Below are 72,089 nucleotides of genomic sequence, written 5' to 3' on the forward strand. Positions count from 1 at the left end.
AGAGAGTAACCAATAAAGATGCACTTCTCAGCTTTTGGATCCAACTTGGATCTCAACTCATCTGGCACATGTACATAGGCAATGCAACCAAAAATTTTCAAATGAGAAATATCTGGTTTCCTACCAGTATACCTCTCCTCTGGAGTCACCCCATGTATTGCTGCAGTGGGAGTCCTGTTCATTATATAGACTGCTGTAGCAACTGCTTCAGCCCAATAAAAATCTGGCAGGTCTTTTTCATTAAGCATGGCACGAGATACCTCTCCAATATGCCTGTTTTTTCTTTCTGCAATTCCATTTTGCTGTGGGGTATGACTGCATGAATATTGCTGCTTTATGCCATGCTCCTGCAGGAACCTTGCAAACTCATTTGAGAGGTACTCTCCCCCTCCATCTGACCTTAGGCATTTTACTTGCAGGCCTGTTTCTTTTTCAACCATAGCTTTAAGAGTTTTGAAATGCCCAAAAACTTCACTTTTCTTTTTCATAAAATACACCCAAACTTTTCTGCTATAGTCATCAATAAAACTGACAAAATAATGACAGCCTCCAAGAGATGCAGCTTTAGTAGTCCACACATCAGAGTGGATTAATTCCAATGGCTTCTTACTCTCTTGAACATGTCTAGGAAATGGTTTCCTTGCCTGTTTTCCAAACTGACAGGCTTCACATACCTTATGCATTTCTGCAACCTTGAATTTAGGCAATCCTGCAACAATGTTTTGGGCCTGCATTGATTTAAGTCGATGTACATTAACATGACCAATGCGTTTATGCCAGATATCAATATCTGCAACTACACCGATCCCATGTGCAAACATTGCTGCACTCAATTCAGACATGTCTACATCCAATGTAAACATTCTGCCCTTCTTCTTTCCTTTTTCTATCAAGTGACCTTTATTTTTCATATCCTCAACAAAGCATCCATGAGGATTAAATCTGACCTGCAAGCCTTGCTCAACCATTTGACCAACAGAAACCAGATTCTTGGTGATATTCGGGACATGAAATACATCGGACAGGTATTTCTTTTTCCCATCCTGCATAGACAAGGGAATTTTTCCAATCTGCACAATAGGATGTGCAGTATCATCACCAGTCTCCACAAATCCTGGTTTTTCTATTTTCCTTGCATCCTCCATCCATTCTGCATGACCTGTCATGTGGTTTGATGCACCTAAGTCAACATACCATACATCATTGCTTTCTTCTGCACTTGTCACAGAATTGTTCATGTGCTGCACCATGAACAAATGCTCATTTCTGTCATCACCCTGTCTACTAGAAGATGCATAATTTCCTTGTTGCAGTTTTCCATTCATGATGTCATTCTGCTTTTTATAGCAGTCTTTAGCCATATGTCCCATTTTACCACAATAGTAGCATTCAACATTACTGTTTGCATTTTGGCCTCTTTGCCATCCACCACGACCTCTTTGGCTCCCCCTGCCTCTAGAGTTACCACGTCCTCCTCCATAGGATTGGTTTTCTTGAGTTTGCTGCATATTCTGATTTCTACCACGGCCTCCAAATCGGCCTCCTCTACCTCTGCCTCTACCTCTTCCAGCATTTGAGTAGAAGACAGCTTCTTTTGAAGTTCCTCCTGAAGAAGATGCACCACCATTTCTTTGTTCCTCAGAAATTAGAAGAGCAATCAACTCCTCAAAATCAGGAAATCTTTCACGAACTGAAATGGATGTCCGAAACTGTGCATAATCCTTTCCTAGACCATTCAAGGTCACAGAAACTAAATCATCATCTTCCACTGGTGACCCAATGGAAGCAAGTGCATCTGCAATCTTCTTCACCTTCATATGGTAGTCGTTGATGCTCATATTTTCTCTTTGCACATTGTGCAACTCTTGCTTGAGCTGCATTTTCCTGGCTTGCGTATTTGTGCTATACATTTTTGACAAAGTATTCCATGCCTCCTTTGGCGTACTTGCATCCTGAATATGCACAATCATAGAGTCTGAAATGCTGATAGACAGCCAATACATAACTTTCCTGGCTCTCTCATGCCATGCTTTAAATGCCTGCATTTGCTGTTGATTGGGAACATCAGGAAGAACTGGTTCTTCTTCATTTCCTGCAACAAATTCCCAATATCCTTTTCCCATAAGGAAATTCGTCATTCTAAACTTCCATCCTTGGAAGTTATTCTTGTCAAGCTTTTCAGTGACAATCTGTGAAAGAGAATCAGATGCCATTACAGAAGACTGCAAAAAATTCTGTCACTGCAAAAACCACAGCTTCACCCTCACAAGGGAAAATCTGCAAAACTGGCGAAAGTGGTATTTGACCACACAGTCACTTCCTAGTGACGATTTTGCATCAACAGGCAACAGGGATGATTCTGTAACTCCCAATGTCTCTGCGCACAAGCATACAATGCAATTTTTACAGTAACTATTCACCGACCTGTAGAACAGTGGCTGCACAGCATAAAACTGGGCCTTTTCCTGAGTGCGTGCAGAAAACTTCCGCCTCCAAAACAGGCCCCGAAATGGCCTCAAATCAAAAAAACAAGGTCGCCAAGGGCTCAAGCCCTCTCCCGCAGCATATACTGCCCTCTTGCTTCACCGCGAAGGGCGTCTCAACCTGAGACAATGCACTCCTGCACTTTCCGGCTGTGCTACCTGCAGAGATCTGCTCCCCAAACAGAAAATGAAAGCAACACTGCTCCTCTTACCAGAACACCGCGAGCTTGGCTTGCTTTCTTGAGCTCCTTACCACGAACAAGGCTCTGATACCATGTCAAGATTGTGGGAGAGACGGAAGGAGTCTCACTTGAAGCTTTCTTGCTTGCACAATGGGGGAAGACACACAAGGGTGGAGGCTGAAAAAACAGTTTTTCTCTTCTTAGTTGTGTAAGCCAAAAGAACTCAAGTACAAAGAAAATAGAAGAACCCTAGATATGGGTCTTAAACCAAACTCAACTAACTAAGGTGGCATACTAACTGAGCCACGAACTAGAGTAGATAAGGATAGCTATCATGTAGCTATTATTCAGGGGCGGTGTACCAACCGCATCTACAACTGACAAGTCGGTGACATAAATACACAACGGTCACCCTGGCGTATCACGAGTGGAGCTCGATATGTCAACAGGTCGTGAGTGTGGCAAGGCTACACCTGTAATGATGTATAGGGCCTCACTGAACTGTTGAGTCAGCTCTTGTAATGGAACGTCAGGGTCTACATCATGTAACAATCTAAGGACCTCTGCCTCATAGATATCCTCTCTCTCTCTAGAAAATAGGTATCTCAAGTGTCGGTCAGTTGCATGATGGGTCTGTGTGTCAGTGAGTTGGGGGACGATGGTGAATGATAGGTAGGCATGATCCACTACAACTCCGAGAAGGCATGGGGATACTGAGAGGTCCTAGATGTGAGATATCAGCATCGGTGGGTCAAGAACATAGTCTATTGTGATGGCACCATGTCGGGTGAGGATAACATGTGAAGGCGTCGGATAGGAGGTATCTAGCCAGGCCATTGAGAATGGCCAACCTGTGTGTTGTGCCCATCTCCACAAGGTATCTCCCATATTCGGTGACTTCCCCCATATCCTGAGATGTCCTCTCTAGCTGTAGCTCTAACACATCCTGCTCCTATAGCATCTCCTCAGATGCATCAAAGAAAGACATCTGATGGGAGGTTGTCCTGTCATTAAAGTCTCCTAGTAAGATAACCTCTCCCTCCTTCGAGAACTCCCAAATATCCTTATCCAAAGCCACATATGGTGATTGCCCCTTGGGTGGGGTGTATGGGGATGTCATAGGGGGTAATAGCATATGGCAACATACAAAGTGCATTCCTCACCACGAACTCTCACCCACATGTATCTGGCATGCTCATCTCTATGGACTACCTGGATCATCTGTTGTAGCTCCTCCCTGAATAACACTGCCACTCCTCTCGACCCGCGATTACTGTGGTTTGTGCATGTCTCCTTCCTACAAGCTGACTCCCACCTATAGCCTGTCACCCGTGGAAGTGTAGTATGTGGTCCCTCATGTGTCTTTGAGTAGAACACGCTATCTCTCCCTCTGAATGTCTCCTCTGTCAAGATTGTGGGAGAGAAGGAAGGAGTCTCACTTGTAGCTTTCTTGCTTGCACAATGGGGGAATACACACAAAGATGGAGGCTGAAAACAGTTTTCCTCTTCTTAGTTGTCTAAGCCAAAAGAACTCAAGTACAAAGAAATAGAAGAACCCTATATATGGGTCTCAAACCAAACTCAACTAACTAAGATGGCATACTAACTGAGCCACGAACTAGAGTAGATAAGGGTAGCTGTCATCTAGCTATTATTCATGGGCGGTGTACCCACCGCATCTGCAACTGACAATATGTCAACTACATGATCCTTTGTGTTGACATAAACTAGATCAATAAGACCTAGTAAAACCCTCTCCCGCACATAGTGATAATGCACCTCAATGTGCTTTGTTCTAGCATGATAGACTGGGTTATTTGCCAAGTGTATACTACTCATGTTGTCACAATAAATGACAACTGGCCCATCTGTAGGAGGCTGATGCATATCATAAAGTAGCTTATGCAACCAAGCTACCTCACATGCAGCCATTGCTGCACCCCTGTACTCAGCCTCTGTGCTCGACAAGGCAACTGTAGGCTGTTTCTTGTTGCTTCAAGTGACTGCAGCACTCCCAAAAGAGAACACATATCCACTCGTAGATCGTCTATCAGAAATACTACCAACCCAATCAGCATCAGTGTATCCATGCAACTGTATCTGAACCCCAGTCTCATAAAGTAGTCCATACTGCAATGTGGACTTCACATACCTGAGTATGCGTCTAGCCGCATCCAAATGCGGTTTCCTTGGAGCTTGCATAAACTGACTTACCAATCCAACAGCATAGCTCAAATCTGGCCTGGTAATAGTCATATAAATCAAACTTCCTACTATGTGTCTGTACATAGTAGGGTCTTCCAGAAGCTCACCTGCATCTGCGCTCAGCTTCACATTCTGCTCCAAAGGAACTGAAATAGGCTTACAGCCTGTCATCCCATATTTGGACAACATTTCCAATCCATACTACCTCTGCAAGAGCTGTATCCCACTTGGTGATCTAATCACCTCAATGCCCAAGAAATAACGCAGCTCTCCCAAATCCTTCATCTCAAACTTCTACTTCAATAACATTTTCACATGAAGGATATCTTCATCACTGTCACCTATCATAATCAAATCATCAACATAAATGACAAGTAGCATAATACCTTTCTCTGTTTTTCTCACATAAAGTGATAAATCTACCTTGGAAATCTGAAAGCCAATAGTGACAAGATACTGTCCTATCTTGTCAGACCATGCTTTGGGTGCTTGCTTCAAGCCATACAAGGCTTTCTTCAACCTGCAAACAAACTCAGGATGAACAGCATGCACATAACTTGGTGGCTGCTCCATATAGACCTCTTCTTGCAAATCACCATGCAAGAAGGCATTCTTTACATCCATCTGATGTAAAGACCATCCCTTTGATGCAGCCATAGCAATGACTGCTCTTACGGTTGCCATCCTTGCAACCAGACTGAATGTTTCTTCATAATCAATGCCATATGTTTGTGCATACCCCTTGACTACTAATCTTGCCTTGTATCTATTCACAGAACCATCTGCATTGTGTTTCACCTTATAAACCCACTTACAACCAATTGCATTCTTATCTTTAGGCAAAGGTACCAATTCCCATGTAGCATTTTCTTCCAAGGCATCCATTTCTTCATCCATGGCTTTCTCCCATTTTCCTTTTCCCATGGCTTGCTCAAAAGAAGTGGGTTCTGGTTCCTGTATCACTTTGACCATATATGCATAGTGAATGGCTTTAAATCCATCATATTTCAGCCTATCCACAGGATACCTAGCTCTGGTAGACCTGTGCAAAGTAGGTTCACTCCCAGGTGCTCTCAAAACATCCCTGCTCTTCCTTACTCCACGTGTAACAATAGAAGGAATACCCAACTCATCATCAATGCTCTGTTCTGAGCCAATGGATTCACCATCCACATAAGAGTAACCTGCATTCACATCAAACATGGGCTGATCTACCTTCTCTTTTCCTTTTCGTGATACCTGCATACCACTATCTGCATTACTTTGAGAAGATTCTCCTTATCTCAATCTGCCTGTCCATGGCAAAGAATGTGAACCACTGCTAGAGGACGCTCCAGGTCCACTAATATCATGTGACTACTGCTGTGAATTCTGTGCAGCATTACCATTTTGTGCATCTACATTATCAATCACATTTACTGGTTTATACCAGCTACTCATCTCATCAAAAACAATATCTCTGCTCACTGTAAACTTACGAGTAGAAGGGTTATAGCATCTATACCCTTTTTGCTGCAGAGAATAACCAATAAAGATGCACTTCTCAGCTTTTGGATCCAACTTGGATCTCAACTCATCTGGCACATGAACATAGGCAATGCAACCAAAAATTTTCAAATGAGAAATATCTGGTTTCCTACCAGTATACCTCTCCTCTGGAGTCATCCCATGTATTGCTGCAGTGGGAGTCTTGTTCATTATGTAGACTGCTGTAGCAATTGCCTCAGCCCAGTAAAAATTTAGCAAGTCTTTTTCGTTGAGCATGGCACGAGATACCTCTCCAATATGCCTGTTTTTCCTTTCTGCAATTCCATTTTGTTGTGGGGTATGACTACATGAATATTGCTGCTTTATGCCATACTCCTGCAGGAACCTTGCAAACTCATTTGAGAGGTAATCTCCCCCTCCATCTGACCTTAGGCATTTTATTTGCAGGCATGTTTCTTTTTCAACCATAGCTTTAAGAGTTTTAAAATGCCCAAAAACTTCGCTTTTCTTTTTCATAAAATACACCCAAACTTTTCTGCTATAGTCATCAATAAAAGTGACAAAATAATGACAGCCTCCAAGAGATGCAGCTTTAGTAGTCCACACATCAGAGTGGATTAATTCCAATGGCTTCTTACTCTCTTGAACATGTCTAGGAAATGGTTTCCTTGCCTGTTTTCCAAATTGACAGGCTTCACATACCTTATGCATTTCTGCAACCTTGAATTTAGGCAATCCTGCAACAATATTTTGGGCTTGCATTGATTTAAGTCGCTGTACATTAACATGACCAATGTGTTTATGCCAGATATCAATATCTGCAACTACACCAGTCCCATGTGCAAACATTGTTGCACTCAATTCAAGCATGTCTGCTTCCAACGTAAACATTCTGTCCTTCTTCTTTCCTTTTGCTATCAAGCGACTTTTATTTTTCATATCCTCAACAAAGCATCCATGAGAATTAAATCTGACCTGCAAGCCCTGCTCAACCATTTGACCAACAGAAACCAGGTTCTTGGTGATATTCGGGATATGAAATACATCCGACAGGTATTTCTTTTTTCCATCCTGCATAGACAAAGGAATTTTTCCAATCTGCACAATAGGATGTGCAGTATCATCACTAGTCTCCACAAATCCTGGTTTTTCCATTTTTCTTGCATCCTGCATCCATTCTGCATGACCTGTCATGTGGTTTGATGCACCTGAGTCAACATACCACACATCGTTTCTTTCTTCTGCACTTGTCACAGAATTGGTCATGTGCTGCACCATAAACAAATGCTCATTTCTGTCATCACCCTGTCTACTAGAAGATGCATAATTCCCTTGTTGCAATTTTCCATTCATGATGTCATTCTACTTTTTATAGCAGTCTTTAACCATATGACCCATTTTACCACAGTAGTAGCATTCAACATTGTTGTTTGCATTTTGGCCTCTTTGCCATCCACCACGACCTCTTTGGCTCCCCCTGCCTCTAGAGTTACCACATCCTCCTCCATAAGACTGGTTTTCTTGAGTTTGCTGCATATTCTGATTTCTACCACGGCCTCCAGATCGGCCTCCTCTACCTCTGCCTCTACCTCTTCCAGCATTTGAGTAGAAGACAGCTTCTTTTGAAGTTCCTCCTGAAGAAGATGCACCACCATTTCTCTGCTCCTCAGAAATTAGAAGAGCAATCAACTCCTCAAAATCAGGAAATCTTTCACGGACAGAAATGGATATTCGGAACTGTGCATAATCCTTTCCTAGACCATTCAAGGTCACAGAAACTAAATCATCATCTTCCACTGGCGACCCAATGGAAGCAAGTGCATCTGCAATCTTCTTCACGTTCATGAGGTAGTCATTGATGCTCATACTTTCTCTTTGCACATTGTGCAACTCTTGCTGTGCTATACATTTTTTACAAAGTATCCCATGCCTCCTTTGGCATACTTGCATCTTGAATATGCACAATCATAGAGTCTGAAATGCTGATAGACAGCCAGTACATAACTTTCCTGGCTCTCTCATGCCATGCTTTAAATGCCTGCATTTGCTGTTGATTGGGAACATCAGGAAGAACTGGTTCTTCTTCATTTCCTGCAACGAATTTCCAATATCATTTTCCCATAAGGAAATTTGTCATTCTAAACTTCCATGCTTGGAAGTTGTTCTTGTCAAGCTTTTCAGTGACAATCTGTGAAAGAGAATCAGACGCCATTACAGAACACTGCAAAAAATTCTGTCACTACAAAGAACACAGCTTCACCTCACAAGGGCAAATCTGCAAAACTGACGAAAGTGGTATTTGACCACACAGTCACTTCCTAGTGACAATTTTGCATCAACAGGCAACAAGGATGATTCTGTAACTCCCAATGTCTCTACGCACAGGCATATGATTCAATTTCTATAGTAACTTTTCACCGACCTGTAGAACAGTGGTCGCACAGCATAAAACAGGGCCTTTTCCTGAGTGCGTGCACAAAACTTTCGCCTCCAAAACAGGCCCCGAAATGGCCTCAAATCAAAAAAACAGAGCAACCAAGAGCTAAAGCCCTCACCCGCAGCATATACTGCCCTCTTGCTACACCGCGAAGGGTATCTCAATCTGAGACAATGCACTCTTGCACTTTCCGGCTGTGCTACCTGCAGAGACTTGCTCCCAAAACAGAAAAATGAAAGCAACACTGGTCCTCTTACCAGAACACCGCGAACTTGGCTTGCTTTCTTGAGCTTCTTACCATGAACAAGGCTCTGATACCATGTCAAGATTGTGGGAGAGAAGGAAGGAGTCTCACTTGTAGCTTTCTTGCTTGCACAATGGGGGAATACACACAAAGGTGGAGGCTGAAAACAGTTTTCCTCTTCTTAGTTGTGTAAGCCAAAAGAACTCAAGTACAAAGAAATAGAAGAACCCTATATATGGGTCTCAAACCAAACTCAACTAACTAAGATGGCATACTAACTGAGCCACGAACTAGAGTAGATAAGGGTAGCTGTCATCTAGCTATTCTTCATGGGCGGTGTACCAACCGCATCTGCAACTGACAAGTCGGTGACAGTAATGCACAACGGTCACCCTGGCATATCACGAGTGGAGCTCGATATCTCAACATCCTCAAAAGCTCTCACATCCAATCGGAGGGCTCCATTACAGTTCCAAACTGCCACTGCAAGGCTGGTCCCATAGGTCTCACACTGTCATTTGTGGCGCCTCTCCATGACTACCACTCTTCCTCCTCTATAGAAGGCAATTTTGCCCTCCTCCCTGGCTACCTTAATTTTTAGCATGCACTCCCTCATGTGGGCTAGTTGGGTCGGTATGAGATCGTCACCCAAAAACACACCGGTCCCCTTCAATGAACGTTGAGCTAGGAAGTCTCTCTTAGCCTCCATGGTGGGGAAGCGGAGAATGAGTGCACGCTCTTGTGAGCTCTCCCAGTCTATGCTTTTCTTGCCCACTCTCCAAGCGGAGATATGCGTGTCTTTCTTAATATTCATTAGCGTGTATAGCACCTTGGTGTCCTCATCCACTTTTTCATGCATCTTCAGCCCCGTCACTTGAACATGGAGTGCTCTCATTTTCCTGGTTTATTCCTCCTCCAATGTGTCATTGATTATGGTTGTTGTAGGTGTGTGTGCTAGGTGTTTCCCTCCTCCAATTCTAGCTTTTTAATCTTATCCTTCAGTTGCATGTTCACTATGCTCAGTCCGTTGTCATACTCCTTGACTTTGTTGATTGCATTGGTAATCATCTGGTCTATCTGGACCTTATCCATTTTGGGGGCGAACTTCGTGGTCACCAATGTTGCAACACTTTGCTCTACTGCAGTGTTGTCTAACAATCGCTTCATAAGAAGCTCGCTCAGCATTAAGTCTCCTTCTAGGGCTCTCTCGTGATCCGTTCGGTTTCTGTCGGCTAAGTTCAGTACTCGCTATACCTCATGCAACTCCGTGCTTTGCCTTTGACTCCTGGCCTGCTAGTCTCTATTATATGCGGCTATGCCTTGCAATGCCTTGTGGGCTAGCTTCCTCTCTTCTTCGAAGTCTGCGATGATAGCATCTGCTGTCCGATCGCGGTGCTCATACCGGACGTGTGCATCGTAGATGCTGACCAGTTGTTTGCTGAATAGCCTCTGAGAAGACACCTAAGTCAAGTTCCTCGTTAGACCTGCGGTCTGAGCTTTCCTCTGCCATAGTCGAGTTCTCGTGCTTTGCCAAGCTATCAATCAGGTTGAGTGGGTTTGTCAAATCCCCTTCATTTGCGCCGCTTGCTTGGTCCTACTTTGCATGTTGATGGTTTGTCTCTGTCTGTGGGTTATCTCCTATTCGTGGGTTCTTTGAGTGGCTTATCTAAGTGAGTTCCTTGACTTATTAAATACAGTCCTCAAGTTATCTCCACTCCATGCGTGTGTTCTTTCTGGTGCACTTGTGTTCAATCAGGCTTTCAGTTTTTCTTAAGTACACTTCAAGTGTGGAAACTCAAGGTGAATGCGGCAAACAGCCCCTAAGCGTCTCATGCACCGTCGGTCCTGATAGGCTTTGTTGATCAATTCTCTGGCCGTCTAGATGGGATGTAGGGCCTTTTGGTTACGTTGCCTTGCCGTTTTTGTTGTGTTGAGCCTGTGGGGGAGCTCGATTTAGAGTTCAGAATAGAGGATAACCATTTCAGTGTATGTGAGGAACAACCATTTCATGACAAGTTTATTGTCTGCAACAAGAGGGACTCTGGGACTAGAAGATGGCAACAGGGAATTGGGGACCGTAGAGGTGGTGGGTGGGGAGTTGATGGATGGCGGAAGAGGCTGGCATTAGGTGGCACAGATAAAGTAGGCAACAAAGGGCTGAGGTGGTGCAAGTGACGAGGGGTTTTGGGATGGCAAGGGATCTAACGACAGGGCCGATGGGTAGGAGATGGCTAGCATGTGCTGTCGACGAAATGGGATCGCAACCTGACATGGAGTTGTCAGACGAAAACGACCTGTCCTATCACGCATGTCCATCTAACGTGGCCTAATATAGATAGATAGATATATATTCTCTTTTTTGGCAATAAGCGAATCTGGGCTAGAGAGAGAGAGAGAGAGAGAGAGAGAGCAAAGCAAGCTACAAGTTTTTGTGGGTACTCTATCTAAACTTATTCTTCTTAACTTCACTTATATCTACATTGTGTACATATAAAAGGTATACCCACTCGGCCTTTGGCCTTTATCCTCAACAAAACATGGTAGCTAACAATTTATTAACTTGGTAGTAGTATGATAGCTTCCAATTTGTAATCTCCCAAACTTTGAGAATGATAACAAAATGGTAGCTTCCAATGTGTCATGGCGGTAGCTAATATTGGACTAGCATCTTATATTAACTAATAGGGCACAAGCTATAGTTTAGTATAATAGAATAGGAAGTAATAGAAGACTACTAGTTGTTAGTGGTCTAGTGGCAAAGAGAGGTGATAATGGATTGGTAGGTGGTATCACTCTAGTAGGAATCTTGTATTAGGTTGGGTAGCTAACAATTTTGTGGTAGTAGGATGCAGAAGGCAAGGACATGTATGCATTTTCAAAGCTCATCATCATCATACTCACCCATTTTGACAAAAACTCTTCCTATTTGGTTTCTTCAATGCCTTCAAAGTGTTGTGTAATCCACTTACCAAAACTTTGTTCATCATAGGAAACCTTTGATTGTATAAATTGAATTTGCAAGAGACTCAATTCTTGATGTTCAAGAATGCTTCTCAAGATCTCTACGTTTTCCTTATTGGCAAGACCCACTATGCAACTTGTGAAACATTCATCATTTCAAACAAATTTCATGTCGTTCAATGTCATTCATGCTTAACTATTCAATTGTAGCTATCTTCTCTTGAAATTTCACACTATCCATGCTTCTCTCTTTGCTTCATACTCCTTGATTAAAGCTTGTTTGCATGAGTTACACTAAATTGCACTACCGCATAGACATATAGTAGGTTTCCTTTATTTACAAGTGAGATGTTCATTCTATAGGTACTTGAGAGGCAAAAACAATGCTAGAATAACCTAATTTTGATATTTACTTAATTGGGAATTAGCATGCATTGTTTGTGTGTGTGTGTGTGTGTGTGTGTGTGTGTGTGTGTGTGTGTGTGTGTGTGTGTGAGGGAGAGAGAGAGAGAGCACCAAATAGAGAATTGTCCAAGATGTGGGGAATCACCATCATAGGATGGTTACTTTGAACAATAGTTTTTTATATTATACTTTATCATTTTTAAAGAAAGGGTGTCCCCTTAGATTTAAGAGGGAACTAACATCTTGCTAGTGATGTCTAAGAGATAGATAACAAGTCCACCTATTCATGCATATATCCTTTGAAGTTGTTCACCACCAAAGAAAAGCTATGAGGTAGAGAGGAACCACACCATATAAGCACAATGCAAAAGAACCTTAGATGAAGCATGTTGATAAAGATAGGAGGCACTACAAGCTTAAGGAGGGTGAGTTAATGATCTAGAGGATTCAACGTCATATAGATCCACTTTCAATGGAGGGTGTTATGCAAAGTTGGCTCACAGCTTTTATTAGCCCTATCTATAGTTTTCATGATGGGGGAGATGGAATAAATGTTGTAGCTCCCTTTAACGAAATCAAAGCATGGTTTATTGCATGTCTCTTAGCTTAAGAAGTATGGAAAGCCTCATACATCAAATGCAATTGATCTATCCACATTAGAGGAATTGATGTAGAGATTTATATTCCAAAACAATCCTTGGTTCAAGTACTCAACATAACCTCTACAACCATATCATGGAGCAACACTAGAGCGGTGGAAGAGCTTGCTTGATACTAAGACCAATTTGTGGTCTTCCATCTTCCATAGGAGCATGCACTATCCATATTTCCATTGGATAATTATTCTCCTATTTTTAACCCCTTCAATGAAAAGTTATCAATTATGAGAGAGAATAGGATACTAAACGTTATGTTATGCAAACTAATGCTTATTGGCTAATTATGTCAACCATTTCATTGCTATCTTGATGTGGATCTAGATAAATGTTGGATTGGAGGCTAGTGAGGTGTGGGTGCTAAATAGCTATGATGTGTCAAAGAGTTAACAATGTATGTCTATATATAGCATTGCAAGCAAGCCAATCATGGACAGATGTGGGTGGCTAGATTCGGCTCAATGCCAATGTGGCCTGATTGACCTGCCAACTACTAAACACCACCCACTTATATGACATAGGGTATCTATGGAATATTATAGGAAATATTTTCTATGCTATGGGGCTATGGATCCCTCCATCCCTCGTGATAGAGGTCCTTGGAAACTTGCCACCTATTTATGGAAGGTGCATCAAGAAATATTCCCTATACTACAAGCATGGGGGCTCTCACCGTTGGACCATCACGAGCTAAGGCTAACAATAAGTACCCCTAATAGCTCATGCTCATGCAAGGTCCCTTGAGTTTATACTTCACCAAACTTCATTAACTTTTCTCCATTGCTACAAGGTTAGACCCTTTCCAAAAATTAAATTGGGAACTTTATCAATGTTCACTGCTCATCATCTCCCTCATTTGGGTGCCTTACAACATTGGGAACTTGAGTCTATGTAGGTAACTAACAAATGTACATTTGAATCAACCTCCAACAAGATCTTTGTGCATAGGAAGAGATTGCAATAAACCAAGACTAGAACTCAATCATGTAGGACTCTTTATCTTTTGCTATTTGTAACCTTGCTTCTCTTTGAGAGCTTAGGTAAATACAACCACAAGCTATCATGCATTGTATTAGATTATCTGTCTTTAGCAAGGATTTCAAGTTCGCATTAAGCTTGTGCAATTCTTGCCACATCTCATAGATGTTGTCTATTATATGTGATACGGGCATTGTCCTTTAGGTTAGATTATCCAAAATTTCCGAGCTTTGATGATTGTTTCTTTTATCAAGGGAAATCAATGTTCTAAGGAATTTGAAACATGGCATATTGAGCTAATTAAACACCTCATGTGCCCACAACATGCCCTTAAGAGAAAGTGTCTTCCAAATTCTAGCTAACAAGAACCTTACAAGCATCATTTGAGTGAAAATGTGATGCTCAAGGAAATGAATAATCAAGATTACTAGCACCAAAATCTCCCCACATGACCCTAGAGAAGAAGGATAGAGCGTTTGGGTGGGCTACAAACCACGTGAACATAGATGTTTACCAAATGGTGTACTAATAAGACTTGAAAACTATTAAATATTATACTTAAGATATTGTCTTATGGTTTGCTAAGCATCCACATATACAACTCCATCAAAATCAACAAATTACAAATGGCAATAGGCACAACCTAGAATCAAATTATTTGATTCATTACACCAAATTCTCTCTTAAGAACTCCCCCTTGTATATGACATACTTTTGCTCGCATTATCTTCTTCTCCATCTACCTTTGAATGGTGATAAAAAAAGCCTCCATACAGTTAAATCTCAAATCATGCAAAAAAAGAGAACGTCATTCAAGCAATGCAATATGAGCCATTTGTGATAGCATGTAGCAAGTACTTGTAATAATTCATATGGTCTATACATAAAAAATATCCAAACGTTAAGACTGCATTTTGTGAAATCTATTCATTCTACCACTAGTAATGCACTAACCCCACATTGATATTATGTCTACACAATAAAAGGGAAAATGAGCAGACAATTAACAAAATAACCAAAAGCACCAAAAACTCTATCATTCAAGACTCTTAATGACAATATAAACTCTCCTCCATGTACATAATTGAGAACTCAAGCCCAACAAAGATGATTTATCTTAGAAGTCCAAACTATGCATAAGTGAAAAAAAAAACTAGATACTATAGAAGTTCCTCGCATTGGTAGACAAAGATGCTCAAAACATATGAACACTAGAAAACCCTTAAGAGTCCATACCTCTAGTATTTAAGGATGGATATACCCAATTGATTAGATCCAATTATCAATATAGCCTAAAATTATGTATAAGTTTGTTAATTTGACACCAATCAAACATGTTGACCACCATATATACACTAACACGGCTTTATTTGGTAATGCTAACCACCCAAACATAACATAAAGATTTTAGCAATTGTGTGCAACTAGATATTCCCATCAATAGTGCTAATACAAACACTACAATCCACTCAAAGACCATCATCCCAACTAACAAGGAATGTGCAAATGAGATCAAGTTACATCTTGCTTACATACCAAAGCAACACTTGCATTCAAATGTCAAGCTATAACTTTTCTTGCCGTTCGGTGTAAGAAAAGCTTGTACAATGTAATTGTATCATAGGTAGTACTATAAGCATACTACAGCCATAAGCTCAAAAAAATTATAGCAGTAAGAGCCAAATTGCAAAGCAATAGGAGCCCAATTATTTCTCTGGTTAAGGACTTGAGTTAAAATGATTCTGTAGAATTGACTCCTTGGCATCACGGACATCTTCAAATGCCTAGTGAGATTTGCATGAATGAAGATTAGAGAGAGTAAGAACATAGTCCAGTTCACCATTACTTAATCATTCTTTGCGTCAAGGTCATCTTTGAGTTAGAAGGTAAATTGTAATTCAAAGGGCTATGTAAATGGCCAACATGGAGTGATAAGTCTTGAGGTGGTACATCAAATCTGAAACGAGAGTAATGTAACAACTAGGTGCTATAACAGCCTAGTGCAATGCAGATATTTAAATTCACTGAAAATATCTCAACCATGTAAGTTAGTCAGTTGTAACTTATCTGTGAAAAACCTTTTTTTTTGCTTAGATAAGCAAATGAATCATATTGCTTGTATTGCTGATCTAGTTAATCTTAATGTCTAACTGTGAATGTCATTATGGTGCTACAAATTCATGCTGGTATGAACTAGGTAACAAAGCTCTCAAGCACATGTGGTCAAACACTTAAAAGCATACTCCATGTTACTTTGTGGAGAAGTTACAAGTGCGTTCACCGGTTCCATACCTACATGTCCAACCTGAAGCCTGAAAGGGAGCCCACTCATAAATAGCATACTAGAAAATTACCTTGAATCCAAGGATGAATTTCCCCCATGGTGTAAAATGTTCCCTATGGATTGTTGCAACCACATAGTCAACACAGGAAACAAAAAAAGCTGCAATAAAATCTATATAAATAAGCTTAAATGACCTATGAGACCTGAAAAAAATACATGATAGAGATACACAGAGCACATTCTGTACCCTCATTCCCTTGTCTCAAAACTAGTATGTCAGTCACATCAGACCAAAATAAAATGGGCAAATCCAAAGGTCAGGAGTCTGGAGTAACCCATTAAGACATCGAAGCTACAAGTCCCACTATCAAAAAATTACCTGACCGAGCTCATCATACGCTACCAAAACATAATTTACAGCCACCCATAGAACCAGGCTAGGAGTGCAGAAAATAGCCTACTAAAATCCCCAATAAGCCAATAGCCAGTACAAATAAGAAAGAGAAACCAGGCACTGGTTTATTTTGCAATGCTTCTGAAGTTCTCCCTCCAGACTTCCCTAGTAGTGTTCTCTGCAATTCATCCAACATCCAACATATAAATTATTCAAACCTATATACAATACCAACAGGCGGACACAGTTCAGCTTAAATAGATGAATATGCAATAGATCTTAATCAACTCAATGTAGAATTGCAAGCACTGGATTGAAGACATAGTCCTCTTACACGTTCATTAGCATGATTAAGATCTAGGAAACGATTTCTAAAGATAAAGTACACACAATAAACTGAGTTGCATGAACACTAATTTTCATGATTACCCACATCAATGGCAGAACTGATTGCCTCTGAATATTCTATAGCCAAGTACAAATTATTCATGACCCAAAAGTAATGTTAACACCTATGTGCACATTTTATTGCCTAATTTAACTCAAGACTAAGCCTTGTATTTACCAACACACACTTTCAGGTGTTTGGACCTCAATATTGGATCCAGGTTTTAAGTTTACAAAACTTCCAAAACCAACTGCCATCCCGATTCCCAAACACAAGACAGTCCAACACTAGGCCTATCACAAGTACAAATCCACAATCAGTCCACCAACACTAGGCCTATCACAAGTACACATCCACAATCAGTCCAACACTAGGCCTATCAGAAGATAGTCCAACAACACTAGTCCAATACTAGGCCTATCACAAGTACACATCCACAATCAGCCCCCACAATTTCTATGCTTGGGAAGACCCCCCATATGAGGCCAACTTTCGGCAGAAGCATCTCCCATTTTGTGTATTCAGTTGTGTGGCCTATATTCATGTGCCAAAGGAGAAGAGTGCCAAACTCGATGAAAAATCCAAGAAGCTTTATCTTCATTGATTAGAATACAAAGGGTATCACCTATTTGACCGATTGAGAAGTGGTCATGCGTCGTGGCATAATATTTCATGAGGATTCTTCCTCTTCTATAGATTTCCCTCCAAATGGTGCATTACACAATGGTTCTCACTCCTTTCATTGAAGCCCCCTATGAAGATATGCTAGGGTTTGCACCGAGGAAACACCACATGTACGACCAAGACTAAAACATTAAGACTTAGACAGAGACAAGCAAAACTCAAACCCTTACCCTAAATGCAAAAACTCAAAACTCAAACAGAGACAAATGCAGAGAGAAGAAACTCTAAAGTGAATGAATGTTGTAAATGAATGTAAGAGTGTATAGAATGCGCAAGGGCAGAGCAATACAATGTCGGAGAGATATGTCCATCGGAGACGGATCCAGAGTGTAGTAACCACCAATCAGAGATGAGAGAGAGCGGAGGCAAAGAACTTTCAAGCGACAATAGGAAAGGTGTTTAGTGACATAGACAGCGTGTTCGACAACAAAAACACAAGTATTGCAATAGTCATCCGGTGGAAGAGATGGCAGCAACCTGTCACCTAATACCAGATGCTGAAAACGTAGGCTTATCAAGTGTTATGATGACATAGCAGATGGAGACCTCCAAACAGTAGTGCAATGGCTGACAATAGGCTGTCTAGGGTTGGAGAGTGATGGGCTGCAATCCCTGATGGCTGGACAGCAGATGATAGGTGGCTGATGGCTGAAATTTGCGCGGTAGAGTGAGAAAGCTGCACAAAAGGATGAGGCTGAATGGTGGGCAGCCCGTCTATTTATAGATGTTGAAGGGTGCCCCAAAAAGTTGGGGTTCAGGGGGACCGCTGAAACTCTCTTGAACTACGCACCAAATTTGCATTTTTCATTAATCAAGCATGTTTTGGGACTGTTTAAAAATGCTAATCAACTGTAAAGCGTGTTTTAGCTCAACACCCCCTCTCAAGCCCAAAACTAAGCCAAAAAGAGAAGGCTTGCAACATTTATCCCAAGTCATCCCACCCCAAAGCAACTAGGGCATCGGACAAAGGGTGTATGTCCGCTACCCAATGGCCTACCAAGACTACAGAGGCAATGGTTATGTTACCAAGGGAGTCCAAGTGGTCACCCCAAAGAGGACAAGGCATTGGACAAAGGCTGCCCGTCGACTACCCGGTGGCTTACCAAGCTCTACAAAGGTAGATGGAACCACATTGAACTTTTTTTTTTCTTTTGAAAAGTAAATTTTAGGGGTGGCAGCTAATTAAGTAGCAATGACCTAGAAGACGAGAGTAGGATGGTACACCCGATATATCATGAAACAATACAAGCTTACCCAACCACTTGAGGATGGCGATGATGAGGGAAAGGTGATGAAGTATCATGGAAAGAAGAGTGGTAGTGTTATCCGCTGCTAGAAACAACTTAGGATCCATCCAATGGTACTCTACATAATTGGATGCATAGTATACTACATACTAAAGAATGCTCATGCAACATGTGTCACTTAGACAGTGTCCCTCGTGGAAAATTTGGTCACTTGCTCAAGTGTCCTAGTACAAAGATGATGAAATCATGCAATGCATAGAAGAAGGTACAACAAGAGGGAAGGATGGTGTCCAAGACAAGTGCCGGAACTTGCAAAATACCAAGAAGGATAGGAACCCCCTCTCAACCTGGATGTCGATGCCGAAGAGAAAAGATGAGCCGAATGATATCGATCTTTATGTGATACCGAGAACCATGTGGATGAAGATAATGAAGCATCCCTACTAGAAGAGCAAGGATAGAAGTCACCGCCCTGATAGCATCAAGAGAGATGTTACACGATCTGCTACGGGAGGGAAAGCCTCCATGCTGGTAGAAGAGCAAAACTCCAAGCAGATGAAACCATGAAAGAAATGGCGCACATCTCCTTTCTCCAACTCAAGGACTGGTGCAAACCTGTATGTTAGCCCTACACTGAAATACAAAACCTTACAAAAAGATATCAAATAATTTACAAGCACAAAGGTGACTAGTGAGATGCTCCAAAAAAAAAAACTGAAAATAAAAGAAAACAAGGCTAAGTGCAATGCAATGAGCATGTAAGTATACAACGGAATACTTTTTTTTAAAAAGGAAAAGACTAAGTATGTGGCCAACATCGCGTACGATGAGGTGAAAAAGCGGTCCTAGAGTACAATCAATGCCCTAGGAATGGATGCGTAAAGTGTAATAGGTGAGTCACTAGTAGATCAACCAGCCAATCCTTCAAGAGTAGTGAAGGAAATAGATGACTAAGGTTGTCCGTGTGCCACATGTCTAGTATCCAATGGGACAAATGGAGTAGATGATGCAACAGCCGGAGACATAGCCCCACTCGACTGGTCAACCGGAGTGAAGGTAGTCGCAACAATCTGTGGCGGTTTTCTCAAAGGAAGACCTTGGGCCTTGGTACTACACTCCTCGTCCACATGGACCGACCTCTAATAATATGTGCAAAATTCATTTTTCTTAGGAATTTGTTGCCAAAGGGATTGTTTCTCTGGTTTCATCAGAGAAAGTGAGATCGCCCTTGGTTTTGCTTGCCTTCGTATCTTGCGAGTTATTGCCACTCGTAGTTTTCCCCACCTAAAGAGGCAACCAAACCTCATGCCTCTAAATGGATGTGTGTGGAGAACTTCCTGTGGACTTGATCATGCAACCTCACATAACACAAGAATTGACACTCAAACTTGTAGAAGATCAATAACCTACATAGTGAGATAATGTGTGAATAAAATGGAAGTATCTATCGGGCAACTTCTTCAAGAAGAGCATGACCTAATCATCATCTAACTTCGAAAAGCCAACAAAAGCAAACTCGGTTGGTAAACGCAGAAACTCGACCAACTTGACTTTTAGATCATCCCCTTCCTTAATGGAAAACTCTTGAAGCTCAAAATCGAGATTGATACGTCGAGAGCAATCTCGAGTCACATAGCGATCAATGAGATGACTCCAACACTCAGATGCAAGGGGAGAATGTTGTAATTGAGAGTGGAACTCAAGAAGCAACCCTTGCATTAACTCAACATTGGCTGTGGCATATTGCGAGCTCTCCACTAATGGATGTGATCAAGGTGAGTTAATAATCGAGATGATGCCAACAATGAGATTCCAAAGTCCCTAGTATTCAAGCACTTGTTGCATGAAGTTTGACCAAGTGGTAAAATTCAATCCGTTAAAACAAGTCTTATTCATAAATGCATTTTTAGCCATTACAACAAGAATGATACTAGTAGAAGATGAAGAAGGTGTGTAATAATAATCGAGTGAATAAGGAAAATAGGATGGGGGAGCGGAACACACGGAGAAAGAAATCCTAGAGCACCCACTATGCATACGAGAAGTGCGCACAGTGGCTCCAAGGTTGAGCATGGGTGGATTGGATATGGGAATGGTAGCTGCACGAGGAGCCCAAGATAAAGACATAGGGATACGAAAAGCAGAAAATGGAAATTCTTGCGTATGAGTGATCCAAGGAATGTGTGACGACAATCCATAAGCAAAGGACAGATATCCTTGCATCTAAAAGGTCGTGTGGGGAGTTTGTGAGTGTTCAAAGGTAGTGAAGAACACAACCGTCCCAAAGTGAAAGGAGGTGGTAAAGTGGGGATAGGTGAAAGGTGCACTGTTAAAGGATGGCATTTCCCCTAACGATGCACCAAGAGGTGGAGGGAATAGAGAGTAGATAGATGGGGGGATGGAGAAAGAGAAAGTGTTAGGAGCGGAGATGAAAGATCCAACCCCTAGTGTGCTTTGAGTAGAAGTAGAATGTAATGCAAGATTTTGAAATGAATATGTGAGTAGATTAGAATGTGGAGAACGTAGTGATGGAATGAGAGGAAGTTGAGAAGTGTATTTACTTGCTCAAATGAAACAGATGGTGGAGATATATTTTATGAAGGGTAACTGCTTTGAGAGCCTCCTCTATCAAAGTTAACATACTAAAAATCATCTGGATCCTCATAACAAAAGAAAAGACAGAAGAGGGTTTCAACTGATATGACTCAAAAGGGTTATACAAACCTAACACAAGGCCTCGCTAAGATAAAGAAGATGGATCGCCAAACGTGCCAAATACTATAATCCCTCCAAGTTCAGAGATATAGCCAATCTTACTAATCGGTCCAAACGGAGTAGTAGCACTCGTTGGAGCAATGTAAACCGAACTGTACATGATACACATGTACTCCTCAAACTCTTCATTTGTAAGATGACCAAAACCAAAAGAAAAAGATGGTAAAGGTGAAGGTGTGTCTACCTTCTCCTCAAGACCATTATGTCTTTTGAGAGTCTCCAATGATGGAGAAACCTTAATAGGGTGTCATAAGATCCGAAAAAGAAGATGTCTGAGACATTATAAGTCAAAATCAAGTTGCATGTGAGACTTGAGTCTCGCTCAAAAACTAGCCACCACAATCACTGCAAGATACTCTCTAGAAGAGCACCAACTTTGATACCATGTGAAGCTATAATAGGGTTTGCACCGAGAAAACACAATGAAACCAACCTTCCTTCTGTACATAGGTGGTAATTCTCTCATTACAACTTAGTTACAACAGTAACATTTATTACGAAGCTAAGAAATGCAAATTAACTCGCAATCTTAAACAATGGACATCTTGTTGGCCCCAAAAATTGACGCCTCTTTTGGTATTTCTTTAACTTAATTGAAGAAGCAGTTGATGTACAATAGGATTTTTCCAATCCCTTTCAATATCTCAACTCCCTTTGTTATCTAAAATAACCAACAAGTCTTCAATTTGATTCACCTTTTGATTCGGGTAGCGAACTGATCTTCATCCGCTTTGATGGAGCTGGAAAATAACCCAAATTCATTGATTTACAAGTCCCTCCACTTGAATTTCACTGAAAACGGCTTCAGCCCTGTTGAATCCTAGTCTTGGAGCTTCTAATTTCTAGCACGCTTCTCAAGGCTGTTGCTAAACCATAATCTTTGCTACAAAATAGGATTTACAACAGAGAAATTTGAAATTTCTCGAACTCTCGTGATCTCGATGCTATAATCTTCAAAGCACGGCTATAGAAAGGTTGGGAGATCAAAGAGAATTTTGAGGAGAGAGAAAACTCAAACTTTCTTTGCGAAAAATTAAAGAAATTCAATCATTTACTGGTTGCCCTATCTCATAGCTTGTAGATGCTTTCATCTGTTGTTGAGAACCCTCTCCTTGTTGTCGTCTACAATAAATGTTGTTGCATGCCAGCAAGCCAAATGTGTCGCCTGCAGTTTGGGGGTCCCCAAGAGCTATCGCCTGCAGCCAACTTGCTTTTTCCTACTAGAAAATTGAGAAAAAATAGTCCCAATCAACTCCAACAGCTCCCTACAATTCACAATAGCAAAATGGTCACATTTTTCTTCTTCTTCAGTCACCTACCAACCTTCATAAGCAAATGTGCTAAATGGCAACCTTTCCAAATGGTTTTTTCAACATTATCCATAATTAAATATAGTCTTTAAATACTGAAAATTAATCTAACAACTATTTCGATGCCCAAAAAAATAATCCAACCAACCAATAATTAAATTGGCTAGACAACTCCCATTTCGAAGTGTCTCTACGCCATCTTTGACCATCAAATTGAACTTAGGTACCATTAAACACCACTTATCTAAGGTCACCAATTGACACTTATGGCCAAATGAATGACCTATGCCAACAACTAGCACCAGATACACCAAGTACCTGTGCAGCATAACTTATAGCAACTTTTATCTTTGACATCTCATAATTTCCTCAGATCCCGAGCTTGTAAATTTATTGTAGCCCTAGTTACATCTCACGTGTACAATATTTACTTAACCATATGATTAAAAATTAATCCACATGTTAAGTGAGGTTTCAAAAATGCATGTCCTCATGACAACCCTTCCCCTTAAAATCCTTATAATCGTCCTCAATTGCACCGCAAGATGCATCAAAAGTAAAATAGTAGACAAGAATTTCCACAAGGCATCATAGTTAGCACAACATTGTGCATTGTTACTCAATCATTCCATATGCCCAACACATGCTGAAAATTACCAACCAATATAACATAACATAAGACACAAAGAATTATGTGACATGTCTATTTCTCATAAGCTCAACTCATCTGGCAAAACCAAACCTATTAAAATATGTAGGATCTAGAGCATGGCAAATACGGAAGCTATGGAGGTTGAAAAAGAAAAAAGAAACTCATGAAAACATTGATCCTAACAAAGACAAATTGTCACACAAGTGAATTAGGTTCCAAGATTGAGACATGGACTCATAAACACAATCTTGTGTGTGGACAGTGACATAAACACTTTACTAGAAAGAAAAGAGTATTATCATTGCATTAGAAAAAGAGTGCAAGTACAATGCTTTATAGAAATTGAGTGGTGGTACTTTCTTCTATTGTGCATATGGGATTCTGGTCCTAAGCCCTCACTGCCCCTTATAAAGGGACTGAAGTAGGTGTGATTGCAAATATCTCAACACCCCTCCTCAATCACAACCAAAAATACAAAGTGTGTAAAGGCTTTAGTGAGAGCAACACCTGCAAAGTATGGACACACCATAAACATGACAAAACACCAGAGATTGTCGCAAAAAGGGCTTAAGTGTAGGTACCACAAACATAATGGTCATCCAGAGACTATAGCAACGGCCTCACAAAGTGTACAGAGGCTGTAGTACAAGGCTACTTGAGGAGTTTATAAGTTTATGTCTGAAGCATTAGGGCTAGAAAATACAAAGCTAAAAAAGTCTATCTAAATAGAAGGACTGATGAGGTTTGTCCCTCTCCTGGTGGTCTTTTTCTTCTTCTTCCTTTGCTTCATTTTCTTCTTCTTCTTTGACTCCAACTAAATAGGCCTTTTGGGACCACTTTTTGGCGTGGCAGAACTTCTCAGTGTGTCCGGTCCTTTTGCAAAAGTCACAGAAGAGTTGACCCCTCTTGCCTTTGTACCTGTTGCCAACATATAATACATGTTCATCTCTAGAGACGCTTGCTTCTTCCTTTAGTTTTTAGCTTCTTTTCCTCCTCTAACAATGATGCTTGAATATCAACAAGTTCAAGGTTTGGCATGTTGATTAGAGTTGTTGATACGTTATTATATTCAAGAGACAAACTTTTAAGCAGAACACCCATACAAACATCTTTTTCCATTTTAATGTTGATTCTTGCAAGTTGGGTTAGAAGTCATTCCATGTAATGTAGATGCGTAGCAAGTGATGTGTTGGACTTCATTTCAAGCCTGAAAAACTCAATCAAGAGACCATACTCTGATGATTTAGACTATGCACCAAACAAAGTGTTAAGTCTCTTCCATGTATCCTGTAAAGTATCACAATTATCCACATGGTGAATACAGTTGTCGTCTAGCTCTAGTTTGATAATGGCTTGAGCCTTATCATTGTTCTTTTGCCAAGTGACTGTAAGATCCACATCACGAGGCTTCTTTTCTTTTCCAATAGTAATGGCCCAGAGACCCTTCTTCATCAGGATGGGTTTGATGCAAGTCTACAAGGCATGAAACCCGACTCCTTTGAAGCAAGCAGTTGGAGAGTCTTTGCTTATGTTAGATGGCTGGAGCAACAGCAAATAACTCCAGAATTCTCAGATTTAATCAGTGGAAGAGCAGATTACAGTGTGTCAATAGACACAAGTAATGACAATGTGAAAACACACTATGTAAAGACTATGTCCGGGTTTATGTCAAACTCAAATCTTCTTAGTTTAGGGTCGTTGATCTTCGGTCAATGAATCCAAGTTCTTCTCCCCCTTGATTTGATGTTGGTAGACAGTAGATTGGAGTGGCAATGGGTTGTTCCAAGTAGCAAAAGAGAAAATAATGAGATTTTTTAGCTTCAGGTGAAAATGGCTATGGAGTTACAGTTAGCACCCTGATTTTTTTTACAATGCAAGAGCTATACTTGATCATTTTGAAAACTTTTTATATGAGGATAAAGCTTACTTCATGGGCTATCAATGCCCTATGGAGTTGGGCAAGATTGTGCTGTGTACACAAGGAAAAAACGGCTTGATCAGAATTGCGCCTGTTTCAAGCAACGACCACATTTTTGCACAATGCTGAGCCGAATCATCACCAATGTTGAAGCATGATGTGCCATCAAGATGCGTCTGAAGTTGAGGAAGATTTCCCTAGAAAACGTCATGATAAATGGTGGCTTGTAGTGTGAGATCCATAAGCTCCAAGATGCCTAGGTACTGCTTGGCTATGGAGGCCACAGGACAGATCCTGAGAAAAATGACAATGCTGAGTACTGGACAGGGCAATGTCAAGTTCTGAGGTGATACAGAGAAGCGCCTTCAACAAAAGAACAATGTTCTAGAAGAGAGCTCCTAATGATACGGGCTATAAAGAGAGAGATGGAAGCTCCAAGGAGGCAAGGTCATGTCTGGCTATGGCTGCCATGAGGTGACTGTGAGATTCAAGTGAGGAATGGGAGTCATGCACTCAACCTGAACTGGACTAAGATGAAGCGAGCTGAGAGGAGTGAAAGGAGAGCTGGACCATGCTCAGTTGAGCTCTGTTGCCATGTTAAAATATGTGGGATCTAGAGCATGGCAAATGCGGAAGCTATGGAGGTTGAAAGAGGAAGAAGAAACTCATGAAGACATTGACCCTAACAAAGACAAATTGTCACACAAGTGAATTAGGTTTCAAGATTGAGACTTGGACTCATAAACACAATCTCGTGTGTAAACAGTGACATGGACACTTTACTGGAAAGAAAAGAGTACTATCATTGCATTAGAAAAAGAGTTCAAGCACAATGCTTTATAGGAATTGAGTAGTAGTACTTTCTCCTACTGTGCATATGGGATTCTGGTCCTGAGCCCTCACTGCTCCTTACAAAGAGACTGAAGTAAGTGTGATTGCAAATATCTCAAGAAAACCATGGCTAAAACATCAATGGTATCATAACATATGTTGTTGTCCACAAAACCAACTGAATGCCACTAAATATTAATGATCATACACTCAAAACCAGCATTCATTCGTTAATCAATCCCTGATAATCATTAATCAATGAAAAAGTAAAGTTTTAGAGCTACGTGAAAACCATATCCATTTGCATATCAAACATAGTGACTAGTACACTAAATAGTGATCTCCTGGCAAACATATTGTCAACTACAGTACCCTAAATATATGTTGAATACATCCGAGATCCACTACATCTAGAGATTTCCATCACTAAAGAGTAGAGATGCTAGCTCCCTCACGAGCATCAGATAATACTCTAGACCCCTGCTCTACTAAACCTGATTGAGCCTGAACAAAATTTCGCTCCAAATGAAAAGCATCAAGGTAAAGCTGCAACAACTAAGGATGATCTACAAAGTCATCCTCCATACATTTGGCATCCATTGGTGGAAAGTTGTGAAACTTCACCAAGTACCTTCTAGAAAAATTCAAAAGGAGATGAACAAAAGATTCAACCTTAACCCTGATCTTCTACTCTCTGTGCGCCAAAATCTGCTCTGGTACCAGTATTTCATCGAGCTCTTCAACCTCCGGCTGAATTTCAGCAGATACATCCTCTAACACATCACCATGAAAAGGCCTAAGCAAGCTCATACGAAAGGCATTGTATATCCACCAATATGGAGACAATTTAAGCCTTATAGCATGCATCAATGATACTCTCCAACACTAGAAATGGCCAATAGTATCTCGTAGACAGCTTTGGATACAATCACTCTTTGCCCTTCATCTTTTTCAGTCGTGCCTTTTCAAGGCGCAGCAATACATAATCGCCCTCTGCAAAGTGCAAAGCATACCTATGCCCTCTTTTGCTTAACCTAAGATCTTTGAAGCGTATACTTAACCTTCTAATAAGCTGCATCCATGCTTTCTGTATAGCGATCAACCTCAAAGATCTTATCTTTTGTGTGCGAAATAGGGGATACATTCTTACCACCCTCTACCACTACAAAAGGAGCCTTACCAATGGAATATATGCAAACTCAACCAATGGCAAATATTGTTCGCATTGCGCTTCGTTGTCTGTTACATAGCACTTCAAAAGATCTAACATTATGAAACTAGCCTCCTTAAACTAACCATCAATTTGTGGATAAATAAAGAGAATTTTGGCATTGTGTCCATGTTCTTAAACAATCCTTTCCAAAACAAACTTATCATCCATGGGTCACAATCACTAATGATCAACTCCGACATACCATGATACTTAAACACATGCTACATAAAAAGACACTATACGATCAACCTTGATATTTTTCCTCATGGAAATGAAGTGGGCTTGCTTGCTGAAACTGCATATGATAGTCCATATCCCATCATTTCCTCTTAAGTGTACGTGAACGCTCAAAGATAAAATCTATAGCAATGCTTTGCCAAGGCCTATTAGGAATAGGCAAGGGCTGCAATAAACCACGCATCTTTTACCTATCATACTTAACTTTTTGGCACACTGTCCATGTCTTGACAAACTCCTCAACATCATGCCTCAAAGCTGGCCAATAAAAGGAGTGTTCAACTGCCTTAACTGTTGCGTCAATACCTCTATGACCCCCATAAGGAGGAGCATAACTCTCTGTCATTACCTTGGCCCTCAACTGCTTTGTGACACAAAGTTGTCCATGCAACATCAAAAAGCCCTCTTGAAGTACGAAATGATCATGCCTCTGGCCATTGCAAAGCTAATCAAAGACATTTTCAAAGTCAAAATCAACAGCATATTGATCCTTCATGGCATCCAACTTAGTGTGATAAACCATACTAATAATCGATTGCATCAACCACTACATTCTTTTTGTCATCTATGTGCACAATCTAAAAGTGAAACATAGACAAAAAGTTTACCCACTGCATATGCTTCTCAAATAACTTCATCTGAGTTAAAAAGTAGCGCAAAGTCTGATGGTTTGTCTGCGCTATCAAATCAGCTCCTAAAAGATAATGTTTCCATGTAAAAAGTGCATGATTACAGCTAAGAGTTCTTTCTCATAGACCTGCAAATTCCTCTCTCCACCATGAAGAACATGACTCTCGTAAGCATCCACATAACTATCTTGCATTAAAACAGCCCCAATGTTGATTCAAGATACATCACATTGCACAATAAATAACTTCTAGAGATCAAGCAACACAAACACAAGATTGCAAGTCATCTTTTCTCTTAATACATCAAAAATGCTGAAATTTCCACTGTTGTCCATTTGAATGGTATATTCTTCTTTTGCAAAGTATGCAATGGAGAAGCAATTTTAGTAAAGTTCCGTACATACTTCCTATAGTAGGAACATAGATCCATAAAGCTATGGATCTCATGAACATTTCAAAGATGTAGCCATGAATGAATTGCCTCAATCTTAACAGGATCCATATGAATGCCATCCGCCGATACAATGGGGCCCAAAAGGTGAATCTCATGCAAAAAAGAATTCACTTTTCTTGTCATTAGTCAACAGTTGATACCTGCGCATCCCAGTAAATACTATTGCCAAATGTTTGCAATGCTCGGTCTCATTCTTCGAAGAGACAATCATATCATCAAAGAAAATACCCAAAAATTCCCTATGCTACCAAAAGATGCAATCCATCATTCTATTGAACATGGCAAGAGCATAAGCCCAAATGGCATAACAAGAAACTCATACAAACCAAAGATATTCGGAAGGCTGTCTTGGATACATCCTCAAACCTAATCTGAATCTGATGGTAACCACTTTTCAAATCTATACGGTTGAAGATAGCTGCCCCTTGCAATCTATCCAAGATATCATCAATCCTAAGGATCAAAAATCTATTATTTATTGCAATTTTGTTCAAAGCATAATAGTCAATGCACATACGCCATGACCTATCCTTCTTCTGCACTAAAAGTATTGGAAAATAAAACAAAGATGAACTAGGTTGAATCAGCCCTTTCTCTAACAGCTCATTGACCTAACTCATAATCTCCTCCTGTTGGGCTGCACTAACCCTATAAAGTGGTTTATTAAGTGGGCTATTGCCGAGGATCAAATCTAAGCCATGATCCTCATGCCTTTCAAGTGGCAAGTGTCCTAGAAGTGACTTAGAAAAGCAATTAGTATACATTCGCAAAAATGACATGCGATCTTTATCCAAACTAGCCACATTTCCATTATCACTCTTATCCTTAGTGAAAACCAAGCTGAAAGATGACTTTTTATTACTTTGGAAATAGCAGAAGCAGATACATACATAGATTCCACTTATGAACTTTGCCTCTATGGAAGAGGGTCAAAATCTTATCATGAGCATCAATCACTACATGCACCCAATGGCACCAAGGCATACCAAGCCAAACATCGCATCATTCCAATGGAGCAATAAAGAACTCTTCGATGTCCACATAACTCTGAATGTGCAAACAAAGCTTTCCAATGATAGGAGTGACCGGCTCTGTGTGTCCCTTGCATGCCATACCAATCTCACCCATGGGCCCCATCTCATACTGTGTGATACCCAACGGGCTGCCATATCAAGAGAGATTTTTTTTTTGTTTTTTGAGCTGGGTGCCATATCAAGAGAGATGAAATTTGATTGTGCTCCTAGATCAAGAAAAATCAATGCATGCTGATCTCTGATTTTGGCCCATGCCCAGCTATGATCATTGGGTTGTTCTACCATGCCATCAGACACTAAACCAATAGTAGTTTTGCCTTTCTTTCCCCTTATTATCATCCTTTTCAGCTTGCTGTTTATTAGGACAGCTCCATCCCATGTGCCTTTCCTATTCACACATAAAGCATTTATTAGCAGCCATCAACTCCTTACGTTGTGCATCATTTTTTCCACTCTTTCTTTACGATCAGTTCCTCTTTCCAACCCTATTTTCAGTTCTGTCCTAATTTTCAGCTTTATTTTCAGATTTACCCTTTTTCTCAACCTTGGCCTCAATGATATGTGGCTTGGCATCACTATTGGAATTCTGCATCCTTTCCATACACCAATGTGTCGGTTGTAGTAGTAGTTTCTATAAGCTGAGAAATGCTAGCTCAATCCTTGGGATTGCAAATACATATTCATATGGCATGCTTTGTGCCCCGAGCATCATGACTATGCTGCCATACATGGGATTAGATGTTCCACTTGCATTACCCGGATACATTGGGTGTTGTGAGCCATGCATTGGCTACTACATACCATAGGGATTTGAGCCATACATTCTTGTATGTAGTGCTTAACCAACCATAGATGAAAAATAGTACCACCACCAAAGCATCCTTGCTGCCCATATTCCCATGGATTGGCACCACCAAGTTGGCTATGCATTTGCCCTTGCTACCCCACGAGTACCAACTGTTTATACTCATCAACCATTTTGAGCTCTTCCAAAGAAGGCTTAGGCATTTCCTTCAGTTCTTGTCACTGTCCCAAAGCTGTAGAAGGTGTCTTCTTCTCTTTGCCTTTGTTGTTCTTCCTTGGGACATTCATGAATTGAGAAAACTAGGGTTCCTTTGCCAATTCAACAAAAAGATTTACTACTGTACGCATTCGATCCTTAAAGCTATTGTCGAATTCTTCAACCCCTTACTAGTCATCAACCTCTTTATGCATTGAAGTGCCAATATTTGGATCATTTTCGATATTTTCAGCTTGTTGTCCATACTAAGAACCATGCCCAACATTAGTCATTGCATTTTCCCCTTCATCACATGACTAACCAAGGACTGATGTATCCTCTCCACTTGATCCCATATCACCATGTGAAGACATGCTTGCTGTAATTCACTGCTGAGAGCAATTTTAGCACTACTACAATAGTTCCAAGCTACAATCAAGTGCCATGGGCCCACCAATTGAAAGGATTTGATGGTATCCCATCAATGAGACCATGAAACCAACCTTTCTTCCATGAATGGGTGGTAATTTCCTGATTACAACTTACTTACAGCAACGATATTTATTACAAATCTAAGAAATGCAAATTAACTCACAATCTTAGAAAATGGACACCTTGCTGACCCCAAAAGTAGCGCCCCTTTCAGTATTTCTTTAACTTAAGTCTCCAATCTGATTTGCCCCTTGATTCAGGCAATCAATTGGCCTTCACCCACATTGATGGAGGTGGAAAATGCCCCAAATTCATTGATTTACTAGTCCCTCCACTTGAATTTGATTGAAAACGAGACTTTAGCCCTGTTGAATCCAAGTCTCGGAGCTTCCAATTTCTGACACACTTTCCAAAGCTGCTGCTAAACCCTACTTTTTGCTGCAAATTAGGTTTTCAACACAAGGAATTTGAAATTTCTCAACCTTAAGTAATCTCAATGCTGTAATCTTTGGAGCACGGCTATAGAAAGGTTGGGAGATGAGAGAGAATGTTGAGTAGAGAGAAAATTCAAACTTTCTTTGTGAAGAACTGAAGAAATTCAGTCATTTACAAGTTGCCCTGTCTCGACAACATGTAGATGTTGTCGCCTGCTGTTGGGAACCCTCTCCCTGTTGTCGCCTGCAATAAATGTTGTCATATGTAGGCCAAATGTGTCACTTGCAGTTTGGGGGTCCCCAAGAGCTATCGCCTACAGCCAACCCGCTCTTTCCTGCTGAAAAATGGAGAAAAAACAGTTCCAATCAACTCCAATAGCTCCCCACGATTCACAACAACAGAATGGTCACGTTTTTCCTCTTCTTCAACCTCCCACCAGTCTTCAATGGGCAAGTGTGCCAAATGGCAACCTTTCCAAATGGTTTTCAAAGCATTATCCATAATTAAATATTAATTTTTAGTCTTTAAATACTAAAAATTAATATAATAATTATTTCTATGCCTAAAAATTGGCTAGGCAACTTCCATTCCCAAGTGTCACTGCACCATCTTTGACCATCAGATCGAAGTTAGGTACCATTAAACGCCGCTTCTCTAGTGTCACCAACTGAATAACCTGGGCCAACAACTAGCACCAAATACACCAAGTACCTATGTAACATAACTTATAGCAACTTTTGCCTTTGATATCCCATAAATTCCTCAAGTCTCGAGCTTGTAAATTTATTGCAACCCCAATTACACCTCACATGTGCAACATTCACTTAAACATGTGATTAAAAATTAATCCACATGTTAAGTGAGGTTTCAAAAATACATGTCCATATGACACACAACATGTATGACCAAGACTGAAACACAAAGACTCAAACAAAGACAAGCAAAACTCAAACCCTAAACACAAAAACACAAAACACAAAAAAACTAAAAGCCTAGAGGTGTTGGAGACTTATTCTCCCCTTCTCACTTCCTCTTTCACAAAGTACAGTGACAATGTACAGGGCTCTAACCAATTAATGTGTTAACAGGGGCCAGAGCCAAGTAAGTGGGTGATGTGGCAAGCATGCACACACTTGCTAAAGATTAATATTATTAATCCAAAAATGGTTGTGTTAAGGCTAGAAGGTGAATCAAGCAGCTTGCACTGTAATTCTCTCTCTCTCTCCTTCATTGTGTTCAACTGCTGAGATCCTAATTCTTTATCAGAACAGCAAGCAACAATGTCTAATCTATCACCTATATAAGAGCTGGAAGTGGAAAGGCCCAAACATTCAGTACTCTATCTTCCTACTAAGATGTATGCTTTAGCAAGTGGAATTGCCATTTGTTCATGTCCAACCTTAGTAACTGCTGGCACACTCTCACCTTCAAATTGAGTCCTCCTCCAAGAATACAAACAAAGTTGCAAATAACCCAGGATTGGGAGCAACTTCCTAAGCATACTCTTGCATTCAGGTGCTAACAGTGAACCAGTCAATCCAATTTTTGTGACAGCCTTACTGTGAAATCTACTAAAGTGCGAAATTATTGTAACTGCCTTACTGTATAACCAACTGTAAGTGTGCAATTATAACTACCACTGGATGATCTTGATCGACTAGGTATCCTAACCAGATTTTTCACACCCTTCTGCCTTGAACAGACTAGACATTTGCAGCTGGTGGCAGTTCCACTAAGAGAACCTGTTTTTCCTCCTGTTCTATATTTGGCTAATACAGCTGTAAATATATGCAGCCAACTGCTTTTAGATGCCATTGCCTAAAATTTGAAATGCAGCATAATCCAAATATTTTACATCATGAATGTCACCAGTTTACGTGCTCTTACTATCTCTTCCTGCAAGCATTCATTCTGTTGCAAAGCGGCTCTCTTCTCCTCCGTCAATCTTGTAGCCTGGGATTGGTACTGCCAAAAGAGCACAAACGGAATCTATAAGCCATAAGGCAGAAAAGAATTTGATGAAATCTAGCTCTAGCAAAGCTTCAGAAAGACTCTTGACTATTCACAGGGTTTATCAGCACAAAAATATGAGATACCTGTTTCTCCTTTTCTTCAACTTTCCTACTGCTTAAATTCAACTAGCCTCACAACAACTACCAGAGAATTGAGAGGCTTCTATATCCCCTATATTTTATTACTCTCCCTCTTCCCCATATTACTTGTTGCTACAAGTCACAAGTCAAACCAGATAATTTAAATAATATTCACAACTGATGGTTATTATTATCTGGATACAAGAATGATTGGAGAATACTGATGGCTCTTGTAAGGTGAACCATTTAATTCAAGGAGCCAAGATTCACTTACTAGATGCACCAGAATGGATTCACAAGAGAGAGAGAGAATTCTCACTTGTTTGTTGCCAAAGAGTTCATTGAAATATTGGTTTCTTTCTAGATCAGTGTGCAAACAATCTGATGATCACTCCAGTCTTTACTCAGTCACGTTAACACAGTATGGTCTACAGTTTTGTTTTCAGAGAAAATAATGATTCTATGAATAAATGCCCTTCAGGACAAAGTATCCCAAGGCAAAGTGCAAAAATTGCCATGTAAGGGACTTCCAAAACAGAAAATATACAAAGGGAAAGTCTATAAAGGTTTCACAAATTTAGCAGATGAAAGGCCCCAAACAAAGAAGCTGCAAGCTAAACTGGAAACAGATGAATAGAATATGAAAGGCAACTATACCTCTGCAAGTTTCACTTTCAGATCACCGAAGTCTTTTCCCTGCAAATAGAGACAGGATTGAAAGTAAACAATTAAAAACATGGAACCATCGTACATGCCTCATATATATGGTGAAACTACTACAAAGGGTCAAAACAAAAATATGTGGACATGTTACCAAGAAGCAACATCTACAGATGTGCCTATATATGCCAGATAACAAGAATCAGGAAGCTTACAGACTCATAGAGGTTGCGGTCCCCATTATCGAAGCTTCCAGGAGACGTGCTCTGGTCTAAAACTTCAGAAGTAGGAGATTGTTGGGGTGGTGGGACATAAACAACCCTCAGCTTTGTTTCAGAGATTTCCCTACCAGGCTCTTTATTGAACTGTTAAGAACACCAGTAACAAAGAGAATTTAGATGCTACAAACCTTTCAAATATAAATTGGTCTGTGTGCGTGTGTGTGTGTGTGAGAGAGAGAAAGAGAGACAGAGAGTTGAAGTACACTGTACTTTTCAAAGCACTTTCAAATCAAGTGAAGACCTTGAACATGCATGCCCTCACAAGAAAAAGACAAGATTCAACACCTGAAGGAAGCCACCGACCACAACTAGTACTACTTCAAAGTAAAAAGAATGTTCTGGGTGAGGTATGCTCCCATCTGACTGCCATATCAGATCTCCTATGACTTTCATAATTTTGAAAGTCATAGAAATACTCCAGTTCTGTGAAAGTTAACGGATTTAGGATATGTTCAGCAGAAGTAGAAGAACAAATCAAGGAAAGAACAACTTTGGCTCCTAGAAGACCAAGGCCCATACCCCAACCCCAACTTGGTAAACGCAAAAACTACATTTTGAGACATTGTGTGCATGAATCACAAAAGTGTGCATATATGATGTAACTACTTTCTACAGATGTCTATTGCATTCCACCATCTGATGGTCAAAGTAAAACCTACAATATGCTGCCACTTGCAGCACTTAAGTGTGCCAGCCACTAAGATGCAAACAGTCTCTCACTAATCATGAGGAAAATAACTTATAAGTCTCTTAAGTGTACCGGACTCTAAGGTGCAAACAGTCTCTGGCCAAATATGAGGAAAATAATAGTGCAAAGATGCTTTCGGATGGCTCCAAAGAAGCTTTGTATACCTAAAACAAAGTTCATACAGAGTCACCGACTGTGGGGGCACTGGCACTTGCTCCCTCTCCCCAATAAAGGTCAAGTGATGAATGTATGTGGAGAAGGGAGCCTGAGAATATATAGGCCAAATAAATACCATAAAATATGACTGGCCGGCCAACATTAAATGCTGGCTGACTGGCTGCAAATAATGCCAAATCACAATAAATACTGGCAAATAAAATGCCTAAAATATCTCTGGTGCCCAGCCTACTGTACCACATGCACAGACTCAACCATGAACTGACTAATCTTATAACACCCTCTCTCAGAGCATGGGGGATCTGATACAATACAATATACAATGATAACGTCTCATCATAGTACATACAACAATGTCCATCATAGTAGAACCATGGATAACCAAGTAGTGGGCGCAAGCCACCACCAAGGTGCCTAGAAGAGAACCTGATGTTGATGTCAATCGTACCAGCTCCGAAAAATAGAGAAGAATAATAGCAGCTCTCATGTCCGTCAACAATGCCTCTGATGTAGCACACATGGCCTTCCTGTCGCCAATGCCGCAACGCATAAATGACCATGAATTCCCCTCGATGCATCAAAGACATCCCTCTTTGGATCTTGTGCATCTATATAGAAATATAGATGAGGCACGGCTGCCCCATCTCACCAACCTCTCACACTCCCTCTCTGGCATTGGAGAGTCGTGAGGGATTACCTCATCGCCACCACTCGAAAGCAACTGAGGAAGGGGCCACCAAGCCCTTCCCACGATCCAAAGAAGAGGATCCCTTCCACCCCTTGGACTTCACCTTGGCCAAAGGATCTGAGTTGAAATCTAAGGCAGATGTGGACTCGATTGGAGGTGTCCGCATCCCACATCGTCTTTTGCCCTTTTTTCTTCCTGGAAGCCGCTAACTCTTTGCAATAAATGGTCCTTCTTGCCACAGTGGTAACATTAGGCCTTCGACTTCTGCGTCTTCAAAACCCTCTCTAAGGTTGCAAGAGCCTCACCTGAACCTCCATAATGTGATGGAAGCTGCCCCTGTATCGCAAAATCACCTCATGCTCAAGTAACATCGAGGACATATGAAGAAAACTGACAAGAGTCGTAGATGTCTACGCCTGTAAAGCATTCACCACTCCATCAAACTCCGAAGAAAGCTTGTAGAGTACCGTACCAACAAGATGTGCCTTTGATAGGGGAGAGTGCATAGTCCGAAGCTAGTCCTAGATCTGTATAACTCAAAGTAGGAATGATTGGATCGCATCTTTAGGTTCAAACTTCAATTGTTGGAGCTTGCCATAGAAAGTAACGGCCCTCGTGGTGAAAGGAGCCTCGTACATCAGCTGCAACTTTGACCATACATCTGAAGCTCTCCTGCAAGAGGTGACCGCCGATAGGACTTCTTTGGAAATACACCAGAGTAAGGCCGAGTAAGCACCAGCATTATCCGAATCCCATGTAAGCATTGCTTCCTCATGGTTGTCTTCATCAAAATCAATTGGAACAGGAGAAGACCATTGAGGGCGTGCGATAGCTCTGCAAACCACATACCATAACCGCTTCTAGATGAACCGGGCCTTCATCACTACACTCCATGTGTGATAATCAAATCCATGGAGCTTGTCATCAATGGATGTGCATGTAGGAGCCATCTATAGAGGATTTAGAAGATAACTAGAGAAAAGAAGGTATTTGGAGAGAAAACACGGCCAAAACACGAGCATAGACTGCAAAAAGCAAGAGTTCATATATAGTATAACCCAAAACCAAAATAAGCCAAAAGCTACTGCAAAAAATCCAAAAATCTGCCAAAAACTGACAAAAACAGTAAAAACGGCTTGATAATGCAAGCGCCAAGAGATGCAAACACACCAAAACGCAGGCTAAAACGGACACACAAGATATACAGATACTGACATCAACAAAAAACGCAAGTAAAACAGGTTGTCTAGTTAGAGTAGCAATCGTCCAATCAACAAGGGTGAAAACAATCCTGAAATCAGCAAGAAAACACAACAAGAGCACCGATCTTGAAATCTAATACCATGTCAAAAGCGAAGCAACAATGGAAGCATAAACATGTGCTAAAATAAACTACTAAACACAAGACAAAAAAGAAAGGGAAAGAAAGAACACAATACAGATGAGAAAGATGTATGCTTGGGAAATTGAATCCATATACCAAGACATGAGATAGTACAAAAGCAATGTGAGTCACTGGCTATGGGGGCACTAACAACTGCTCCCTCTCCCCAAGAACTATCAAGTGATGAATGTATGTAAAGAAGGGAGTCTGAGAATATATAACCCAAAATAAATGCCATTAAATATGACTAACCGGCCAATATTAAATGCTGGCCGACTGGCTACAAATAATGCCAAATCACAATAAATGTTGGCAAATAAAATGCCTAAAATATCTCTAGTACCCAACCTACTATACCACCTGCACAAACTCAACCATGAACTAACTAATCTGCTAACAAGGAGTCATATGCCATGAGGCACCACTGTCAACAATCCACTTCCGAGTATATGGGGCCATCAACGCAACATTAGAAGACATGAGGGTCAAATCCTCAACCACCTCCAAGTAGAGGAAAGCAACTGAGGAAGCAGCCACCACTTAAGAATCCTTTGAAGACTTCTCCTTCTCCTCCTTCTGTTGAGAAACCATTTCTTCATTTCATCACCTTCAGTTAGGGTTTTGCACTGACAACCCCAAAAAGGGTCGGCGCCCTCATTTCTGGGCACTTTATCAGTGAGCGCCCACATTATGGGACACCACCCTAGACTATGGTTAGGGTTTTGCACCGACAGCCCCAAAAAGGGCTACTGCCCTCATTTCTGGGCACTTTATCAGTGAGAGCCCACACTAGTGGGGCGCCACCCTAGACTGTGCATGCCTATTAATAGGCCACCCTTTACACATTCCATTCACACTCACCGTTCATTCCTCTCTCTTCTCTTCTCTTCTCCATGTTTGCCAAGTTCACTCTATGTTTCACCTCACGAACCCTATTGTCTCTCTGGTACATCGTTTTTCTCGACATGGTATCAGAGCTAGAGGCACTCAAAGAGCTTCAAAGATCCTCTGCATCAGAGAAGGCAAAGACATGTTGCGGGTTTGGCATCTTCTTCTGACTACCCCCCATCTTCCGCTGCATCATTGGGAGATATTCTTCTCCTCTTCTCCCACCCTCCCTCCCTTTTACAGGTTGACACTCCGATGCTATGACATCTCCGCAAGTAGATAGACATACCAATGGGTGCTCCGATTGTGGCATCACCGAACACACCACCGTAGATTGCAGCCTTCGATCTTTGCTTCCTATCCCAACAGAGCATATGCATCTTTCCCCAGGCACTCCTTGTGCCACATCTCCTTTTTGGGCCATAGAGATTGTTCTGCATTGGCTATCAGAGTACTATGCTCAAGGCAATAAGACGCATCCGATGCGCATAAGTCCTTTCGAGCACATGGAGGATCGACTGGTGCTACAACCTCCCGGAGATTGTCCCAATGCCAGCAGCAGTCTTCTCCCACTTATTTTCAAGTACAGTGGCTTCCACAACCTACAAATCTACAGTCCGCTCCATCGAGAGACAGTGATTGTTTGATATCATCTCCTTGACAATCCGCTCCTTCGAGAGACAGTGGCTGCTCAACTCCTTCCTCTTCTTCAACTACCCAATCCGCTCCACTGAGAGACGACGACTGTTGTGAAGAAAATTGCTAGGGTTTGCACTGAGGACACATAGAGTGTACGACCACAACAGAAACACAAAGAAACAAACATAGACACAAAGCAAAACTCAAACCCTAAATACAAAACTCAAAACTCAAGCCCTAAACGCAAAACTCAAAACTCAAACACAAGCAAAAGAAGGAAGAGAGGGAACACAAGTCTAAAGTAAATGGATATTGTAAATGAATGTAAGAGTATACAGTGTGCTCAAGAGCAAAGCAATGTTGAAGTGTGACATCCACCGGAGATGGATTCCAAGTCTATGGCCACCAGTTGGAGTGTAGAAGTGTTGAATAGTGAATGGCAGCAGGCTGGTCACCAAAACGCAACAATCTGGAGGCTGGAAATTGGAAAAGGCAGCAGTGTACCACCAATCAGAGGCTAGAAACTGTGCACATTCCGCTATAAACAACAGATTGAAACAGTATCTGATGTGGCTGGCAATGACTAGATGATCAGATCGCAGCAAATGATGATGTCACCAGCGACTGACGTCAGCATGGATGAAGGCACTAGCAACAGGAGCAAACATGGATGGAGTGGCAGCAGTCTCGAGGGTTGAACAACCATGTGGCAGGAGACTGATGGCTGAAATTTACATATGGAGTGAGAAACCTGCACAGACGGAATAAGGCTGAATGGGGGCAGCCTGTCTATTTATAGATGTGGAAGGGCGCCCCAAAAATTAGGGTTTCTACTAAACTCTCTCGAACCACTCCCCGTTTTAAGGTTTTACTCTAAAAGGGCATTTTTTAGTGTGTTTTGGGACTGTTTAAGAGGCTAATCAGCAAGTAATGCATGTTTTAGCTCAACACCCCCCCAGGCCCAAAACTGAGCTGAAAGGATAGGCCAACCACTGTGATGTTTATTGACCCCAAGGTGTCCCACCCCAAAGCAACCAGGGCATCGGACAAAGAGTGTATGTCGACTACCCAATGGCCTGCCAAGACTACATAGGCAATGGTTATCTTACCAAGGGAATCCAAGTAGTCACCCCAAAGAGGACAGGGCATCGGACAAAGGGTACACAGTGGCTGCCCAATGGCCTACCAAACCCTACAAAGGTGGATGGAACCACATGAAACCTTTTTTTTTAATAAGTGAGATAAATGTTATGGGATGCGTCCGATTGGGTAATAGTGATCCAGAAGACAGGAGTAGATAGGGTACACCCAACACATCACAAAACAGTACAAGCTAACCCATCCAATCAGGGTGTTGATGACGAGGAAAAATAGGTGATAAGGTATCCATGTGATGAAGGAGGATGGTGGTATGGTGACATATACCGTCGGTGGAAACAGCCTAGGATCCGCTCAAGTGGTGCTCTGCGCAAAGTATGCTACATGCTGAAGAATAATCATGCAACAGGTGCCACTTGGACAGTGTCCCTCGTGGGGAAATTGTTCGCTTGCCCAAGCGCCCTAATACAAAGATAATGAGAAATCATGCAATGCAAAGGGGAAGAAGCCGATGTAAAAAACAAAGTATTGAAGCCTATAGAATACCAAGGAGGGTAGGAACCCCCTCTCAACCTGGATGTAGATGCCAAAGAAGGAAGAGGAGTCTGATGCCGGTCTTCGTATAGTGCCTAGAACCATAAGGAATGAAAGAAAAGGAAGTGGAGGAAGTGGATGAAGCACCCCGCTAGAAGAGCAAGGTAGAAGTCACCGCCATGATAGCATCGAGAGAGATGCTGCACGATCCACCTCGAGAGGGAAAACCATCATGCTGAAAGAAGAGCAAGCACTCCTAGGATGATGAAACCATAAAAGGAATAGTGCACATCCCCATGCCTCTAGCCTAGGTAGGACCTAAGCAATGTGCAAGTTAGCCCTACATTGAAAGACAAAACCCTACAAAAGAGATGAGAATCTGTAAACACAGAGGTTAGTGGTAAGATGCTTCAAAGCAAAATATAACAAAAAGAAAATCTAACTCAAAAGAAATGCAATGAATGTGTATGTGTGTGAATAAATGCAGCAGAAGACAAAAAAATGGAAAAGCTAAGGACAACGAATCCTATGGGCCCGACTCTAAGAGTGCGAAAAATGAATCCTAGACTAACCTAGGGTATCCGAAAGGACCTAGAGACATGCGAGTCTAAGAAGGTGGCCACCATCGCGTACGTCCAACAGCAAGGCTCTGCCAAGGAAACACTTGACGAGGTGGGGAGGAAGGGGAGATAGATGCATGAAGTGCAACGGGATGAAAACTTGAAGACCAACCAACCAATCCCTCAAGGGTAGTGAAAGAGATGGGCTGCTGAGGCTATACTCGAGCCACATGTCCAACAACAACAACGGATGCTGAAGGAGCAGATGAAGCAAGAGCGGAAGGCGTAGCCCCACTGGATCGTGCAGTAGTCTGCTGAGGCTTTTTAGGTGGAAGACCTTGGACCTTGGAGCGACACTCCTCGTCCACATGGCCTACTCTCTGGCAGTGTATGCAAAACCGGTTTTTCTTAGGGAGTTGCCAGATAGGTCTAGATTCTTTGGTTCCATCTGAGGAAGAGAAGTCACCCTTTGATTGACTTGCCTTTACATCTTGGTGTTCTTGCCACTGGTGGTGTTCCCTCCCCAAGAAGAGGCAACCAACCCCCTCTACTCTGAATAAGGCTGGGATGAGGATTTCTTGTGGACTTGATCATGCAACCTCACGTAACGCAAGAACTAGCACTCAAACTCGTAGAAGGTTGGCAATCGAGGTTGGGAGATGATGTGTTGAATGAAATAGTACTTTTCAAACAACTTATTCAAGAAGAATGTAACCTGATCGTCATCTAACTTTGAAGAGCCAATAGTGGCAAACTCAACAAGTAACCGTCTATATTCAGCCAGCTTGACTTTCAGATCATCCCTTTTCGCAATAGAGAACTCTTGAAGCTCAAAGTCAAGATTGATGCGCGGAGTATGATCACAGCCACATAGCGGTCAAGAAGGTGACTCCAACACTCTGATGTGCTGCAATTGAGAGTGAAACTCAGGAAGCAATCCTTGTATCAGCTCAACATTGGTTGTGGCATTGTGGGCTCTCCAATGACGGATGTAATCAGGGTGAGCTAGTCAAGGGTCTGACATAGGCTCTAGACCAATGACGAGGTCCCAAAGACCCTGAGACTCAAGCACTTGTTGCATGAAATTAGACCAAGTGGTGAAATTTGACCCGTTAAAACGTGTCTGGTCCGTGAAGGCATTCTTGGCTATTGCAACAGGAGTGGTAGTGCTCGGAGATAGTGTGAAAAAGTGTAGTGTGGGTAGAATGGGGGAGTGGAGTACACTTGGGAATGGGCCCAAAAGTGCCCACCAAGTATGCGGGTAGTGAGTAAGGTGAATCCATAGGTAGGGATGGGTTGACTAGGCATGGGCACGGTAACCACATGAGAAACCCAAGAAGGTGGGACAGAAACACGAGAAGCAAAAGATGGGAATCCCTGCATAGGTGTAACCCAAGGAGAGTGTGAAGACGCACCATAAGCTGAGGATGGAAACCCCTGCGTATGAGTGGTCATGGGAGATGTGAAGCTGGGAATAATGAGGGAGATGCCCATCACAATCGGCCCAGGAGTTATGGGTGTGCTTATTTGTTGAAAGGTGAGAGACACTGTGTTAAAGGGTGGCATTGCCCCTAACGAAGTACCATGGTGCAAAGAGGTAGAGAATGGGGTGGAGAAGAAAAAAGTGCTAAGAGCGATGGAAGATCCAACCCCTAGGGTGTGTGATGTAGATGTGGAGTGTAATCCAACGTTTTGGAAAGACAATGAGAGGTGATCAAGGTGTGATATAGAAAATGGTGGGATGAAAGGAAAGTGAGAAGTATGTGTAATATGCTCAAATGAAACAGAAGTTGTAGATGTACCTGAATTTCGTCTGCTTCGTGAGCCCCCTCTATTGAAGTTCACATATACAGTGCCATCCAGATCCTGTACCTCAAAAGAAGAAACGGGCGAGGATTTTGATTCATGCAACACAAAGAATTGTACAAACCTAACATTGGACCTAGCTGAGATGATGAAGATGGATCGCCAAACGTTCCGAATGCCATATGTTCTCCATGATCGGAGAGGTGGCCAACCTCACCAACCAATCCGAATGTAGTAGCAAAACTGGTAGAAGGGGTGTAAACATCATTGTACTTATTGCGATAGTACTCCTCAAAGTCCTCCTCTGTCATGTTAGTGAAATCTAGTGAAGATGGAGTGTCATCCTCCTAACTGAGTCCATAATGCCGTCTCAAGGCCTCCAATGATGGAGAAGCCTGATAAGACATCATAGGAACTGGAGAAGAAGGCGTCTTGGACATTGTGATTCGGTTACGGGTTGTATTGTGTGCCTCGCACAAAGACTAGCTCTCCACAATATCCGCAAGATACTCTTTACAAGAGCACTGGCTTTGATACCATGTGAAGAAAACTGCTAGTGTTTGCACTGAGGACACACAGAGTGTATGACCACGACAGAAACACAAAGGGACACAAACACAGAGGGCAAAACTCAAACCCTAAACACAAAACTCAAAACTCAAACACAGAAACTCAAAACTCAAACACAGAAACTCAAACACAAACAAAAGAAGGGAGAGAGAGAACACAACTCTGAAGTGAATGAATGCTGTAAATGAATGTAAGAGTATACAGTGTGCTCAAGGGCAGAGCAATGTTGGAGTGTGACGTCCATCAAAGACGAATCCCAAGTCTGTGACTACCAATCGGAGTGTCGGAGTGTCGGAGTGCTGAATAGTGAATGGCAACAGGCTGGTCACCAAAACACAGCAACCTGGAGACTGAAAACTGGTAAACGCAGCAATGTACCACCAATCAAAGGCTGGAAACTGTGCACATTCCGCTATAAACGGCAAGCAGAAACAGTGTCTAATGTGGCTCCCGATGACTGGATGATCAGATCGCAGCAAATGATGATGCCGCCAGCAACTAACGTCAGCATGGATGAAGGCACCAACAGCAGGAGAAAACACGAATCAAGTGGCAGCAATCTCGCGGGCTAGACAGCCACGTGGAAGGAGGCTGATGGCTGAAATCTACATGTGGAGTGAGAAACCTGCACAGACAGAATAAGGTTGAATGGGGGCAGCCTCTCTATTTATAGATGTGGAAGGGCGTCCCAAAAATTAGGGTTTCCAGTAAACTCTCTCAAACCGCTCCTCGTTTTAGGGTTTCCATTGAAACCTCTCAAACCGCTCCCCATTTTAGGGCATTACTCTAAAAGAGCATTTTTTAGTGTGTTTTGGGATTGTTTAAGAGGCTAATCAACAAGTAATGAATGTTTTAGCTCAACAACTATTGCCCACCTCTTGCTCATTCTGAGCCCCACCCTTCCCCACCCTCAACTACTCAAGTTCGAGGGGCCACCTCTGGGGTTTTCTTTGGCACCCCAGATATCTTCTTCGGCACCACCGGCAACACTTCCTTCGTCATTCAACATTTCGGAGTCCGTGATCCATGAATTTTTGGATTCCCTATCTACTTCAAAGGGGGATGTTATTTCTTTGCCCTCAGAGGGGGCATCTACTTTTTCAACTTCAACGGGGGCCCCTCCACCTCCCACCTCAAAGGGGAAACCTGCTCCACATGACGTTCTTCAACCATCCTCTACTTTATTTGGATGGTTATCTTCAACCGATCATCTCTTCTACTAATACCCAAGATCTTCAGGTACCACCTAGATCGGAACCTTGGAGGTTCAGCCGCGACTTGGTGACGAGGCCTTCATATTTCTTCTAGCATGGATGTACGGAGCTAGTGGCTTTTCCCCGAGGTTGAGTTTCAGGTTCTCCACTTCACTCTGTCTACTGTTCTTTACTGCAGGTTCCCTTTCCAGTGGAAATCTTGGATCTTAGGGATCCTCTACCTCCTATGCATTACATAATTTCATCATCTTTGTACTAGGGCGCTTAAGCAAGTGAACAATTTCCCCACAAGGGACACTGTCCAAGTGACGCCTGCTGTATAAGCATTTTTCCGCATGTAGTATTGCATCTCTTCACTCCTCTTTCTCCGTCCCTTTTTGGGCTTGAGAGGGGGTGTTGAGAAACAATTTCTTCATTTCATCACCTTTAGTTAGGGTTTCGCACTAACAGCCCCAAAAAGGACCAACGCCCTCATTTCTGGGCACTTTATCAGTGGGTGTCCACATCAGTGGGGCACCACCCTAGACTGTGCATGCCTATTTATAGGCCACCTCTTTACACATTCCATGCACTCACTGTTCATTCTTCTCTCTTCTCTTCTCTTCTCCATGTTTACCGAGTTCACTCTGTGTTTCACCCCGCAAACCCTACTGTCTCTCTAGTACATCATTTTTCTCGACACCTCCTCCTTGTCGAGGCAATCCTTCTTCCAGTGACCTGTTTTGCCACAGATGTGAAAAGTAGACTCTCTTTCTTTGTCCTTGGATTTATCCTCCTTTTTCTAAGAGCATTAACCAACCAAAGCCTCAAATTTAGAAGCATTGGTCCCTTTCAATTGCTCCTCTTGGTCCAAGACCATAGGAACCAACTCTTCCTACTGAAGAGTCTCAAACCGCGCCCTGAAGCGATCAAGGCGAAATAAAAACCATTAAAGCGGGGCGATAATTGTGAAAGAAGAGTTATAACATGTCTTCAAAAGTAATCACCTTTCTTGCGTTTTATACGTGCATCTGAAGCTACCTCAACTTGTTAATATGCTCTCGTATAGAATATGACTTATTGACACTCATGGTCTACATTTGCACTTCCAAAGAGACTTACTTCATGACAGTCATATGATTGTACATCTAATCAAGCTCCAACCATATCTCCCAAGCCACCGTCAAATGCTCAATATGAGACAGAACAACTGTAGTATATGAGAGAGATAAAAACAAGCAGATGCAAGCATTGAGTTTATCCCAATGTGCCTGAGCCTTTGCCAACTCCACCTTATATAGAAGAGAGTTTGGACTTGTCTCACGAAGAAGGACGATGAATAGCCTCTGTAACAAGCTCCACAAAATCATAGGACTCCAAAATGGCAAGCATCATGACCCACCAAATGCGGTAATTCTTGCCATCGAGCTTTTGATCTAATGGAAGAGTTGGTAAGACGAGCACCTTCCAATCCATGATCGCCTAAAACTCTGTCTCAACCTCAAAAGACATTTTCACCTACAATGCCTGCACAAAACACAAAAAGCAACCACCTTTGACAGCGGGAATACAGCTTGCTAAGGCTCTTGACCACTCATCCCGCTCCTTCACCCACCGAAGGCGACAAAAAGGTAAATTCTGTACTTGAAGGCCCAAAACACAACCTTCTTCCCTTCTCTAACAGCACAAACTAGCAACAGCTTCAATAAATCTTCTCCTTTCTCGTACGCCCACACTTGCCTCAGCCTTGTTCTGATGTGCAACCCTCCTATCGCCCTTGAACAATAAAAATGCAACCTTGTGTCGCACTAAAATCTCCTCTTCATATGGGTCAATCCTTCAATGCTTTGATACCATGTGAGAGTGAAGCAATGCAGAGGCAAATGACCAAGACAAATAAATATACACGGGGTGCATTAAGAATGTCTGCGTATGTCTCCACCTTGAAGATGTCGATCTCCGTCAACCCTAAGGGCAGTCTCCACAGTTTGCAACCTGAAAGCTGGAAGCACAACTGAGAAGGACTGCAAAAACCAAGGCCAATAAATAGGCCAACAAAAAATGCTAAAAAACGCCAAGTCAATTAGTCCAATCAATCTGACTAGCCTATCCGACTATCATGTCAGCAACTACCACACCTGCCATGTGTCGTTGCCTAGAAACTACACCTGCTGCTCTTGCTTGCCCAAGGAATGTCTAGCTCTAACAAAACCCTCCTTCACAAAGGTGGGCTCCCTATCTTGTATGGTACAAGTCATCAAACAATAGTTATTACGAACAAGCTCGATGCAATGTGTCTTATTCTTCCCAAATCGCCCCAAGCATCACAACGTATATCACATGCCTAACGAGAATATATCGATACTTTCATTGTCGCTTTATCCTAAATGAAGTCTCTAGAACATCCACCAATGCCAACTCAGAGGGTGAATCCAATGGTGAAGCAATCTCCTCCACTAATGGTGGAACCGTAAGAGGCATAGACTCTAAAGGCATTCACTTAGGTGCCCAACTATCACCCAAATCTCCAAGTACACTGTGACATTAAAAGTGACATTTAATGTCACGTTAAGGTCATAAATATGGAATGTGACATTAAAGTGACATTTAATGTGACATTAAGGTAAATCTAGGGGAACAAGCACGAGAATGACCGTCCGGGCTCTTGGGCGCCCGAACAGGGTTAAGGGGAGCCTAGAGAGTAAGAGAGTCCAAGAATAGTAGGACTCAAGAAAAGTTGACGGCTGACAGAGGAAACGAGGAGAGAGGTGCTAGCACTTATCTAGGCGTGGTTGGGAGGAGAATACTCACTCGTGCTCAGGATTTTGTTCATCGTTTTCTCTGTGTGTTTCCCGAATCATCTTTCATTGGTATCAGAGCCTATGGTTCAACGATCAGATCCGCCGTCTATCAGAGATCGTCAGTTGTTCGTCAGATTGTCAATAATACGCCAGGTCATTATTCGCCCGCCAGGTCGTCAACTTTTCGCAAGGTCGCGTGAATATCAGGCGCCGTGAAAACGCGACGGGCCGTGAAGTAAAAGAAAAGTGAGACGTGCCAGGCGCCGTGAGAACGCGACGGGCCGTGAAGGAAAAGAAAAGTGAGACGTGCCACGTCACATTATGTGACACGTTACGGGCAGGGAAAAAGACCAGAAAAGACGTGGAGTCGCGAGGACCAGACCAGAAGTGGCATCGCGAGGACCAGGCATGGGGTCACGAGGAAACGTGACACGACTGCAGCAGATGGAGGTGAAATGTGAAATGTGACTTGGTCACGACTGCTGTTGACGGGTAACTGCGACTGCTCCTGAGATGGACATGACTGCGACTGTTGTGAGAGGGACAGAAGAATGTCATACACGACTGAAATCAGGAAATTGAATTTCCAGCAACCACAGCCTGCCATTAAAAATCAGGGAAGTACTTTATCTTGTATGCAAATTTCTTATTTTTGCTTTCCAATTCCAGTGTATTAATGGCAGAAAAAGGGAAAGAAAGGGTAATGGAAAGCTCTAGTTCTGGGGACCAACCTATGGTAGATCCCCATGAACCAGAAATACAAGAAGAACAATGGGAAGAATTTTTTGCTACGCGAGAGCAATTCGATGATCTTACTGCTCGTGTGCAAACTCAGGGGGTTCAAATAGAATTTTTAACTCAAACACTTACTGAAATAAAATCTCAATTAACTTTATTGTTGGAAAGAGATAAAAATGAGATAGAAATCTCAGATGTCCCATCTTCATCGAAAGATTTAGATATGACTATGCGAGATCCTAAGGAACCCCAAACTTACCATAAATTCAGGGATAATCCAGTTCTAAAGGATATGAAACCACCTCAATTTTACGGGGAGGAAAAAGATAGGAATAAAGACACAATCTTTAATTTCCTCCAAAAATGGGAAGATTTACATAAATTAAAAAATACCCCACCACATCTCCAAGCACTGGAGGCTAGTTTAACTTTGGGGCCCAAAGCATATAAGTAGTGGCGAACTTTAAAGGATGCGAATAAAATACCTGAAACTTGGGCTCAATTTAAATCCGTCTTTTTGAAAGAATTTCTTCCTGAAAATGAAATGGAAAGAAATTGGGAAGATTGGGATTATGTCAGACAAAAGGGAAGACCCCTGCTGACATATTTGGAGGAATATCGTGAGATAATCCTCAAACTGGAAGAAATAGATGAATTCCAAAAAACAAGAAGATTCATTAGGGGACTAGATAAAGCCTGTAAAAAGGAAGTAAAACGGAGTTTACCTAAGACGCTGGAAGAGGCAATTAAATTTGCCTTAATTTATGAAGATAGTATGCGTCCAGGTACACTCACTAGTCTCACTGATACGGAGCCCAAGTCTAAGGAAATGGAAACCTCAAAATTTGTGGGCAAATTTAAAAGAAAAATGCCATTTTTTAAGGGTAAAAAATAACCTTTTGAAAAGAAACCATATATGAGGCCAAAGTTAAGTCCTGATGACTTTGATAAGGCCAAAAAGAAAAGTTGTGTTTCAATTGCCTATCCCCTAACCATGCTGCTTGGAATTGCCCTCAAAAGAAAAAGAGGGAAGACAAAGGAAAGGATAAGGACAAGGGCAAGGGAAAAGAAAAACAAATCCATGTAGTGCAGACCTTAGAATTAAAGGGCCATGAAAAGTATAAATCTTTAGAGGTCTTGCACATGGATGTACAACATAAGTGTTGTATGTCAACTTCTATGTGGCAGCCTACTTTTGGGCCACATGATTTACTTAGAGTACATGGATTGATAGCTGGAAAACGGGTTAGAGTCATGATTGATGACTCTGCCACACATAATTTTATAAATTATGCACTTGTCAAAAAATTGAAACTTCCCCAACAAAACAGTGAGCATCAATATGTTGTTTGTATGATGCAAGGCCAAGATAATAAAATATGGGATACAATGGTATCCAATTTGGAAATTGAGATTCAAGGATATAAAGATAAGCTTGATTTCCAAATAATGAACATGGAAAGAGCTGATATTGCTCTAGGGAGGGAGTGGCTATGGGGATTAGAACCATCCTTAAAACGTAGCTATCACCATAATACACTGGAATTTGAAAGGAATGGTAAGACTTTTGTCATTCAAGGTGAACATGAAGTATCTGCAATATAAAGCAACAATTTTCTTATGTTTGTGAGTTGAATGTTAATAATGAATTGAATAGTTTGTTAAATGATTTTAAAGATGTGTTTCCTTCTGATCTACCAAGTGGCCTTCCACCAGATAGGGGTGATATAAATCACCCAATTGATATAAATAAGGATACACACCCAATTTCAAAACCACCGTATAGGTTAAGTGAAACACAGTATCAAGAAGTTGAAAGACAAATTAAGGATTACCTGGATAAAGGGTTTATTCAACCCAGTAATTCACCTTGGGCTTCACCAATTTTATTGGTAAAGAAAAAAGATGGTTCTATGCGACTTTGTGTTGACTATAGAGCACTTAATAAAATAACGGTGAAGAATAAATTTCCTATGCCCAGAATGGAAGATCTTTTTGATCAATTGCAAGGGGCAAAATTCTTCACAAAGATAGATCTAAGATCAGGTTATCACCAAGTAAGAATTAAGGCACAAGATGTTTCTAAGACAGCATTTCGTACTAGATATGGGCATTATGATTTTTTGGTGATGCCTTTTGGCCTCACTAATGCACCAGCTACCTTTATGAAGCTGATGAATAGTGTTTTACGGCCCTATCTAGGACATTTTGTAGTAGTCTTCTTGGATGATATCTTGATCTTTAGTAAATCAAGAGAAAAACATTTGGAACACTTCCAATTAGTATTCCAACTGTTAAGAACACATTCCCTTTATGGGAAGAAAACTAAATGTGAATTCTTTGCACAAGAGGTCAAATATTTGGGGCATATTATCTCGAAAGAGGGAATCAACATGGATCCAGAAAAAGTAAGGGCAATTATTGAATGGCCACCTCCAAGGAACCTGGAAGAGCTGCAGATCTTCCTAGGTTTATCTGGGTTTTATCGTAGATTCATTCGAGATTATGCCAAAATAGCTATTCCAATGACAGACCAACTTAAAGGGAAAGGGAAAAGTTTTAATTGGGGAACAGATCAAAATGAAAGTTTTCAAAAACTTAAGGTAGCTATTGCTACAGCTCCAGTATTATTAATAGTGGATCCCAATAAACCATTTGTGGTTGAAGCTGATACCAGTGATAAGGCGATAGGCGCGGTCTTATTACAAGAAGGTCGACCAGTTGCTTTTGAAAGCAAGAAATTAGATCGTGCAAAACAGAATTACTCTGTTTATGAGAGGGAGCTGTATGCAATAGTATATGCAAATGAAGAAATGGAGGCACTATTTGTATGGTGCCAAACTTTTAATTTTATCGGATCATGAAAGCATTAAGTGGCTTAATGATCAACCGGATTTATACGGGCGTAAAGCCAGATGGACCGAACTCCTCCAAGAGTTCGACTATGAGATAAGATATAGAAAAGGAAAATATAATATTGTAGCTGATGCACTCAGCAAAATGCCCATCATTAATGAATTGAGTTTTACTCAGTTTACTTCCAACTTGCTTGAATCTTTAAAAGGGAAATGCCAGGTTGATCCGGCATATTCCAACATATGGGAAGCAATAAAAAATGGGGATCCAAATGAAAGTGCTTCTACTAAGGAAGGAATATCTGAGGATGTTCAACAAGGAAATGGAGCATCAGGGGTTGCTCAAACTGGATTCAAGTGGAAGAATTTTACCATTGATAATAGTTATTTACTCTACAAGGGTAGGGTATGTATCCTGAAAGATACAGAAATAAGATGCCAGATACTCTTTGAGTGTCATGATACCCCTAGTGCGGGACATCCAGGAGTTAATAAGACTTATAGTCTTATTAAAAGGCAGTTCTATTGGCCTGGAATGAATAAGGACGTCCTTGACTATGTGGTCAAATGTAATAAATGCTAGGTTAATAAAGCTGAAAGATTAAAAAATGAAAGGACTTCTTTATCCATTAGAAATCCCTTCGGGAAAATGGAAGAGTATCTCCATGGACTTTATTGTTGCTTTACCTAGAACACAGAGGGGGCACGACTCTGTGTGGGTGATTGTGGATAGGTTAACCAAAATGGCTAGGTTCATTCCAACTTCAACTGATGTTAAAACACCAGAATTGGCTAGATTGTTCGTAGAGAACATATACCGATTGTATGGCCTTCCGGCAAATATAGTTTCTGATCGGGATAGAAAATTTGATAGCCATTTTTTGCGTGCGGTATTTAGGAAATTGGATACTAAACTTAGCATGAGTACGGCGGATCGTCCGCAAACAGATGGGCAAACTGAAAGGGTTAACCAAATTCTTGAAGATATGCTTAGGGCATATGTAAGTAAAAGGCAAACTAATTGGGAAGAGTATTTACCGATAGCAGAGTTTGCATATAACAGTGCCAAGCACTCTTCCACCGGATATAGTCCATTTATGTTAATGTATGGGTTTCAGCCCAGAGCTCCTTTTGCGGTAGGACTGCATAAGGAAAAGGTTCAGGCAGCTAAAGATTTTTTGGAGGATATGAATAGTATGTTAAAATTTGCTCAAGAAAATATTAAAAAAGCTCAAAATCGCGCTAGAGCATATGCAGATCCTCACCGTAGAGACATCTCCTTCGAAGAAGGAGAATTGGTCTATCTTAAGGTGCCTGAACAAACTAAAACTATGAAAAAGGGACAATGTCCAAAGCTTTCACCAAGGTATTGTGGTCCTTTCACAATACTTAAAAAGGTGGGAAAATTGGCTTACAAGCTCCAACTACCTCTTGGTAGTAAAATACATCCAGTTTTTTATGTAAGTAAATTAAGGAAGAAGCTGGGTGATTTGGATAATCTAATCTTAAATGATGATATTGAGGAGTTATTCTATGACCAATCTAATCCACATGAACCAGAAAAAATATTAAATGTTCGTAATAGACGAACGAGGAATACTATTTATCAAGAATGTTTGGTTAAGTGGAAAGATTGTTCAGAAGAAAGCTCAACATGGGAGCGAGTAAGTACTTTAAAGAAAAGGTTTCCCGATTTACAGTTAGACCTTCCAAGTATCGTTTTCGAGGACGAAACCGATTCTTAAGGGAAAGGAAATGTGACATTAATGTAACATTAAAAGTGACATTTAATGTCACGTTAAGGTCATAAATATGGAATGTGACATTAAAGTAACATTTAATGTGACATTAAGGTAAATCTAGGGGAACAAGCACGAGAATGACCGTCCGGGCTCTTGGGCGCCCGAACGGGGTTAAGGGGAGCCTAGAGAGTAAGAGAGTCCAAGAATAGTAGGACTCAAGAAAAGTTGACGGCTGGCAGAGGAAACGAGGAGAGAGGTGCTAGCACTTATCTAGGCGTGGTTGGGAGGAGAATACTCACTCGTGCTCAGGATTTTGTTCATCGTTTTCTCTGTGTGTTTCCCGAATCATCTTTCATACACGATTCTCAACACCCCCTCTACGACTGAAAACTCCACGAGCCAAAAATCTTGACTCATATACACCTATGAAATGAGATCATAAAGCATGTACCCTATGGCTGCAAGCTATATCCCACGAACACCTATCATTTGGAAGCCGAATTTAACTTATCTCTCTGTTTCTTCAAGATGTGAAGATAGGTATTACACTCAAACACCCTAAAATAAGACACATTCGATTTTAGACCAAAGCCAATCTCAAAAGGTGTCATACCGATCACGGCTGATGTAAGCGACTAATTAAGGATATGGACAATGGTGGCCACTACCTCAATCCATAGACACTGTGGCGTTTGCCAATGCTCCATCATAGTCCATGCCTTCTCAATCACACTCTGTTTCTTCTGATCCAATATGCCATTCTCCTAAGGTGTGTTCATGTTGGCAAACTCTCGATGAATGCCACGATCTACACGAAACCTAGCAAGCTCATTGGAGACAAACTCTCCTCCTTCGTCTATTCGAAGGATCTTTCCTACCAAACCTATTCTCCTAAAGATCAACCAATCCTTGAAATGTGAAAATGCTTCAACTTCAACTCCAAGAAGTATGCCCATGTCATCTTGCTAAAAACGTCAACAAAGAGCATAAAATAGAAACTCCCCTTAAGGGACTCTGTTCTCATCAATCTACATAAGTTTGTCACAAAACAAGCTTCAAGGCTCCTTTGCCCTTCACAAAGCCTTTCTCGGAATCACATCTCTATGCTACTTGCCACACCCCAATCTTTGACAATCCACAAACAAGTTGTCCACGAGCCACCTTCCTAATTTACTCGCAGTTGAGGTGGCCAAACCAAGCATACCATAGCTTGGTATGTGTCTGGGAAGAGAGAAAAAAAAAAGATAGAAGCTAATAAATTTTGTACCTTGTAGACTCTATTCTCCTCATGACCACACAAAGAACCTATCTCAAATCCCCATCAGGAACTTGAAAGAAGCCCTTATTGAGCTCGACCAAAAGGCCAACTGTACAAATCTTGCTCTCATTAAGAATAGATGATATCCCAAATTCAACACATAGAGAACCTCTATTGTGTGAGCACTACCATGTCCATTGATTTCTATAAACCCAAGTTTCCCCCATTCAAAGATAACCATAACCCTTCGCTTGAGATGGTTTAATGATTTCTATAAACCCAATTTTCCTCCATTCTCTGATTACAAATTATTCATTACATGACAAATCATTATACACAAAATCTAAGCATCTAATCTTAGCCTTGCAAGCCTTCTTGTGTCTATTTCCAAAACCAATGGTTTTACTATCTTCCTAAAATTGTAGCAATTTATCTCTGCCCTTAAGGTTGTATTAGACACTAGAAGCATGTCTCCTAATATGCTCAACAAAATTGATTCTTCAACCAAGAAACTATCTCCTAACTCTTCCCTTCCCCTAGCAATGATCAAGAATATCCGCCTAAGAGTTGGGAAGATTTCAAAAAGTTGCAATCTTAATATACTATGCAACATGTGACAAGAGTTCAAGCATTTACATTCCATTTTGTTGTAATCAAGGATAACCTAAGAATCAACTCAAAAACAATTGTCCATAACTACTCTTTCTAAGCCAAATTCATAGAGAATTGGCTCAATTCGCTAGCATGTAACCCTTTATGTCAAGCATAAAGAATATCAAGACCACATTCTTTCTTGGAGAAAAATTTATCACATTCATGCTTTTGCATATATCACCCTTCCACCAAAGAATCTAGCATAACCAACATAGCCTAAAAATCTTCTCTTTTTTTGTGTGGGGGGAGCCAATGTTCAAGAGAGCTCAAAAAACAGGCTAATTTAAAATGTTGTGATTAAACAATTGATTTGGTGGGCAAAAAGGCCTTTCGTGAATGTATTAGTGATGCCAAACTTCTACTAGCTAACACACATTGAGATTGCTAATCATTCAACTAGAATTGCATCCTTCAATGATAAACTTGCACAAGCACTCCTTCAACGGTAACATTGTCCAAAATGTACTAAAAAGAATAGTCCATCCACAACGTTCAAAGTAAACCAACATCATCTGGCATTAGCTTTTCTTCTTTTTAGTTCATCCATAACTTTGAATTTCAAACTAGCATCACCTAGTTATTACTTTCTAACAAGTACATTGATTGTTGTTTATGTTTTCTTGGCACAAAACCACTTACATTACTTCAAATTGCTATTTTCCCATGGAGGCATAGAGCAGCAAAACATGGAAAAAGAAGAGCATCATCCGACCACTCACCAAATCTTGTGACACTTCTTCTTGATTGGCACCATCCGGGGCTATCACACTTTGCACGAGAAACTTATCTTTACATTGGAAATCTGGAGGGGCCTCACGTTGCGATTGCATTGTAACTGGCACCACAAAGAGAACATAGATAGTCTGAATCGCCATTCAAAGAAAAGAAATAGACAGACATGGACATGTATCTTCAGAAAAAAGATAATTTTAACTGAGCTGATCCATGCCAGGGCTTGTAACATGCTTGCATCACTGAAGGCAAAACATTTAGAAGAGCATGGCAATTGTTACCTGTCACTTCACAAGTATCCCGAGGCAAGACAATTCCAGTGTTTGGCCTGACACAGTACTTCTTTGGAGATGTTGTTTTGACCTGCATATCCCAATATGTCATGCAAGTGTCTTGTCCATGCTGAAAGCATTAGCAGCCAAAAATCAAGGACTTACAGGGCGAGTACAAGCTCAACCTATGTTTATGTATCATCATACTAGGGGACAAATAAGGAGAATTGGCAAGGCAACCAGCAACATTTGCAAAACGAACGAGTAACAGAAAACAGTGATGGTACTAGTTAGGAAACAGCGAAAAACAGAAAATTTACGTAGATCACAAGTCAAGCCTTCAAAACGCAAGGCTGATCAATAAGCTGCAAATACAAAGCTTGAGTATGCCTAGACATGTAAGCAGCCGAAGGATCCATCTCCGTATGAGGTGTTATTTTACTAGCCTGTAAAGCTGCAATTTTATTCCAGAAATTGCATTTCAAACTCCCTAATCAATTTAGATGGAATGCTAACTAATCTCTACGAGTACTGACCTTGAAAGCAACATAGTTGTCTGTATTGTTGACAAGCTGCAAAGAGCAGGAAATCTGCTTTCTCAGTTCAACTGTAGAAGATACAAAGTTCAGGCATGTAAGGGACAAACATAATATAAAATGGAGCCATATAAGGGTGCATCACTCCTGAATCATCTCAAAAGCTAGCTGAGACATTGGTGCTGAGATGTCATGATGTTCCTTACATGGAAACTTGAGCTCTTCAGGATGGATCGAGAGAAGCTCGGTAGGCATGTCGTACTCCTCGGTAAATCAACACGAAGAACACGAAATTCCTGGAGAATACCAAACCGGATTGGAATGTGATGACATACTACGCGACAGAGAACCGGATCGAGTTTACCTTGACAGGAGGCAGTGCCGCCGACGCGGGAAATCGATTCAACGAAAAGAATCGACCAGAAAGGGGAAAATGAAGGGAGTAAATACGCAGAAGCAAGGGAGATGATGGCGATGGTGAGCATGGGACACGCACGAGTCTGCCGTCAACTCGCCGTTAGTGCGTCGTTAAATGCTACAGCTCAGAAAGTGGTGTGCGTTCACGCGTAGTCGTCTGCAGGTCTGGAGTCTGGACAGCCATGAGAACGGGGGAAGGAATGCCACGGATATGAAATTGCTAATGTCCGGATGGCGGTGTTTACAATGGTGTGTGACATGCCATTTTGAAGCTAGCATATGGTAGATGTGCTAACGTAAAGTCAATCAAAATGACCATTCCAATGCACATGGCTACCATGCCATTCTATGTCATGTGTGGTGCATGGGAGGCATCCTCCATCTGTCTTTCCAATGCATTTTTGGTGTGGGACCCGTTGCCACGTGGCAATATGCCTTAAGGCAGTCAAACTGAAGTGTGGGGCACGAAAACATGCATATCTGACAAGGCATGATTTGCCACTTGTTACCTCCCCATTGCTCCAATGGTAGTTCATACCCTTGCATTCTAGAGAATGGGATCAGCCTTCTAAAGTTGCCTTCCTCGTCCAACACACAATTGCTCTCCCCAATCAAGCTCTATTTTGTTGCCCCCTGTGGTGTGGCAATGCAAGGGGGGATGGCCCTCTACCTACAATCAAGTGAGCTTGAGATTGAAAGAACCTCTCTTTCCTCTTACCATTCCCCCTCTATCTTGTTCATGTCCTCCCTTGGTTAATCCTCTTTCTTCTCCTTCTTGACCTTTTAATTGGCAGGTTTCTTCAGGTCTACTTCACACGCATCAACTACTTGACAAGGAAACGTTAGGCTTCCAAAATCAACAAAATTGAATTTTGTGTAATGGTAATCACTCCTATAGCATCAACTGTAGCACTTGATGCTTCCAACATTGCTTGTGTCCTTACAGGTCAAAAGAGGGCATCATTTGACTTTTGATGTAAGAGAAGCATAGTACGTTTGTGTTTGCATCCAAAGGACAAGTTTGTCAGTGCAGGTTGCATGCTCAATTCCTTGTGGATATTTTCCCAAAAGAGCAAAGTTGTGGATGAAAAACAAGGAATTTGTTTATGTGATATGCTTCTTACATCTTGCTGCTAAGGATAACCCGATTGCATTTAACATTGCAATGGATAGATTTTGTGATAGATGATTCTAATGGATGGCTTATGCAACACATCAATTGCTTTGTTTTGATATATTCTAAGCACGGTTCCTTCTACTTATATGTTGAATCATTGCAAGCATGTTAATTTCCCCTAAATCTTCCCAGCTACTACCAACAATGCGGTCCTTATTTGTGATTATTGCTTTGTTGGGGTATCATAATAAGTAGTTGTTGTGGCCTTAACCTACCAACATGTGCATCGCTCCACTCGTGCTTCTTTCTTTGGAGGCTAGGAGAAAGCTATCATTTAGCAAAGCACAAGTTCAAGCTCTTACTTGTGAGGATTGATGCTATTGGATGATGATAGTAACCTTTCATATCAAACCCTGACTAGATAGATATGTCTAAACTATATGATGGGAATGAGTAGTGATCTAGTCACACTGTTGGGATGGGACATGGACCCAAGTTCATGCATTTCTTATTTTGTTATGTAAATAGTTGATCCAAAAACATATTGATGATTATGTAACAATATAGGGGGTAGTACATAGCACCTACCTAAAAGGCTTGACATTTGAAGTGCTTTTGGTGTGCAATTTCAATATATTAAAACACATATACCTAGTTAAGTTTAGAGTATGCTCTATATTTTAAAAAATTAATCTCATTGGATCTTTGTTCCTGCAACTTATTCTGCCTAGTTTAATCTAACAATTAGCAACAAGGACATGTTGGGGCAAGAACATATGATTGAGCAGCCCATGAGATGTTTGCTTCAAGTCATGTACAATGCGAGGTAAAGCAAAGTGAGACTGTCTCACTCTTAGCTCCATTTCCATATATTGTCTTTTGAATCAATTGCAAGCATGTATAGAAAGTTAAGGAACCAGATAAGCAATGCATATTGTGTAGGAAAAGGGAGACAGGACTTGGACGGAACCACAAAACATTTTGTTTAGATTTGTAACAACGAGTAGTGGTTAAACAACCTACTACATGTATAGTGAATTGTAGTGGATACAAAATATGGCAACATTACATGCCATACAAAATATTTTAGATGGATAAGTTGGATGCTAGCAAGTATCACATAAAACTTTGTTCGCCTCAAGGGTTTCTTAATGAGCTACGAGTAACAACATGGCGTGATTTGATGGCCCTTTGTTTCACGAGCCTTTCAGGCCTCACCTGGGACGAGTGGATGGAAGTGTCAAGATTGTGGGAGAGAAGGAAGGAGTCTCACTTGTAGCTTTCTTGCTTGGGGGAATACACACAAGGGTGGAGGCTGAAAACAGTTTTCCTCTTCTTACTTGTGTAAGCCAAAATAACTCTTATACAAAGAAATAAAAGAACCCTATATATGGGTCTCAAACCAAACTCAACTAACTAAGGTGGCATACTAACTGAGCCACGAACTAGAGTAGATAAGGATAGCTGTCATGTAGCTATTATTCATGGGCGGTGTACCAACCGCATCTGCAACCAACTGACATGTCGGTGACATAAATGCACAACGGTCACCCTGGCATATCACGAGTGGAGCTCGATATCTCAACACTCCCCCTCGAGCTCAATCCCAATTCCTGCACACCAAGCAGGTCTCTGAACTTGCGCAGCTTCTCTGCGCCCAATGCCTTCGTGAATATGTCAGCTACCTAATCCTCTGTGCTGACATAAACTAGATCAATAAAACCTAGTAAAACCCTCTCCTACACATAGTGATAATGCACCTCAATGTGCTTTGTTCTAGCATGATAGACTGGGTTATTTGCCAAGTGTATACTACTATGTTGTCACAATAAATGACAACTGGCCCATCTGTAGGCTGATGCATAGCATAAAGTAGCTTATGCAACCAAGCTACCTGACATGCAGCCATTGCTGCGCCCCTGTACTCAGCCTCTGTGCTCGACAAGGCAACTGTAGGCTGTTTCTTGCTGCTCCAAGTGACTGCAGCACTCCCAAAAGAGAACACGTATCCACTGGTAGATTGTCTATCAGAAATACTACCAGCCCAATCAGCATCAGTGTATCCATGCAACTCTATCTGAACCCTAGTCTCATAAAGTAGTCCATACTGCAATGTGGACTTCACATACCTGAGTATGCATCTAGCCGCATCCAAATGCGGTTTCCTTGGAGCCTGCATAAACTGACTTACCAATCCAACAGCATAGCTCAAATCAGGCCTGGTAATAGTCATATAAATCAAGCTTTCTACTATGCGTCTGTACATAGTAGGGTCCTCCAGAAGCTTATCTGCATCTGCGCTCAACTTCACATTCTGCTCCAAAGGAACTGAAATAGGCTTACAGCCTGTCATCCCATATTTGGACAGCATGTCCAATCCATACTGCCTCTGCAAGAGCTGTATCCCACTTGGTGATCTAATCACCTCAATGCCCAAGAAATAACGCAGCTCTCCCAAATCCTTCATCTCAAACTTTTGCTTCAATAGCATTTTCACATGAAGGATATCTTCATCACTGTCACCTGTCATAATCAAATCATCAACATAAATGACAAGAAGCATAATACATTTCTCTGTTTTTCTCACATAAAGTGAAAAATCTGCCTTGGAAATCTGAAAGCCAATAGTGACAAGATACTGTTCTATCTTGTCAGACCATGCTCTAGGTGCTTGCTTCAAGCCATACAAGGCTTTCTTCAACCTGCAAACAAACTCAGGATGAACAACATGCACATAACCTGGTGGCTACTCCATATAGACCACTTCTTGCAAATCACCATGCAAGAAGGCATTCTTTACATCCATATGATGTAAAGACCATCACTTTGATGCAGCCATAGCAATGACTGCTCTTACGGTTGCCATCCTTGCAACCGGACTGAATGTTTCTTCATAGTCAATGCCATATGTTTGTGCATACCCCTTGACTACTAATCTTGCCTTGTATCTGTTCACAGAACCATCTGCATTGTACTTCACCTTATAAACCCACTTACAGCCAATTGCATTTTTACCTTTAGGCAAAGATACCAACTCCCATGTAGCATTTGCTTCCAAGGCATCCATTTATTCATCCATGGCTTTCTCCCATTTTTCTTTTCCCATGGCTTGCTCAAAAGAAGTGGTTTCTAGTTACTGTATCACTTTGACCATATAGGCATAGTGAATGGCTGTAAATCCATCATATTTCAACCTATCCACATGATACCTAGCTCTCGTAGACCTGCGCAAAGTAGGTTCACTCCCAGGTGCTCTCAAAACATCCCTGGTCTTCCTTACTCCAGGTGTAACAATAGAAGGAATACCCAACTCATCATCAATGCTCTGTTCTGAGCCACTGGATTCACCATCCACATAAGAGTGACCTGCATTCACATCAAACATGGGCTGATCTACCTTCTCTTTTCCTTTTCGTGATACCTGCATACCACTATCTACATTGCTTTGAGAAGATTCTCCTGATCTCAATCTGCTTGTCCATGGCGAAGAATGTGAACCACTGCTAGAGGATGCTCCAGGTCCACTAATATTTTGTGACTGCTGCTGTGAATTCTGTACAGCATTACCACTTTGTGCATCTACATCATCAATCACATTTACTGGTTTATACCAGCTACTCATCTCATCAAAAACAACATCTCTGCTCACTGTAAACTTATGAGTAGAAGGGTTATAGCATCTATACCCTTTCTGCTGTAGAGAGTAACCAATAAAGATACACTTCTCAGCTTTTGGATCCAACTTGGATCTCAACTCATCTGGCACATGAACATAGGCAATGCAACAAAAAATTTTCAAATGAGAAATATCTGGTTTCCTACCAGTATACCTCTCCTTTGGAGTCATCCCATGTATTGCTGCAGTGGGAGTCCTGTTCATTATGTAGACTGCTGTAGTAACTGCTTCAGCCCAGTAAAAATCTGGCAAGTCTTTTTCGTTGAGCATGGCACGAGATACCTCTCCAATATGCATGTTTTTCCTTTCTGCAATTCCATTTTGTTGTGGGGTATGACTACATGAATATTGCTGCTTTATGCCATCCTCTTGCAGGAACCTTGCAAACTCATTTGAGAGGTACTCTCCCCCTCCATATGACCTTAGGCATTTTATTTGCAACCCTGTTTCTTTTTCAACCATAGCTTTAAGAGTTTTGACATGCCCAAAAACTTTAGTTTTCTTTTTCATAAAATACACCCAAACTTTTCTGCTATAGTCATCAATAAAAGTGACAAAATAATGACAGCCTCTAAGAGATGCAGCTTTAGTAGTCCACACATCAGAGTGGATTAATTCCAATGGCTTCTTACTCTCTTGAACATGTCTAGGAAATGGTTTCCTTGCCTGTTTTCCAAACTAACAAGCTTCATATACCTTATGCATTTCTGCAACCTTGAATTTAGGCAATCCTGCAATAATATTTTGGGCCTGCATTGATTTAAGTCGATGTACATTAACATGACCAATGCGTTTATGCCAGATATCAATATCTGCAACTACACTAGTCCCATGTGCAAACATTGCTGCACTCAATTCAGACATGTCTGCATCCAACGTAAACATTCTGCCCTACTTCTTTCCTTTTGCTATCAAGCGACCTTTATTTTTCATATCCTCAACAAAGCATCCATGAGGATTAAATCTGACCTGCAAGCCCTGCTCAACCATTTGACCAACAGAAACCAAATTCTTGGTGATATTCGGGACATGAAATACATCGGACATATATTTCTTTTTCCCATCCTGCATAGACAAAGGAATTTTTCCAATCTGCACAATAGGATGTGCAGTATCATCACCAGTCTCCACAAATCCTGGTTTTTCCATTTTCCTTGCATCCTGAGTCAACATACCACACATCGTTGCTTTCTTCTGCACTTGTCACAGAAATTGTTCATGTGCTGCACCATAAACAAATGCTCATTTCTGTCATCACCCTGTCTACTAGAAGATGCATAATTCCCTTGTTGCAATTTCCCATTCATGATGTCATTCTGCTTTTTATAACAGTCTTTAGCCATATGACCCATTTTACCACAGTAGTAGCATTCAACATTGCTGTTTGCATTTTGGCCTCTTTGTCATCCACCACGACCTCTTTGGCTCCCCCTGCCTCTAGAGTTACCACGTCCTCCTCCATAGGACTGGTTTTCTTGAGTTTGTTGCATATTCTGATTTCTACCATGGCCTCTAGATCGGCTTCCTCTACCTCTGCCTCTACCTCTTCCAGGATTTAAGTAGAAGACATCTTCTTTTGAAGTTCCTCCTAAAGAAGATGCACCACCATTTCTCTGCTCCTCAGAAATTAGAAGAGCAATCGACTCCTCAAAATCAGGAAATCTTTCACGGACGGAAATGGATGTTCGGAACTGTGCATAATCCTTTCCTAGACCATTCAAGGTCACAGAAACTAAATCATCATCTTCCACTGGCGACCCAATGGAAGCAAGTGCATCTGCAATCTTCTTCACCTTCATGTGGTAGTCATTGATGCTTATATTTTCTCTTTGCACATTATGCAACTCTTGCTTGAGCTGCATTTTCCTGGCTTGCGTATTTGTGCTATACATTTTTGACAAAGTATCCCATGCCTCCTTTGGCGTACTTGCATCTTGAATATGCACAATCATAGAGTCTGAAATGCTGATAGACAGCCAGTACATAACTTTCCTGGCTCTCTCATGCCATGCTTTAAATGCCTGTATTTGCTGTTGATTGGGAACATCAAGAAGAACTGGTTCTTCATCATTTCCTGCAACAAATTCCCAATATCCTTTTCCCATAAGGAAATTCGTCATTCTAAACTTCCATGGTTGGAAGTTGTTCTTGTCAAGCTTTTCAGTGACAATCTGTGAGAGAGAATCATACGTCATTTTAGAACACTGCAAAAAATTCTATCACAGCAAATAACACAGCTTCAGCCTCACAAGGGCAAATCTGCAAAACTGATGAAAGTGGTATTTGACCACACAGTCACTTCCTAGTGACGATTTTGCATCAACAAGCAACAAGGATGATTCTGTAACTCCCAATGTCTCTGCGCACAGGCATACGATGCAATTTCTACAGTAACTTTTCACCAACCTGTAAAACAGTGGTTGCACAGCATAAAACTGGGCCTTTTCCTGAGTGCGTGCAGAAAACTTCCACCTCCAAAACAGGCCCCGAAATGGACTCAAATAAAAAAAACAGGGTCGCTAAGGGCTAAAGCCCTTGCCCGCAGCATATACTACCCTCTTGCTTCACCGCGAAGGGCGTCTCAACCTGAGACAATGCACTCTTGCAATTTCCGACTGTGCTACTTTTGCAGAGATCTGCTCCCAAAACAGAAAAAATGAAAGCAACACTGCTCCTCTTACCAGAACACCGTGAGCTTGGCTTACTTTCTTGAGCTCCTTACCACGAAAAAGGCTCTGATACCATGTCAAGATTGTGGGAGAGAAGGAAGGAGTCTCACTTGTAGCTTTCTTCCTTGCACAATGGGGGAATACACACAAGGGTGGAGGCTGAAAACAATTTTCCTCTTCTTAGTTGTGTAAGCCAAAAGAACTCTTATACAAAGAAATAGAAGAACCCTATATATGGGTCTCAAACCAAACTCAACTAACTAAGGTGGCATACTAACTGAGCCACGAACTAGAGTAGATAAGGATCGCTGTCATGTAGCTATTATTCATGGGCAGTGTACCAACCGCATTTGCAACTGACACGTCGGTGACATAAATGCACAACGGTCACCCTAGCATATCACGAGTGGAGCTCGATATCTCAACAGGAAGGCAATGCTAGATGCCTTAGATCCCTAGTTGGAATGGGATCCCCTTCCCATAGGATAGCTTGTCGCTTATGCTCAAACATGGCCTATTGAGCTTCGCACTCTTTCAAAGCTTGCCATAAAGCACCTTACTCTCCCCTTGATCGCCTTTTGGCCTTTGCATTGGCATGCTACTCAACGCTCTTTCGGCCTTGGTGCTCCTTCCTTTCCTTCTTGGATCTCTCCACTTCTTCTTGCTTTGCAATCTTGGTCTTCATGCTTTCAATGTAATGATTAGAAATCAATATCAAGATGTTGATGTAATTCACAAATGCCTCTCATGCACATCGTCGATACACACTCACCTCTGCATGGATGTAATATTCCCAGGCAATAAAAGTTAGTTGGTTAGTTCAAAAGTTAGTTAGTCAATTAATAAGTTAGTAAGGTTACTAACTAAAGAAAAAAATTAACTAACATTAATAACTAACTATTAATAAATAAATAAAACCGAGAGTCATAACTCGATATTTCTTACGAATTAACAAGGACCGTAGCCACCCTTCATGGAAGCTATAACGTGAACAAGAGATATGAGCTATATTAATCACTAATGTTAATGTGCGCAGTAAGGATAGTCTAAGAATATTAGACTTTTGTATAAGACTAAAATAATGTAGATATTTTAGATATTATCCTTTGAAGGGAAAAAAAAAAGAGAGATATGGAGATTTCTAGAACTATATGTCATTTAAAAGAAAAAAACAAGTGATGTGTTAGTTAGTTTGAAGATTTTATAAAAAGAAAAATAAAGAAAAGTGACTGGCGAAATCGCGCGCGCCGCGATCGCAGTCTACAGGCAGTAGACAGCACTTCGAACAGAGAAAAGAAGAAGGAGTGAACTGAGAGCTTTCTAACCAAGTGTGTTGGAGTTTTATCCCCCTTTCGGAGCCAATGGAACCATCAGATTTATGATATGAGCATCAGATCACTAATCTTTCCAAGATCCCCGTCCACAAAGCTCCTTCTCTCAACCACAACCTTTCTTCTCCAATTCACTATAAATAAGAGGCATGGGGGCACTTAGGGAGACATAAGGAGACCCCGAGAGGCTGCGAGAGAGAAGAAGAGAGAAAGAAGGATACTCCTTCAAGAGGCTGTGAGAAGAAGCTAGAGAGAGAGAGAGAGAGAGAGAGAGAGAGAGAGAGAGACTTAGCTCAAATCCCTTGTCTCAATCTTTAACTAAGCCATATTCTCTTACGATCTCTCATCTCAAATCTATTCCACCTTCCCTATCTCTCGAACCACTCGTGGATGATGGCTCCAAAGCGACGAAGTGGAAAAACCATGGGGACCAACGCAACCGGTCAAGCAACGGGTATTGCCAATGATACGGGAGTGCCCAAGGTTGCAGGAGTTACCACTACCAATGGAACATCGGGTGTGGCTAATGCGAGCGCGAGTAAAGACAAAGTTCCTAATGTCGTCATGCTACCAAACCAGGTTATTCATTACTAGATTATTATTTTGCTATGTAAGATAATTACATAAGATATTAGCTTCCATATTCTTCACTTACATAAATTGATAACTCGTCTAGAAAACATATTAGTACAAGCATAAACAATTAATCACTATGATTTGTAGCTAGATTACTTGAGATTCTAAGTCGTAGAATCAGGATAGAATTAATTGCCAAAGGTTATTGTACATATGTCTTTATGCGCATTCGATATAGTTATGGTCAAATGCGATAAGGTTAAGAGTTGATTAGTGATGGTTATAGAAATTGATTGTCTATTTAGGAATCCTATAGGTCATCTCGTTGAGTTATTGACACAATATATTTCCTTAAGGGATTTTGGTTATGTTGGATAAGTGAACCCAAATGGAAAATTTATGCCTTCCTTAACATGTTATAAGAGGTGTACTCAACACTTCTTTATGGGGAGGAGAATCCTCATTAGAATGTAAGGTTACCTTGGGATAAGGTCTACCTTGGCTATGTGAAGCTGTGAATTACATGTTGGGGTGATTATCATTGCATCAAACATTTGAAAGGACTGTTTGTGTTTTCTAGAATCTAGATTCTTGATTGAAATTATTGTTAAACAGAATAAAAGGAAGGATCGCGCTAGGCTATCCCCAAGCTAGCGGCGAGACCCTCCTCCAAGGAGGTCATGATTATCGCTACGAGAGGCTTGGACCGGCTCCATAGGCAAAAGGTTTGTCAGTAGGGATAGTCTCGGACAGTAGGAATTGTAGGTGCCAGAGGGGGCTCTGGCTGTAAATCCTGCATTGTTCCAAGAATCTGACGAGCCCCTTCGTGACCCAGGATGGGAACTTGGAACCCTAAATACTAGTTATGAGGGCGGAATCTTGGTGGACAGAATATCATTATGGAATTCTGTGTATCTTCCACTAGGACGGAATGATGGAAATTGTAATAAACTTCCAACATAATAAAGAAGTTTGCTTTACTGTTCGAATTGTATGCGTGTTGGTGAGATAAATTATGTGAAGGAACACTAATTAAGGAAGCTGGTTGTATATTTCCAATAAATATGTTGTAGGTAATTAAAAAACTAAAGATGACCCATCATCAGAGGAAAGCGGGTGGGCGTAACCCCCGACGGGTCCGTCCAATGGTAGGGTGGTCCCAGTTAGCTAGGAGCTTTTCTAAATTGGAAATAGAAATAGGAAGACGGGGGTAAATTGACCAACTAGTCATTAGGTAGAACCGACTTGCATTGTTTTAGGGGGCCGGAATGGGATTTTGCCTTATGTGTAGCAGGGTTAACGTACCACACTCCCCTCCGTCTCCCATTCTCTTTGAATCAAGTGCAACGGCAAGTCCACTTCAGATCGAGTAATCCTCTAAAAAGTGGGACTCGAAATTACTGACGCTAGCTGGCTGCTAGGAGACCCATCCGATTTTAGGAACCCAAATCTTCAGGTCGATCCTAGTGGGTTCGCCTGGAACTCTCTCGTTGCGAAGTAGACTCGGCAGGGCCTAAGTGACAAACCCCGCGATGTTCCAAGGGAGCACCGGGCGGCATCATTTATGGGAAAACCTACTGATGGACTACTAAAAGATGTGTCGTGGATTGAGACTAGCGGACACCTCACAATTGGTATCAGAGCACACGTTAGTATAGATTACAACGTAAGCTTAAGAAAAATATTTTTTCTAAGCATAGCCTAGGACATGCTTTCTTCTCTTTATTAATGTATATTTTTGAATTATGGCAGAGTAACGAATCTTGGAAGTGATTCTTGATCTTTCAAGTAATGTTTATGCTGGCTATGCATTCATCCAGTTTTGCATGGAGGATTCAGATGATGCGGGTACTAGATCAGTTGTACAATCCCTCGTCTCTATATCGTGAAAGACGGTGGATGATTAGTGGAGGATATTGCTATATCGATGCAAGCCATCTATCTTATCTTCAAAATAATCTGAAAATGGTAAAATGGATGGAAGATCTTAAAGTTGTCAAGATCTATCTATCTCATGAGGCCAGTGTAAACTCAACCCTGTATACTAGAGGCAAGAAGATCAAACTAAGCCAATATATCTATGGGGAAGTTACGAAGATCCTTCGGCTGACAGAATCAAAGTCATCGGTCGCTGTAGCCGCCGCAATTACAAAATAGACGGATTTCCTGAACTCCCTCAAAAATATAGATTCCTAGATATTTACTCTCCGAATCCAAGTTACTTCATAAAGGATGTATCAGAGTATCATACTTAGATTGTAGTAGGGAATCTTTTCCTGAGAGAAAATAAGATGAGTCTACGAGCCATTTGAATAATGTATTTCCTTCCATCTGATTACCTTGTACATCTGTTGTAATAAAAGATTGATTGATACTTTATCAATCAGAGAAATAACGCAACCCTTTTTTTTTGGAACCCTCTGAAATTGCAATTTAACTTTAGCATGGGAAGAGAGTTTATTTGAGAGTTGTTTCAATAAACTAAGCGAGAGATAATTTGAGTATTGAACTCTATTATTGACGCTATATAGCTTTGTAAAATTTAACTTACGAATTGCTAAAAATTTCCCAGAATCTTACACCCACAATAATTCCCAACGAAGCTCAAGAGAAAATGAATCTTTTGAAGCAAGTCAAACCTCCGGAGTTTGACAGGAAAGGCAAAAATGTGGAAGCCAACGCAGAGATTTGGATCAAATCTATGGAGGATTATTTTAATGCTATTGGAACTATCCCAGCCAACCAAGCCATGATAGCTAAGCTAAAATTAATTGGCGAAGCTCGACTTTGGTGGAAGCAGTGGTGCTGAGATCAAGGTGTCCCTGAAAATACCATTACTTGGGATTTGCTGAAAGAAGCTGTAAAAGGAAGGTATTTACCTCCAGCTTATCGCAGCCAAAAGATGAACGAGTTCTTCAATTTGAAGCAAATGGGACTAACCTTGGAAGCATATTACTCCAAGTTTGTTTCTCTTCTTAAATATGCACCCCCCATGGATACTGTTCAACAAGTGTCCAAGTTTTGCAATGGGCTAAATTATCCTCTAAACACTCGTTTGGAATCAATGCGCCCCATAGACCTCCAGGATGCTTTGATTCGAGCTGCTCCTATTGTGCGGGAAGTACAATCAAAGCCTAACAACAATAAGTTCTGGAGCTACAATAACCAGAACAAAGGAGGATTCAAAGGTCAAACAAAAAGAACCCAAGGACAATTTTTTCAAGGACAAAAGAAGAATGCAAAATCCAACGCAGTTGGAAATTTTGTTCCTACCCAGGGAAATAGGGATGGTCTTAGGTGCTTCCACTGTAATGAGACAGGACATTTCAGGAGAGATTGTCCAAAGCTTGGTAGGAACCATCACCAAGGCCAATTTCGAGGTCAAGGTAGAGCTGCCCAAGGCCGTGGTCATGTAGCTATGGCAAGAGGAAGAACGTCAAATATTACCCTAAAAGAGACTAACAATGAGGAAGACCCTACTTTGGAAGAAGATATTGAAAGAGCAACTGTTCATGCTGCATTCCATAGGAAAGGACCAAATCGTCAATATTCGGTAATACAGACACCGGCTAGTTACAAAGGTAAATCATTTAAAGTTTTGATTGACTGTGGAAGTACACACTCATTTATTTCACCCAAGTGTGCTAAGAAGATAGGTATAGATACACTAAATGCATCAAAGCTGCTTGTGGAATTAGCAAATGGAAAGGAAGTACTTTCTACACAGCAAACTGCCAAGGTAGAGTTTAACCTAGGAGAAAACCTTTCAAGTACGAGGTTCAAAGTAATGAACCTAGGAGCCTATGAATGTTTACTAGGAATGGATTGGCTAATTCCCAATGATGCTCATATCCATTGTGGAAAAGGTCAAGTCACATTTCAGGATTTGAATGGTGAAATAGCAACTACACAAGGTGAAACAGGGAAACCTAAAGTTCAATTAGCAAAAGCTTCTCGAATTGTGAAAGGCTTGAAGAAAGGATTACCTGTTTACTTGATTAAGCTTAACAAGATAAATCAAGATGGTCATGCAGAAGAAGAACCATCCTGGTTAAAAGAGTACGTCGACATATTTCCTAAAGAGCTAACTGAGTTACCTCCGGAAAGAGAAGTTGATCATGAGATCAAACTTGTTCTAGGAGCCGCTCCAATGGCAAAGAGACCTTACAAAATGTCTATTCTTGAAGCCATCGAACTAAAAGAGCAACTCAAGCAACTGCTAGAACAAGGGTATATCCGACCAAGTAGTTCACCATGGGGAGCCCCAGTATTATTCCAAAAGAAGAAAGATGGAACTCTCCGTCTTTGTATCGACTATCGAGGGCTAAACCAGGTGACAGTAAAGAATAAGTACCCAATCTCGAGGATAGATGAGCTTCTTGATCGTCTACAAGGAGCAAAGATCTTTTCTAAGATTGGTCTTCGATTAGGATATTATCAGATTAGAGTCAAGAATGAAGATATTCCAAAGACCGCCTTCAACACAAGATACGGTAATTTCAAATTCATCGTGATGTCATTTGGGTTGACAAATGCTCCAGCTACCTTCAACAGGTTAATGCGGGACATTTTTAGACCTCATCTTGATGGTTTTGTTCTTGTATTCTTTGATAACGTCCTAACTTATTCTAAGGAGGAAGAAGATCATGAGCCACATCTTCACATTGTCTTAGAGACAATGAGAACACACAAGTTGTATGCCAAGAAGAAGAAGTGTGCGTTCTTCAAAAGGAAGATTGAATACTTGGGATTCATAGTGTCTGTTGAGGGTATATCAGTAGATCCTGCCAAGGTCAAGGATGTTCAAGATTGGCCATCCCCAACCACTATCAAGGAAGTGAGAAGTTTTCTAGGTCTAACAGGATGGTATAGGGTATTCATCAGAAACTATGCTCAAATTGCAGTACCTCTTACAACCTTACTTAAAAAAGCAAGTTGCCATTAATTGGACGCCAATCGAACAGTCTAGCTTTGAGCAACTAAAGCATAGTTTGGTAACTGCTCCTATCTTAAGGCTACCTGGCTTAAGCAAGGAATTTGGAGTTGTCACAGAGGCCAGCTCTCTTGCATTGGGATGTGTACTAATGCAGGAAGGACATCCTGCAGCTTACTCTTTAAGAAAATTGAAAAACCATGAGAAGAAATATGCTACTCACGACCTGGAGTTATTAGCTGTGATTCATACTCTCAAATTATGGAGACATTACTTGCTTGGAAATAAGTTTTCCTTAGTCATAGATCATAAAAGTCTTAAGTGGATTTTTACTCAGCGTGATCTTAATATGAGGCAATGACGTTGGATCGAGGTTCTACAAGAATATGACTTTGAAATTAAGTTCAGACTCGGTAAAGAAAATGTAGTAGCAGATGCCCTTAGCCGTAAAGCCTTCCTTAATGCTCTTATAAACTGAAGAACCATCTAGGCCAGAAACTCTGGCTACAATGGTATCAATGCCAACTAATCCTATCATCGAATTGACCAAGGATGAGGAAAATAAGG

The 72,089-nt window shown here is 41.2% G+C and overlaps 1 protein-coding gene across 3 annotated transcripts; it reads right to left on the minus strand.

Annotated features, from left to right (window-relative positions):
• Positions 1–15,546: 15,546 nt before the first annotated feature.
• On the minus strand, positions 15,547–57,425 carry LOC148033227 (vesicle-associated protein 1-2-like). 3 transcript variants are annotated; one of them, XM_087681122.1, is made up of 9 exons: positions 57,168–57,425; positions 57,010–57,099; positions 56,804–56,874; positions 56,277–56,358; positions 55,983–56,098; positions 34,925–35,074; positions 34,707–34,745; positions 33,812–33,921; positions 15,547–16,895 (listed from the first exon to the last, which is right to left on the minus strand). In XM_087681122.1, exons 2-9 carry the CDS (start codon positions 57,056–57,058, stop codon positions 16,883–16,885), a joined length of 630 nt encoding a protein of 209 aa, XP_087537248.1. In that variant the 5' UTR covers positions 57,059–57,099; positions 57,168–57,425; the 3' UTR covers positions 15,547–16,882. The 3 variants fall into 3 exon arrangements, with proteins under 3 accessions (XP_087537248.1, XP_087537245.1, XP_087537246.1); XM_087681119.1 differs by having other exon boundaries at positions 33,844–33,921; positions 57,168–57,420; XM_087681120.1 differs by lacking the exon at positions 33,812–33,921 and having other exon boundaries at positions 57,168–57,423.
• Between the last annotated feature and the right edge of the window lie 14,664 nt (positions 57,426–72,089).

This window comes from Lygodium microphyllum, chromosome 7 (assembly GCF_053477565.2).
Source record: "Lygodium microphyllum isolate KBCC chromosome 7, Lygodium_microphyllum_v1.1.10, whole genome shotgun sequence".
Classification (NCBI taxonomy): domain Eukaryota; kingdom Viridiplantae; phylum Streptophyta; class Polypodiopsida; order Schizaeales; family Lygodiaceae; genus Lygodium; species Lygodium microphyllum.

Coding starts and splice junctions, on each gene's coding strand:
- LOC148033227 (XM_087681119.1), bottom strand. CDS start 57,058: ATGCCTACCGAGCTTCTCTCGATCCATCCTGAAGAGCTCAAGTTTCCA. Junction 56,875..57,009: donor TGAAGAGCTCAAGTTTCCAT/GTAAGGAACATC, acceptor TATCTTCTACAG/TTGAACTGAGAAAGCAGATT. Junction 56,359..56,803: donor ACAACTATGTTGCTTTCAAG/GTCAGTACTCGT, acceptor TGGGATATGCAG/GTCAAAACAACATCTCCAAA.